General features: G+C 42.9%; 2 long non-coding RNA genes across 2 annotated transcripts; both read left to right on the forward strand.

The window, feature by feature from the left end:
• Nucleotides 1-16,164: 16,164 nt before the first annotated feature.
• LOC133226458 (uncharacterized) lies at nucleotides 16,165-27,454 on the forward strand. The gene is made up of 5 exons (XR_009729513.1): nucleotides 16,165-16,725; nucleotides 19,109-19,230; nucleotides 20,525-20,669; nucleotides 21,841-21,974; nucleotides 26,111-27,454. It is a non-coding gene; the product is annotated as an uncharacterized LOC133226458 (long non-coding RNA).
• Nucleotides 27,455-35,199: 7,745 nt separating this feature from the next.
• On the forward strand, nucleotides 35,200-49,991 carry LOC133226470 (uncharacterized). The gene is made up of 3 exons (XR_009729517.1): nucleotides 35,200-35,308; nucleotides 48,328-48,386; nucleotides 49,343-49,991. It is a non-coding gene; the product is annotated as an uncharacterized LOC133226470 (long non-coding RNA).
• The last annotated feature ends 22,098 nt before the right edge of the window (nucleotides 49,992-72,089 follow it).

Raw genomic sequence — 72,089 nt, forward strand, 5'->3', positions numbered from 1 at the left:
ACCGAGCGTGTGTTAAACCATACAAGTGCCCTAGGATATCTATTTTTACAATTCCTTCAAACAAATCACAGCCAAGACAAATAATAAGAATTGCTCAAAAACAAACCCTGTACCCATAAAACTCCATTTGGGCAGGGACAAATATGTGTATGGCTTGAAGGGAGTATACCTTATGCCTTCTGTAGTTTAGAGGCATGTGTTTTCAGTAATTCCTCTGTGTCACTGAGATTTTGAAATCTAAGGCCAAGGTCAGTGGCTACAATAGCAGTTGTTGGGGTCTTTGTAGGCAGGAGGTGGAAGGAATGAGTTTAATTCCCTGTTGACACCAGTAGGATTTGGGAACAGCCAAGCCAGCCAGACTTGCCAACCGACCGTGAGGACTCTTGTCAAAATGGAAGAACTGAAGGTTCCTAAAAACAGATGCTTTTACTTTTTTTCTTTCGCTGTAAACAATAAATGCAGTTTGCTGCCAGCCTGCACACAAAACCCTCCCAGGTCTGCTGGACTGACAACTTGCTTACGTAGACTCTGCGGTTATGGTTGTACTGCAAAGAGAATAACACTGAAATAAGCATGTTAAAGGTAAAATACCAGTGAATCTGTGATTTCTGGCTTGTATAAGTCTCCCAATAATTTGAATATTCCACTCTGATTTTTACTGTTCTGAATTATTCTTTTCCCTTATTCTCCCCTTGGCTTCATAATTTGGCAAGTCCTATTTACTGATTAGCTTTTGTTTCCTTCTGAAAAGGAAGATCAGGGACTTTGTGTCATCATCTAGGTCAGCTGGGTCACTGTAAACATAGCCTGAAAGCATGGAATGAAATCTGCACAGCCAGCCCCACAAGTGCACTTCTGTGGAGCTGGCTGTCTGCAGGAACAAAGACAAAACCTATGTCCAGATGTATGCAGAATGCAGACTCTGCTTTCCAAATGTTACTCAGTAGCTGACACCCTTTGGCAAGCAAAAGAAACCCTTTTGATACTATCCTGAACATTTAAAAAGCAGTAATAAATAGATGGTAGCCTTAGAGGTGTGATTTATTTGTTTTATGAATCACAGAAGAGTCCATAATTCATAAAAGATTAAGGCTGAAGCAAGTGGAGATTAATGTCTTATTTCATGAAGCACCATCATTAACTGGTCCACATTACAGTATCTTAATGGTAGTGACAGAAAGAATTGTCTTTTAACATTTTTTAAATATTCTGCATTTTGCTTTGTCATTGCCAGGGGGATTTCTCCAACACCTGAAAGATTTTAAAGGGAAGAAATCCTCTTTCAGCCCTAACGTTGTTACATACACCTGCACCCCACATTACTGTTATGGAGATCCACAAGATCAGCAAGATAATAAGGACAATTTTCTTCCCTACATGTTGATTGCTTCAAGGCTTTTGGGACCTTTAGTCATGCTGGGTCACCCTGAGAAGACTTTTCTCCAGTATAGCGTCCCAGTTTACAGCTCATCTACCATGACAAGAGTTGCTTTTGGTACAAATGCACTGCAAAAAATCTGGCATAGCTCTCCTCATCCACTGTGCCTGCTTCTGTTTCTATCAGACCAGAGCAACCTTATTTTATGCTTTTAGGGGCTTCACCCTTTCCAGGGCCATAATTAGTTGAATCTCATCTTTTATAGGAATCATCATATTTATTTTTGAACCACAAGTTATGTCCACAAATGACTTTATCTTTCATCGTAGACTGCTGTATCACAACACTACAGTATTGAATACAATATAATTTACTCAAATCTATTAAAACACTCCCATTTCTGAAATCCATTACAATCTTCCTTGTTGTTATTACCATATTCAAGAATGCCAACACAACAAGAGAATTAATTTGATGAACAGTCCTGCAAAATGTGCCGTTACAAGCTGTTTCTAAAACATCTTTCAAGGCATCTCCATCAGCTCATGGATTCTCTTTGGTTTTTTTCCTTTCTAGAACTATTTGCTAGCCCTTAGTTGTGGTAAGCGATTATTTGTGCTTTCAAACAAACTCCATGAAAAACGTTTTTCAAGTAGAGATCAAAGAGCAAAGTCAAACATAAAAGCAGTCTTATAAAAACTGTGTATTAAAAAAACTAAGCTCCATCCATATGCCAATTGCATCCAAACCTCATGGCCCCTTCTCTATAAGGTTTCCTAAAGGTAATAGAAATGTCAGATGAAACAAAAAGGGACATATTATATAGACAGAATTTATCATGGAGACAGGAGGTGGCTCTCAGCAACCTTCTGCTGAAGAGTTCTGGTTGGAAAGTGCAGCTCTGTAGAGCAATTCTTGCAGCACAAACTGTGGTCCCCAGTTACTACACTCTGAGGGCTGTAATAATTTCTAATGGTTGCAGGTGCCATTTAACAGAGCTTCCACAAACCTGGGAGTTAAAACGATGCCCTAAACCTACAAAACTGCAAACTCCTCAGCCCCTAGGAGGGATTTGTTCTTAAGAGCTAAGGGCTAGTGTTACTCTCTGAGATCACACATTTCCAAAATTCAGTTCTAAAATGAACTTATGTTCTATTCTCCTATGATTTCCCTTAACAGCTCTGTACCCAGTTGTTCATTTTATTGGCTTCTGCCAGTGATGGAATGGTAAGGCACAAGCACAAAGATTTCCTCCTAGGGCATAATGTCACTGACCACTAAGGACCCCAGCCACTCAGGTGTCTGGAGTAATGATATGGCATCAGCACTCAGTGGACTTAAGTAAACAGCATAAAAGACTTCAAGAAGTGCAGTTATTTTAGATAATTAAATGTCTTGCGCTTGCTGACTAAAGTCGATCCAGATTGTTCTGCCACCTTCATGCAACCATAGCAACTTCTTCCTTGCACTGTGTCCCAGATTAATGGGAACACCTGGAATCAAAAACCTCAGGCTTGCGAGTAAGGTACATAAAACTTTATTGATCCTTCGCGTATGGCATGGATCCAGTCACACAGCAGTGATTCACTTTCCAAAGCTCTATCTCAGCAAAGAGCAGTGGTGGGCTCTCCAGAGATCCTCCTCTTCTTTGGCTACTTCAAAGTCCCAATCAGGAATATTGTAAGATGATTACAGGAAATTACACATTCTTTCAAGAGATGTGGGCTTTTGTCATTTAGCTTTTAATAGATTCAGGTTTTTAAAGATAGCTAACAAATAAATACAGTTTTGTCTTGACTACTGTGTTTACTGGGCTCATTTCAACACTTTAAAACCCCCAAATGTCAAAAGGGTTCAATGGCAGAAGCCTGTGGGTAACTAAGGTTAAATTTTAGCCTTAGTCATATGTGACTGCTCCTATAAATGTGGTGAAGCACAGTTGGAGCACATATCCCCAGAGAGTAAATAGGCAATGTTTTAAGGAAGCTATGGAAAGATAAATGGATGCAGAAGAGGCTCTGGAATTTTGCTTGAAATAATTTTTGCTTTGCTTTTAATGATCAAAACCATTCCTCCCACTGAACCACATAAAAAATAGTATTTGTGTCTGTGCCAAAGGTGGAGCATAGTGTAGACCCACTGAAATAAAAGACAAGTGAAAAATTAATGAGAAACTGGAAACCAGCAGCTCCCACCCTGTGAGCAGTAGTCTTTTATATACTTCTTCCATAGTGAGCATCTCAATGGGGCTAAAATCACAGTAGCTCTTTTGACTTCAAAGGAGATGTACCGGTTGGGAAGTAGAGAAAACAGTCTGGAGTGCACTGTACCAAGTCTGCACAGCTTACGAAGAGAGCCCCTAATAGAGCAATTCATCACTCAGCAGAGGAAGGAATATTTTTATCATAAAAGAGTTTTAAGCTAAGAGTAGAAGCACCTACAGGTGATCCAGCTTTGACTGAGGCACTCATTGCCCAAAAGGGGAAGCAGCTTGGAACATTAGCAGTGATTTCTAGAGCCAGGAAGGCACAGACAGGTACAACAGACAAGCCTGAGAGATACAAGCAACCTTTTCCTGTAAACCCTTCACCCTTCAGTATCTCTTACAGAAGAAATCAGGAGCCCGAGACTGCCCTTTCCCAAAGCCTGCTGACACGCATCTCTGGAGGCATCACAGACCTGGATTGTGTCCTAGCGGGGTCTTTTCCCCCCCTCTACTAACTACAAAGAACCCACTAATTAATTACACCTTTTTTATCTAACTATGTGATGTTTACAGTACTGGTTCCTCATGCTCTTTTGGGAAACTTCAATGAAATAAATGGAAACATTCTCTCTCTCATCTGTTTAGCAGTCATGCAACACAGTTTTCCAAAAAACATTAGAATTTATGGGGCGGACATCACAAATCACTGCAAATATTCATGTGTGTTCTGTTGTTATTTATGAGCCAAAAGAAGCTGTTATGCATATGATACTGAATCAGAAATCTAAGGGTTTTTCCTGATATACTGTTTTTCCTTTATATTCACATAATAACATTTGTCTTTCATAGCATGTTTAATAAATTCATGCTATAGTTTGGAAATGATGCCTTTGCAACCTAGGGAGTTCATTGCCACCTGCATCCTGTAAGTAGCACTTCTCTAAACCCACCCTTTCTGAGGAGTTAGATATATAGTGTTTTAATTGCATGTCATTAAATGCTTTACCTGTACTGAATATTCTCTATGAAGTCTATGGGGCCATAACCTCCTCCCTTGAAATTAACTGAGTTCACATAGCAGCACTGAAAAAGTATATTGGAAGGCAGGGAGGCAAATTAGATCTGCACTAGATCTGAGTGAGACCCTCATTTGTACTGATACCCGAGTCCTGGGTTTGTGGGTGTTATGATGACAGAAGTTATCAGTATCATATCACTCATATCCCTGGCAGAAGAAACTTCTGCTCAGGTCAGATGCTCCTGAGCCCAGTGGAGCTCCTTGTCCTAAGACTCTCTTTGACCTTGCTTTTACTGCATCTGATCTCAGCAGGTATGCTTCTGTGCCACCACTCATTTTTTGAAAGGCTGTTAGCTAATGAAACCTCCTGAATTCATCAAACAGAAATCAAGTAGGTGACAGTGTTTGAGACGCTAACTGTGAGTCAGTATCCAAAAGGGAGAAGCAGGACATGAAGAGCCAAGAGCTGTGTGGACCCACCACCAGTAGCCGTGACTGTAGCATCGACAGCCAGCTCTGCTTCAGCACTGAGGTCTCTGCATTTCCCAAAGCCAGGTTTGCCATGGCTTCCAGGAGAGATGGAATTAAGCAGTGTTTTACACAGGTTAGGCCATTTGTACAGGCTGCTCCCCAGCATCCTGTTTGGCACTTTCTGAAGCCACACAAACTCTTGCTGCAGCTGCTCCTGACACAGGGAACACCTGTAGACTGACTCTCCCCTGCTGATTTTTACAATGCTTGCAGGACCAGCAGCACCCCTGGAACCTCTACCCCCCCATCAAAATAGGTTGAAATTGAGCAATGAGTCCAAAAGTTATTGGGGAGGGAGGAGGATGTAGACACAGCCGCACAGACAGCACGATTGCATAAGCCTTGTTCCCATGAGAAACCAGGCTGAAAAACAAACTCTCCTAACATGGATTCTCATAACTCTGCCTAGTAAGTAGGTCATGCCAGGTCTCAAACTCATGTTAACTTTGCCTTTTATCACCAATGGGCTCTCCTCTAGGAGGCAGTCCTGGTTTTGGCAGATTTGACCCCTCATGTTTCAGCTCATGAGACATCCATAAGGAAAAGGCAAACAAACAGACCCTCTCACGGGCTGATACAATGCAATGTCAAACCCCACCGCAGTCTGATACTACATCAAGATTTATGCTGTGGGCAGAATCAGGGAGCTAATAAACCATCAGGGAACAGCCATCACACTGAGCCAACCTACCCACCTGCTCCCTCTGCTCTAGGAGATCAGGGGCTCTAAAGTGATATACTAGATCTCTAATGGGTCTGCTCTTCCCTTGAAGTAGGAGAATCTTCCCCATTAACATGAATAGAAATTGTGTCTGCCTTGAAAACAGAATAGACATTAGGCCTGTTCCCGAGAAACGAAATCTTTGCATGCATGCTACAGAGGGGCTTAAAGACATCTGTGCAGAAAATATATGAGAAAAGGTAGCCTTTCAGCTTAATTCTGAGGCCTCACTCTCATCTCTATGCATTTATCTCCAAGCTCATGAATAGATCTAAGAATACTTTCCTGGAGAACCCCAACAGACAAAACCAGTCTGTTTTGTCTGATCTGAGTCTGATTTTCAAACTCTGCGAACCTGGCACTGGGCACCCTCAGGCATGGACCAGGCGTCTGGTAGTCCAGCAAGGCAGGACTTGCCCTTGGAGCAGCCCCGAGCGCTTCCCAGAGCTACAATCTCTGCCTGTGAAGGGGAACTTCATTTTGCATCTCTTTTGTTTCCACATCAGCTCCTGTGTGTGAGAGGGGCTGCTTGGCTACTGACCAGGGCACAGCTGAAAGGGAATTCTGCACACTGGTATGTAGAATAAGCAGGATTTCTGCAGTGGATCAAAGCATTTTTGGATTCCTTCCCCCTACTTCAGCGGGAGTTGCAGTGCTAATTGCTGTGCCTTGTGCACAGGCCAAATGTGAGAACGGGTGACCCACTCTGGGCTATCCTTTGTCATCTGCACACTTTGGTAGGCTGCAGCTAGATACACAGCTGTTCCAGGGTGCTGAAATCCTCCTGCTTTTGAGTAGTGCTTGCTGGGAATGCTGATACAGGAATATCGTCACACCTCCAAAAGCCAAGCGGCTATAGGACTTGTGAATGAAGTGGCCCTGATGGAAAACAAGAGCAGTGCAAATGCACACAGGGAGAAACCCCACTCATTTCAGCAGGTACATTTATAGAAAAACACTTCTTTTTTTTTTACACATAGAGGAACCTTCTTTAGCTTTCTCTTTCTTTTCTCTGAAATCAAAACCAAACCAGAAACTTCACCTTCTGTAGTTCACCAGTTTTCTTCTCTTGTGGGAACTCTTCACAAAAATGATCTCCTCTCAGACTCCCTTTATTCCCACCAGGTACTTCCTTGGTCAAGAGCTGCCACGTAACATCGATCTTTATTTATCCCTACAAATTTCAAAGGAGTCAACCATCAAAGTAATCAGGGTTTGGTCAATGGGGTCTTCCTGTGTTTTTCTTCTTGGTGCTTGATTATGAAAGGTTGTCACATATATGTCTGCTCCCCACACAGTCTGCCCTGCTCCTGTTCACTTTCTACATATGCTTTCCATAAGTGACAGGCCACAGCTTCATCCAGTGTAGCTGCATGAAAATGAATTCTGCAAATTTTTTGTTTATAAATTGGACTGGCATTTCAAATTAAAGAGCTAATGGCTTTACAGCTCCGCCTCTTGCAAATCGTTCTGTGAGCACAAACATTACAGGAGCCAAATGCTCCTGCATAAAGGGACAGGCATAATCACAGTAATGATAATAAAAAAAAACCCAACATGAATTCCTTTTAGGAACAATTTTTTAAAAAAAGGAAATGCATGCACTATCGTGCTCACTTTTTATTTCCATATCAGGTTACTTAAGTCACACATGGGGATTTTACAGGTGATACTGCCTGTCTTGCACGCAGCGTTACAGATGGATTTGAAACACTTTGCTGGAAAAAGGGGAAGAAACTTGGCAGAAAAATAAACATTGCACTGAAAAGTAAAAAAAAAAAAAAAAAAAAACAAAAAACAAAACCCTTCTACATTCCAAGATAAATTGTAAAGGAATTGCAAAAAAATAGGGGGGAACATATACTGAGATATAGGAAAAAAATAAGATTTTTCAAATTTTACCTGACCATGGAAATAACCAATGTTCCTTCAGCTGATTTGTTCTCCATAAACCTGTTCTATTTTCTGTCACCTAAAAATATCTGGCTCTTTCTGAAAATCTGATGAAGAACCAGGCTCCTTTTTCTTCTCCCAACATGCCTCAGCTTGAAATCATCAGAGCTGTGATGCTCTGCTTCTTTCCTCAGCAGAGAGTGTGAACAGGAAGGATAGGATTTCTCTCACCTAGTTTTAACCACTAAAAGAGTGGGTATCAAGTGCAAGGTACAGCTCTAGGTGCTTTTTATGACCAGAATAAAGAGAATAGCCCTTTGGAGGTGCCACTGACTATTGATGAGTAATTTAGACTAAACCCCTAAAAGTAGGTGAGATGAATCCCACCCACAGAGTTTTCTTCTTCCTTGAGGCCAATTAGATATAAATGCTGCTCCACCGTGATCTAGTTTCAAGACTTTGAAACAAGGCTTTCAGTCAAAAATGCAAATTCAGTGAAAACAAGACCTTTTTGTGGGAAAGGGCTGGTTTCTGATTCCTGTCTTAAAAAGATATTTAAGAGAAAACAATAGGTGTGGTTTCTACATTTTCAAAAAGCAAAATTTCCATTTTCTGTTTGAAATGAGTCTTGCATTTGAAATTCACATTTATATAAAAGTCATTAAAAAATAAACGGTCAACATAAAAAAAGAATCCTTCCATTGGCCCAACCTTTCCCCTTGTATTTAAATCACAGATCTGCAAAGAAATTTCATATTTTCCCTTTCATCCTGATTTAGATGAGGAAAAAACCCCAAACCCCAAACAACCAAAACTTCAAACATCTATTTGTGAAATGAAAGATATTTCCAATACAGCTTTAAAGCTTCATCTGCAGCTGAATCACCCTGTGCTAAAAGGGTAGAGCTGACTTACTTGGGCCAATCATGCTGCTGCTGTTTTTCATTTGTCTTTTGCTGTTCAGCACCCGACTCCAGCCCTGGTTATGAGTACCGCAGATGCATGGTGAGGTGCTGCTGCCAGTGCCTTGGCCATAAACACTACGAGAGGTGCTGGGCACAAATGTGGCTGTTTTGCTCATGCTCTGAGCCAGAAGGACTTGACCCAGATCCCATCTGAGAGCCAGGCGAGCAGGTCAGCAATGTGCAGAACACCAGCTTGAACACCTACCTCTGCTTGGACCTGGCGCCTTGCTGCCACAGCCAAACCAACCCCTGGTGCTGAACCAAAAAACCAACAAACCCTTTAATAGATGCACAAAACCCAGAGGGAAGATCTGCTGTGACTTTTCTTCTGGGTGAGCTTATGCTGGGCTGTGTGGGGGAGTTTGGCAAAGCAGCCTCCAGCTTCACCTGGTTGGAGCAGAGCTGTCCTGTTCCTTGCAGACACAGTTTCCATGCCCACAAAGTCCCATAGTGCCCTTTGAGCTGTTGCCATTCCTTAACGCAGCCACATGAAAACCAATATTGAAAAAGAGTTAACATCTCAGCATGAAACTAAGCTGTACAGCATATGCTTTTAACATTAGAAAGAGGAAACAGTTCAGGGAAAAAGATGCAGACCTGGCAAGTTTTTCTTTGTGGGGGAGAAAAAAAAGAAGAAGAAAAATCTGGTGGAGAATTTTGCCTTTCTTGAGAGGGAGTGGGGACAGAGGAGCAGCAGTGCAGGCTGAGGGTGCAGAGTGGTGCCTGAGAGCTGCTGCTGCTGCTATTGTGGGGTTCAACTCACACAGGTACCTGCCCCATTTCTGACACTGACTGCAGGGTTGTTTTTCCAGTGACAGCCCTTTCCTACCACAGACAAGATGGGTTTTGCAGTGCTGTGCAGACCAGTGTGAGGAACGGCACCAGCTCCATGTGGTTCAGGAGCGTGCAGAGTGGTGCTGACAACAGCTCTGAGGTTTGGTGCATTTTTACATAGTCCCCAGCTCCTGCACCTACGCAGAAATCTCAGCCTTCATTTATTTCAGTAATTAAGTTAGGAGGGTGTTTTGGCTACAGAGAGGGCCTTCAAAATAGTCATTGTGTGGATTCCAAAAACAATAAGCAAATATGTGGAACATCATTCCCTTTTTTCCTTTTTTTTTCTTTCCCTTTTTTTTCTTTTCTTTTTTTTTTTTTTTTAACTGGAAAAAAATCCCTCTATAAATTTTTAAACCAGAGTCAGTATCTTGTGATATTAGAAAGCCTGGGGCTGATAATCCTCTCACAGGGGTAAGTAAAAAGGCACACAGATCAGCCCTGGAGCACCAAACCTTGTTCTCATTTCTCCAGTGGGCCAGCATGGGTGTAGCTGAGAGTAAAAGCAGACCCACAGCCAATGACTGCTCCAAGAGAGGAACGGGATATTGAAAACAGCAGGCCAGAGCTTCATTGTTTGGCCAGTACCTCCGAGACGAGCATTGCTCACCCATCAAAGCCACCCAAGCTGCCATCTTGGGTTTTCCTTCTGATTTTTAAGCAGTGTCATTTGCAGGCCTGCTAATTAATGCCAGGTCAAAAGCCCTGCGGGCAGCTGACTCACAGGCAAGAGAATGGCAGAGCAAGAGGCTGCCCCATCAGACAAAGACCTGATGGTCCAACCCTATTCTTCTAAAGGCAAATATTTCACTGTGAACCATTGCGAACTTTCGAGTTTGTGGGATCTTGCTTCTTAGGGAGATAAATCGATTATGTGTGATCTGAGAGTTTATTGGGAGTTACACACATTCTCTTTATGCCTTTAATAAGGATAGAGCTCATACTTTGGATCCACTTTCCCTCCAGCTCTCTTTTCTTCTCTGCCCCCTGCCTATTTGCTGCATGTGTGCGAGCACACATGTGTGTGCACAAAAACCACAGACGTGGACAAATAACCCACCAGACTCAACCTGTTTGAAAGAGACTTTCAAAGAGAATGAGCCCCTTCCCTTCACTGAAATAAGAAATAAAATGGGACCCTGAAATGCTCTGATAGGAGACCAGGAATACTTCAACTTCACTGAAATGCTCTTACATCAGATTAGTGTCCATCTATGCTGCAGTGTTGCTAAGGATTGGCTTCCATGTGTAGGTACTCAGCTGAGTCTCTGTGAGTGCTATCTTTATCTTAGCTCCTGATTTCTTCTTGTTTCCATCACTTGAGACAGCTTTACCTTCCCACTCCATGAAGTGCACACACCCAGCACCTCCCTTCTTCATCCGTGGCTCCACACTTGCAGGCAGGGCAGGAAGGGGATAGGCAAACCCCACCACTGTCAGTGTGTCCTCATTGCTCATGGACCTGCTCTCACATATCTGAGGATAATTTGCCAAGGTTCTTCATGCTTTAAGGGAACTTACCCACTCAGATGTGTAAACAACAGGTTTTTTTCCCCTCTGGAAGAGATGAAGGAAGGCAGGTAGTTAAAAGCTTTGTGTATAGATCTAGATTTTAGGGAATCTGGGTTGAAAACATTTGAATCAGCCTAGGCCAATACTTCAGTGTGGCTCTGTGAAGTCAGAACAAATCCATTTCTTTGATTCATGGGCTCTGTGCACAGGGAATTGCACAAGATGGACCCTCCCTCCTGTCCCCTACTCATGTCAAGGAGGGAGAATGGAAAATCTGCATGTGAGAAAAAAAGGTTGCCTTGAAGTTCCATGAATCATTGTGAGGGGCATTGCCCTACCTTGCCTCTTCCAAGTCATCTCCTCTATTTCCTCTTCAAGGTATCACGTGAAAGCAAACCACAACAGGCTGTGCCATCGCTTGCTCAAGTATCTTATTTTTATCCAACAGCAAACATCTTCACTTCCCCCTTTTCAGTAGATCAATGGCTCTCCCAAAATCTCCTACTGCAAGAGTGCACCCTGCAAATTTAACTGTGTCTGCACTGATGGCATCTTTAAGAGCCAAATAACTGACCATTTTCCTTAAATGGTGGCATTTTTATCATTCGAGAGATCATGGAAAAAAAATCAGTGGAAAAAATGATGTATTTTCACCTCAGATGATGGTCTCTCTTGACACCACAATTGCTCTCATGCCAACTTAAGATGGCCTGTACTGAGCAAAATCAGACAGTTTACTCTCAGGTTTTCTCCTTTCATTTTCATACAAATTTAATTGCTTTGAATTTTAGCTGTCAAGGGATGAATGAAAACTGGCAAAAGTATCAGTAGCTGACTTCTTTTATTTTTAGAAATAAGAAGGTGCCTATGGATCCTCCTCTACTTTCATGTACTCATAAAGCCAAAACAGTTGATAGTATTGTAAAGACATAAAATATTGGTGAATGAAAAGTCAGACACAGAAAGAAACGCCAATGAAAAATGCATGTGCTACCCACCCGGTTATGTGGCCTGTCACAGCACTCAGTTATGGGCCAAGGAATAAAGTGCTAGTCCCTGATTTTACATCCTTAACTAAGAAAGGAACCATTTCAGCCACAAAATAAACTAAACCCGAACAGGAATGTGCTGGGAAGAGGAGGATTTCTGGCCATGCAGGGCACTGATGTTCTCCCTAAAGGACAAGGAGCAGCAGAATGTTTCATTTCTTTTCAGCCAGGTCTTGATCCTCCTTTGGGCACCTACAGCACAGTTGTCAGCAGCTCTCTGTGAGCTCTCCCTGAGCCTGCAGTCTGGATTCTTGATACAGTCTGTGTGAGGAGAAAACATTGATTTTTTCTCTTGTGCTAACTGGGAAATGGGGAATGCTGGAATCGAAACAAGCATTCATTTTGCTGTGCAGTTTATTACGTTTAAGCAATTTACTATCAAGACTTAATAAATCTCCCTGTCCCCCGCCACCAAAACAAAGATGCCATATGCATCCCAGCACAGGAAGGAGACAAATCTTTTAGAGTCTTCTGACACAACTAGAAACCTGGACATCTGGGCAGCCTGGAGTCCTGGAGCTCCCAAAATGTGTGTTTTTCCTTTCGTTTAAGACAGGGACAAAGCACAGCTCCCAGCTATAAGTGACTGCTCAAGATTTCAAGCCAGACACCCTCCTTTAGTACATAACATTGTGCTCTTCCTCTTTTATCTGAGCCCAGAGCAGGTCCAAACTGGAACTTCAAACATACAACCAACAGATGTTGTGAACATCTAGGGCCCCAGAAGGCAATTCAAATCCCATGATCCCAAAAGAGGAACTTGCTTCATGAAATGTTTTCTTGCCCATATCCACAGATACTAGAAATCTCACGAGGACAACTGTGAGCTGATACCATTTCCACCGTTCAGAAGGAATACTCTTCCAGCCAGAACAAATAAAGACATTTTAGTAACTGCAAACATAAACCAGAGTCCTGCTTCAGCCACACAACTGAAATGTTGCATCTTTGCCTAACCGCAAACCCCATCTGGATCCTGCCATCACCCTTCTCGCTCACATTTAATTCTAGCAGCTATCAAATCACTTCTCTGACCCAAGTTTTGCCTCCCTGTACCTGTTAGTTTCACTGTGCCCACCCAGTTTTCGGCTTTTGGGGACATCTGCAAAACATCAAATGACTTTTTATTAAAGGTTTTATTAGTCAGAAGGGGCAACCTCTTTAAAAGGAGAAGTGGGAGGGATCTCTTTTTCCCCAGGCTGCTGAAATACACAAATATTGTCACATTTGCTGAGGCCATTTCAAAATAAATAGATGAAGCCTGCAGGCTGGATGGTAATGGAGATCTACTGCTGGAGGGTGTAAAATTGGAATCCCCATCTATGGACATGCCACAGGGCTGCTCCCCTTGTGCAACACGCAAAGGAAGGAAGTTGAAAGGAAGCAATTTATGAGTTAGTCCTGAGTAATACAGTGATATGGTTAGCAATGCAGAGGTAGAAAAGCCTGTATGACAGAGTGAATATACGTGGGCTTGTAAATCAGTGCTGAATGGGAAATGAATGCGAGAAGGAGAAAAGCTGCCTAGTATTATTAGTGTGCATCCAGTAAGGTCACGGGCAACAGTAGATGCATACGATAAGGGAACAGAGGAAGAAAGGCTGCTTTTAGTATTTTATACCTACACCTCATATGTAACATAAATGGACAAGCAGTGTTGTCCTGTCCTTCATAATTTCCTCATAAGGAGACAAGTGCTGTAGAACACAACAATTTTCTCCTAAAACCCAGTCTGAGAAGGATGGGATATATTTACTTGTTCAATAGGCAGAGTCCTGACTCAGAGATAATAGAAGGGGTTTTTCTCCTATAATTTTGCTTATCCCTCCCATTTACTTTTTCACAGTTCTTCATAATGAACAACTTCAGATGAAACAAAACACACTCAGCTCCTGTGCTGAACTTGAATACAGCTATACAGCAACTTTTGCTGGAGATCAAAAATGTTTAATGAGTTTTTCCCCTCATTTTGCATTTTTTCCAAATTAAGTCCTTGGACCCACCGATGATCAAAGATGTGATAAAGCACATGAAGGGGTAAAGGCTGCCCACTGGTGCAATTCCTTTCTTTTATTTATTTTTTTGTTATATTGAAAAAGAACAACACCTCTGGTACATACTTGAGTTTTCATTAATCTCCGAAGATTTAGACAAGGTTTGGGGTATTTATTGAAACATATACATGAACTTGAGGCTTTTAAGATTTGGTAACCAAGATTTAATTTATTTCTGTATAGACAGTTCCAGCCTACAAATTGTTATGCATTTGTTTAAAATAAGAGGTCTAATGGCAACACTTCTGGCTCTGGATACAGTCCAGCATTTAGAAAGGTACAAGAAATGTAAATTGAACAAAGAGTTTGAAACCATCTGCTGAATTTTTATTTAATTAAGACCTCATCTGCATTTGAAACACAAATTAAGGTAAGGGGTGAATTTAAATGAAAAAGAGATTGATGAATAACTTCATGGGCATTTGAGTTAGGGAAGAAGAGAGCATTGTCCCTATTTACCTTAACACACTTCAAAATTATGTTATTCAAATTAGAAACACAGACTTCCCTATTCAAGAACAGGAACATCGATATTTGGAGTTAATCAGAAACACTTACTAAAGAGCAATCTATATGCAAGACATTTTATAAGGAAAGTTAGCAAGGAATTCTCAAGTAAGCTTTGTGTTCCACACGTAATTCATAGAATTGCAGTTTAGGGAAGTTTCAAGCACACAACTTACCAAACCTCACACAGATTGTTCTGAGTAACATCTTCTTTGGGTGTAAATCTGGTGTAATGAATAGAAATAAGGGTGTGTTGTTTAAGGACACAAATAATATCAAACACAAGTGTAATCATAGGCAGTTTGGGGTTGCATGGGTCTTTTTGGTTTTGCCAGATAGGCTCAAGCTGAGCACAGAGAAGCTGCGAAAGCTGGACACCACAGGGACAGTTTAAGGCTGAAAATCCTGGTCCAGCTGAGCGAGGAGATCCAGAAACCCGCCCTGAAAGTCAAGATGTCCTGGGATCCCTCCAGACACAGAATAAAGGATCTGTCTCATTCACTGTGGCACCAAAGAAGAGCCTTTTGTATTTTTCAAAACAGGACTTGCACCCATGCATTGAGAAATCTCTCCATTAACTTGGCATGAGCTGCAGCAAGCCTGAAACTCCCATTGAACTGCCCTATGAAAATGATGAGACATTAGTTATTCTAACAAAACCCCCAGTGGTGAAATGCACTGCTTTCAAATCACACTTTTGCCATACTCAGTTTTTGCTGTCATCAACAATGTTTCCCTGACCCCCCTGCCTGTAGAACAGGATCAACTTTATTAGGCCAAAATTTTTATCTCTGGATCTTCTCCCACAAACCACACTTTAGTGATTCCTATAAAACAGCCTTTGGAGCCAAACAGACACAATTTTGCAAAAGTTAAAGCTTCCCTTTTTCATGGCTTGTCAGGATGAATAGAAGCCAAGGCATTCAATTCAACCTGTGCTCGACCACACAGACTTGGGAAGTGATACTCTTTTGCTCGAGTCAGGGAGCTTAGGCATGGATTTCAAGGGAAACATGAAAATGGACACTGACTCTGAACTAAAACAGGTTACTGCCCTGCTTCTAAAAAATAAAAAGAAATATAAATTCTTCCTTCTTAGAAAACCAAATATTGTATTAACAGTAGGCCTACATCAGGCATGTCATTACAGAAGGTCACTTATGATCATGTTCCTCTTCCTTTGACAGTTGGGTGGACCACCATATAGGCTGGAACAGTACTAATATACAAAATTAAAATTAAAACCCCGACCACACTAATAGTTCCACCAGGGAACAGTGATGAACTCACAGTGTAGATGATAAAAAGAGCAGCTGTGGCAATCTCATATTCATTGCTGGTGCTTAGAGCCTCCTGCAGAAAGTATGAAGCACTTTGCTTCACCACCCAAATACATGTAATTTCCCCCCCAAAAATAAACAAACATTTATTTTAGTTTGAAGTTTTTAATTATTTCCCCCCAAATTCTTTCTTCTCAGAGTCACAACTTACCTCAAGGTACATGGAGCTGAGAAAAGACACTGCAGATTGCATAGGAGCCTAAAACCTGCCTGTAAGTAAATAAAATCAAGTAACTGTAATAAAAAAAAGTTAATTCTAGCCTTTTGTTTGTTTCCATTGTAAAATTGCCATGGGACTAAGGAAATATAGTAGCGCTTAATTTTAATAGTTCCATCATTGTAGATTGGCTGGGTATTAATTGTGTTAATGGTGATCATACTGAATTCATTTGGTATTTATTGAGAGACCACCTGTGCACCCATATGGTTTCCATCATTATTTAGGAGTAGTTAATGGACCCATTAGGAGTTAGCAGAAAGATGTGGGCTGGCAGTACTTCCCGAGAGTGGTAGAAACATTCTGCTGATATCCATTGCGTTTTGAGGATTTTCCAAAGAGCTATTTGCTTCCCACCAATTTTCTTTTTCTCTAAGTTCCACATAATCTCATTTTAGCTTTCAAATGCTCCTGAAAAAATGAATTCATGTTTCTTGGCCTCTCAGAAACCTAGGGGGGCAACCTTTAGCCTTCTGATCTTGCAAAATGTCCTTTAACATGTTTGTGTGCAGCTCTCAGAGCAAGGAGGGCACAGGAAAGCTTCGAGGGGGTGGGTGCACTTGTGTGCTGGGGGGAGAAGGAGGGGAAAAGGGGAAATGTTGACTGGGACTCTGCAGTGTGACAGATTTGCCCACGCAATATGTAGCCTCAGTTGTGCAAGACCAGAAACCTGCGGTGGGGAGGGGATGGCGGGGGAGTCACATGCGGGGAGTCAGCCTTGACTGTCAGCAGAGGAGAAGGAAGAATGTTTTGGCTGGGTGTGGTGGTAACCAAGGCTGCTCGCTGACCGCAGTGACCTCCTGCTTTGATCCGCATATCTGAAAAGGCACTGCTGAAGCTCTGCTCTGCACAGGGCAAGTGAACACGCACGAGGGTGTAGAAAAGGATTTCCATTTCTGGTGCCATGACAATGGGCAGATGGAGGAGCATCTGTGTAGCTTCAGTGCAAAAGGACGGTTATTTTGTTCAAACTGGAATCTCAGGAGCAGTCTGAAGTGAGTGAATTATTTCCCCAGAAACAGGGAGTCTCCCTCCCCCCGAGTCTCCTACCTAAGAACTTTAGGCGTATTTTCTGCATACATCCCTAACAGTACACGGTTTGCAGGATCTCTGCTCTGTACCAATATCCATCTGTCAGCCATCTCTAATAACTTTTGAGCTTACTGGCCAATCGCAACCAAATCTGATAAAACAGTAGAGGTCTCACAGGTTTTAGGTTTTGTGAAAATGGGGAGAGGATAGAGGAAGGGTGCCAGCTAATGCTGTGCAAGAGGCTCAGTCTTCCTCAGCTGTAGCCATAGACAACAGACTTCACTCAGGCTTTTTCTCCTCAGGGAAATCTGTAAGTTTTTCTCTCTTACAGGTGTCTGAAAGACCTTTCCCTCTGTTTAAAGAATTTTAAACTCTCTTTTTCTCCCATACAAAATTAACGAGGAAAGCATTGATGCTGCATCTCTTCTAGAGTTCAAGTCAGGAAGCCACATGGTACACATCATAAGCATCCCAAATTCATTAGTTCTCTTGCTCATGGAAATACTTGTTTTAATAAACAAGGAAGAGACCAAGCTGTCTTCTCATTTTGGTAGAGAAACTATTAAATTAACAGTTATGCATTATAAGTGTATGCACAAGGTGAATGAGGCCTGAAACAATCATTTCTGCATGTGAGGAATATAATCAGGGTGCTATTGGTATGACTCTGGTGATTATTCATACTTATATTCACAACCTGATCTTGTTAAATGAGGCTGTGTTCTCAGAAATAGCACACTTGGCATTTAAAGGAGGCTCTTTTCTGTAGCCAGCTCAGATTTCAGTGCATCTCTTGACAGGACCCCTTCCTTTTCTAATCTGTGTATATTTGAGCTGTATTCTTCCCCTCCTATTAATACCATAGATGCATCTATGTTAGCATTTTCATAATTCCCTGTTGAGGGAAATCTCTCAGATATCTTCATTTATGATGCTTACGTTTGAAATTCACAGACTAGATTATGTTGGGGAAAAGTTAAACCAAAAGATGTGCATTGAAAGGGCTTCAACTGCTAGTAAGCTTTCAGTCCAGTGTATTGGACTAGATATACTGCAAAATAGCCTCCTAAAACCAATACGATACGGAGGTTGGGTTCTCATCACCATCAGTTTCACTGCACAGATCTGCCTCCATTGCATAGCTTCTCTGGTTTTTGTTCCTGCGTCAGCTCCCTGTGGAGATAAGAGCGTGTGTACAGAGTGGGTTATTGCACTTCAGCAGAAGTTTCTTAACTTGTGATTTATGATATTATGAATATTCCCGATATTTATGATATTATGAATATGAAGATATCATGAAGTTATTTCCCAAGTTTTAAGAAGGTTGGGTCTGGGATGGTTGTTACAGAATTAAGTGGCATTTCTGTCATAAGGAACAATTTGAAATGGAAATAATTTCTGCCATGAATTAATTGCCTTTGACTCCTCAGATGTGCTCCAGTTACCCCTACCTCACCACCCTCACAGGGAAGAACTTCTGCCTAAGATCTCATCTCAGTAAATCTCCTCTCTGGCAGGTTAAAGCCATTCCCCTTGCCCTGTCCCTACAGGCCCTTGTCCAAAGCTCCTCTCGAATTTATTTATTAATATTTATTTATTTGTATTTAGTTTATTTATTAGTGAGGGGCTGGCACAGGGTGCCCAGAGAAGCTGTGGCTACCCCATCCCTGGCAGCGTTCAAGGCCAGGTTGAACACAGGGGCTTGGAGCAAGCTGCTCTAGTGGAAGGTGACCCTGCTCGTGGCAGGGGTTGGAACTGGATGAGCTTTAAGGTTCCTTCCAACCCAAACCAGTTTGGGAACCAATTTCACTGCCTCTTACTTAAAATCCCTCCCTTGTACTTTTTTTTTAGGGTCCACACAGCTGAGGCTGCACCTGAAACGCAAAAGCATCTCCAAGCCTTACCTCCTGCTTTATTCAGTAGCAAAGCACTGAAAGGACTGGAAACAAGGCAAGGTGAATGTCTTCTCAAAGGTGTTGAAAACCCTTGCAGCACCTCTTTTAAGCTGAGCAGACAGTAGCGTTTCCTAGAAATCCACACTGAAGCTGCTCTGTCCTGTATGGAAAAGCATTCCATCACATCTTCCACCTACATGTGTTTTTAGTGGAAGTCCATTACTTCCTTTTGATGTGCTTTTTGGGTGTAAACAACAGTAATGAAAACAAGACTCTGAAGGCAGTTTCCCTGTATGAAGCAAGGCCTACCCAAGTGACAGAGAAGGCAAAGAGAGCATTTTGAGATTATTCCTGTTCCAAATGGAAATTCAGCAAATGAGAAGTGTTTGCGTACGTGCTGAACATCGTGTGAAAGCTGGATGCTGTAGGGGCTGTCTCTAAGGCCACATAGGTGTTCCCAAACAGTAGCTCTGGGTTTAGAGGTCAGCGCTGCACTTAGCAAGCTCCTGTGCAGGGATCTGTACGAAAGTGGCTGTACATCTTCCATACTTGCAGCACCGGTACTGGGACACCCAAAGGTGACAGGAGAAAGCTGCACACCTGCGGGGTGGTCAGGATGCTCCGTCTGTGCAGGAAGATGAAGAAGAGGAACTGAACTGCTCAGGGTAGGTCTACACCACCAGTTGACAATAGATTTAGGCATGTTGTGTCCAGCCCTGTGTGTGTTCCACCCACACTGATAAGTCACACAGCATAGGAAAGATTTCCCACAGCTTAGATATCTCCTGTGTCTAAATACATCTGAGTAACCGATGTAAGCCTCTGTGAAGACACGATACTTGAGCTAGCTGGCTAGTGTGGCTTTGTTTTTAGCTATTAGTGGGCAGAGAGGAGCACTGCTAAAGCATGACTCTTCTGACCTCCTTTAGATGGTCCTTCTTAGAAGCAGATATTTGGTAATCCTAGAAATGCTTGTTCCTCTCCTTTGATTATACACCGCAATTAGCTCAGCAGCAGATACCTGGGATTTAATGGAATGAAATCTGTCCCAACTGCAGTGAGGACACTTGGACACAGAAAGATACTGCACATGGTCAGGGTATAAAGCTCTTGTCATAGCCTTTGGAGACAGACACTGGGAGCAGCCAGGTTCACTCCTGCTCTGTACGAGGGATCAGGCTGAGGACAGCCCGTACCATGGCTGGTCCAGCCACTGACCGTGATGCTGGGGTAAGCACTCCTCTTTATGTGGCTTGTGCATTAACACGGCAAGGATGGAAGGATCTAATCCTGAGACTGGGTGTGAGCCTACACTTACCTGACAATATTCAAGGTCTTTTCCAACCTATCTGATTCTATGATTCTGTGACAGCACAGACATATTCCTGAGCCACGTAGAGCCAGTGACACACAGCTTTACACGGGGGTTTGCCTACAAATGGGGTCTAGCTTTGAGCTGGTGATATTTAGTACTGAAATAGAGGGTGACCTCTGTCACAAAGCTTGGGAAACAGAAGGTAAGATGCATGGAACCAGGAAAGTAATTGCCATCAGCCTTTGATCCTCAACCTGTGTATCAGACTCCACAGGAACTCCCCCCAAACCTGAATATCTCATTATTTATTTTTATGATTAGGTTTCTTAATGGACTTTTACCCTTCCTTCCTCTGGGTACAATCTGTGTGGCCAAAAATAATGTGAGATCTGGTCTTCTACCATGTTTTGACTCCCAGGGAACTGAAGAACCGTGAGAAGATCCAATCTGATGTTATTTCAGCCCCACAAACACTCCCTGAGTGACTCAAAGTGCTTGGAAAAAAAAAGTAAACACAAATACCTGAAATGAAAATATAAGTCCCCAGAGCCACACACACCACAGTCCATCAGAGCAGGAAGGACAACCCAACCCCTCCTGGTGATGTCTGTCTGCAGGGTTCTCTGGGTAATTTGTCCACATTTAATACTGCTCTCAAGGGGAAGTTGAACAAGTTGTACTGTTCCTTTTAACCAGTTATACTCATCTGCCTATTGCTCCTCTTCTTTTCCAAGAGAAGAGACTGAAACAAACCTCAGAATCTAAATCAGTGAAGCTCCATGACTGTCAGCTACAGAGCTGGATGCAGCATTTTTCCCTTTCAGTCCTCTGCTCCCTCAGGTTTGCCTGAAGGATAGCATGAATTTCATTGTATCTTGTGTGCTGCTTTGAATCACCAGTGCTTTCACCTCTGAGCACTGGGCTCATCACTGTGACCAGGCACACCTAAACTTAACCCACCTGCTCCCAGTGCAACTGCTTAATCCATCCCAACCCATCCCACCCCATCCCACCCCCATCCCACTCTGCAATCCCCATGTTCATGACCATGCCAGAAATCTTATTTTATGCAAAACTTGTGTTCTCACCTCAGAGGAGACACCACCATTGCGTCTCCTTCCCCTTGCACTTAAGTGGGTCTTTCAATAGATACTGTGGGAACCCACCTACACCTGATTATGGTGCAGACTAACATGAGTTTTGTCCCTCTTTGTGGGAGGCAGAAGATATTCTTTGGGCTGTGTAATCTACCACACATTAATTATAAACACTTAGTCATCTGCAAGGGATGCTATGCCCCCTTCATTCAATACCTTATTTCAAGCTTTATTGTCTTAAATGAATGAATCTTTATTTAGTTTTCTTTCTTTTAGACGTGAATATGTGAGTCACGCATGCAGCATGGGTCTGAGAATCTATTGACACAAGAACTCTTTGTTTTAAATCATGGAGTATCCAAATATTACAGAAATGAGAACTCGTACTGTGGCATAGCAAATTCCAGCCAGTGTGTGTTCAATTTAGGATAATACTGAAAAGCCTGACCTCAGTTTTACCCATGCAATGTCAGTGTTCCAGTACAAACCAAGAGTTATTTACAGTGGTGCCCTGGGAGAGATGGGATCTGCTGGGACTTTCTGGCTGCCAGTGATGTACAGTGTCTATTTGGGCTAGAAACAGCATGCTGGGACCACTAGGCTGTAGGTCATAATACCCAAGATACTACTGTCTTTTTGATTGCGCTCATTTCCCCTTAACATAGGACAAACCCTTTTACCTCCTTGTGTCTCCATCCAGCTCCTGCCTATTCAGCTAGTCTGGGCATAGCTTAGCTGTAGCAAGCAACAGGTGATTTTGTTATCCAAATTGGGTGATCTCTAAAATTAAAAGGTCAATCAGACCTTTGAATCTGGAAGACAGCATTTCTATTTCAGGAGGAAAAAACTCTTTAGAGATGGGTTGCAAAGCCACATCTCAAATTCTCCAAGTTTCCATCTAATTCAGGCTCAGGTTTGCAGCTCAAGCACATCTGGAACTATTCCTCCTTCAAACATGTGGTACATGTCCTAGAAGAAAGTATTTTTAAACAAAATAGTAATAAGAAAAGGCCTCAGACCAGAAGCAACCCTCTCCTTTTCCATAGAGGCAAGGCAGGGCTGCTACCCAGCGCAGTGCCAACAAAAGCCCAAAACAAAGTTATGTAATAATGACAAATATCAAACAAACTGAAGGGAAGCTGGGAGGGGGGAATGTCGCTCTCCCTCTTCCCGCATGGCTCCTTCCTCCTGTTTTCCTGGCCCACCCATGCGTAACTGACTCCAATAAACCATGAAAAGAGCAACTTGGCAGCAGCTGGCACGCTGGACCTGGGCAGATGCCAGCGGCAGGGCTCCCACTGGCTTTGAAAGTTGTATTTTCATATATATATATTCATATATATATATATATAAAAATACATATATGTCAGTCTGAATGGCTGAGTGAGCCACTGAAATGAAGACAAGCAAAGACAGCGATTGGCATACACTCTACATGTTCTCCAGATTTTGTGTCCCCTTACTCTGTCAGGCTATCTCCTCTAATGAGGTTCTTATGCATTTTTTTTTACTTACAGGGAGCCCGAGTCCTTCTGCTTTAAGTCAGTAAGAAGTTTTCAGCTGATTATCAAGACTAGTATTTTGTCATGTTCACAAGGAACTACAGCGTTTGACTTTCAGTGTCACAGTCAGGAAGATTTCTCTGTGCAATGAACAATCAATTAGATTTCTCTATGCAATTAGATACAGAAATATGCCATTTTCTTGTTTGTATCTGTTATTTATCCTGTGAAGTATCTCTTTCCTGAGGTCACACTTGATGCTTTGTGGAAAGGGAAAAAAGGACAGCCTCAGCCCCAGAGGAATGCCCAGTGTGATGCTTGTTGCTGACTTTTCAAAGCAGCAATAAAAGATCTGCAAAGAAGGGGATCCCTTTGAACCAGACTGTAGTGGCGAGAGCCCTTCAGGAAACAAAGGGCTCATGCGGGTCATAGAGGGTGAGGCAGCAAGGCAGTTGCTAGCAACAACCAGACAGGAGCACAGCCTGTGCTAAACTCTGTGTACCCTGTTATCACAGTTCCTCCACTTGTTTAAAGGGGAACCAGGATCTGCTTGAGCACATCTTGGAGTCACACCAACATAAATGTCGCTTTTTGCTTCTCTGACCCCTGACAAGTCTTTGAGCATCTGGCCTGCACAGGCATTCAGCCATGTGTGAGAAGAGGACTCCTCAGAAAAACTAAGTGTTTTCCTGTGTCTTGAGCTGGCAAATGGAGCAGATACTCCAACAACTCACAGACTGAACAGCAGAACCTATTATTTCTTCTTTTGTTTTAGGACTCACATCAGTGACAGAGAATGGAAAAAACGTGTGAATCAGGTCATTTCCAAGTTACGTGATTCACTCCGATAGGATGTTGCATTTCTTTGTCTCTCTTCAAAGAATCATGTGGAACAAAACCACAACATGGTGCTGACTTGCTATGGGGTGGGTGGAGGGAAAGAACAAAAGCGACCCTTATTTTAGAAAATAGCTACCATGCTCATGTTCTTCCAGGTGTCTCCAAGCCCTTGAGAGGTTTGACAGAATTCCCACGAATGACCCACAATTTGCCCACAATTCTGTCCCGCTATATCTCTCTCATGTATAATAGAAATGGAAGCTTGTGGTTGAGTGACCTCAGCATCGTTGCAAAAGTTTGCTTGCATTATTCTCACAACACGTGATTCCATAGGAAACACTACTCTATGTCTAGCTACTTTTCATTAACTCTTTCCTGGAAGGCAGAGCACTGAAGAAACCACAGATACATGACCCTCTCTCCATGGGACCCATGCAGGGCAATTCCAAGCATTTGCCCACATCTCACACCCTTCAGGGTGGATTTTCTCTGCTCCAGAAGGACTACAGGGAGCAGTGTACGGCTGCAGTGCTGGTCAGGTTTGTGTGTGTGAGCTATGCAGCTTTTTACCAGATGCACTGAAGAAATCTGCCCCTGCCCTCCAGGATAAGGTGCTATACACAAGAGCACTGACCTCACAGTGCCTGTTTGCCAAACCAGAGTACTCTGGCTACCCTAAAATAATATGATTGGTATTTTAGTCCTATATATGTTAGGAGTGCACAAAGGAATCAACAGAGTGTTGCATAAAATACATTTTTCTTGCTCTAAAAAATTTGAAATACTGGGGGAGACACAACACAACACACATACAGAAGCACTGTTCACGTTGAACTTTTCTATCAAGTGTATGTTTTATTCCCAAAACAGTTTCTTTTCTCTCCTTCTGTCTTTGTATAGAGATATTGGGGGCTGGGTATGTTAGAAGAGAAGTTGCCCTCTCCCTTCCTGAGCCCTCTTTGCTACTGGGAGGAAGCAGCCCAACTAACGTGGTCACCAAAGGCTCTGGACACTGGGGTGAACAGCTTGCAAAACAGTCTTCCTGCATGTTTGCAAAACACGTAGCAGACCAAGGGTCTGATTGTATTGCTACAGTGCTGGTTATAGATATAGCTAAAGCAGAAAGAAACTGTTACTGGATGCTGCATGAGAATGGCAAAACTGGCTATTGCTGTTTCCAAGCATATGGAGATTAGGATGAGAAATTCTTTGCATGCATAGTGATGTGTTGCTTCCAAAACCAACTGAGGATGTATAGAAGCAATCCTTAACATCTTTATACCAGGTTTGGTATGAAACCTTCTTCATATTAAGAGACACAGTCCCACTGCAGGTGTAAAGGAGTCCTCAGCTGGGAAGGATGCAGTGGGTAAATGCCACGGGACAGGGCAGGCACTCTCCAAATCTGACAGTGAAACCAGCACAATGAAACGTCCTACTGCCATGCTGGGAAATCTTGATCATTTCATCAAGTCCTCCCAGTGCACTGGAATATAGACTTTTCCCATGGGATGACAGCTTCAGACAGGACACTCCCAGCAGCAAGAAGGCAGAGCCAGTAAAAAGATGGGAACACACAGTAACTGATCACTGTGTATGGCTCTAGGAGGAAGGTGTCCCTGCCGTGTAATGGAGGTTGTTGTGTTCCAGAGTCCCCATTTAAACATGTTAGGTCTTGGGCATAATCAGGATGAAGTTCAGGTGTTGCAGAGGGACAAACCATCATCTCCTCCACAGTGCATCCCTTGTGGTGTGGGTGCTGAGCACACGCAGGGGTCCTGGGGGCTACAAGAACGTTGCAAGCCACAGGAGCAGCCGTGCTCTTCTCCCCTGACACAGGGCACTTGCTGGCTGCCAAACTGTACGTGGTGATTATGCAGCATGGACATCCCTTCAGCTGCTAAGATAAGGCCTTCTGATTCATTTCCACTTAGAATCTAGATGGCAGTTTGGTTCGAATTAGCCATGAGCTAAAGCCAAAACCCTGGATCTGAACTTTCTCAGATTTTGGGAAGACTCCAGTCTGGATCTGAGCTTAGTACATGGCTCTCACTTATAAAGATTACAGCCAAACTGTGGATCAGAACATTCCCAGAATATGGGGAAGCTCAGAGCTCATATTTGATGGTGGGATCATATCAATCACAGGTTTCAAGGATGAAATACTGTCCCTATGTTAGCTTATTCTTTGTTTTCTTCCATAGCTGGTGTTTAACAAGTGCCTTTTTAGCTCTGCAATTGTAAATTCCCAGTTATTGCAAACAAGAGTAAACAAGAAAAAAAGAGATGGGTGTGTGTGCATGTATATTTCAACTGGAAAAGCATCTTCTTTTGAATCTGCCTATTGGATACACAAGAGGCTTTTTGGTTTCAGATGACAGTTGTGTCTCATTCATAAAATTCTGGACACAATTCCAGTGCCCTGACCACCAGAGCCTTTTCAGCGCAGGATGTGGCACCGTGACTGCAGTGAGAGCTCCTCAGGCATGTGTTGCCCCACAGCTTGCCCTTGGATGAATCCTTCAAAGAACAGGACTGAAGGGTAACAAAATTCCACTTTCAAGCTGTTCAGAAGACATGGTGCTAACAAACAGCTCCCGAAAGGCGAGATCTTGCAATCTGCTGCTGTGGAGCAGCTGAAAAGCCGGTTCTCAAATCCTGGGCATCTCAGTGTGTGAAGCACAGGCAGGGAAGCACAAGAAATCCCACCGAAGGTGTCCCTTCGAACGTCTGGAAAATGTCAAACTGCCTGCCACTCTGTGCTGAGGCAAATCTCAGCTCCAACAGAAGGCTTTGTCAACACTGTGCCATATCATTAGCTTGAGGTTTATACACTTCAGTTGACACCTCTCCCTTGTCCTACAGATGTTGCATTACATTTAGGATTGAGCCTCTAACAATACAGCTGTTTGAACACATGTGCATTTTCCACTCAACAAACCGCAAGGATATGGCAGCAGGGTTACAACATTTGGATCCTAGGGCTAGAATGAGAGAAGCAGAGTAAGGTGTTTCTTTGGGAAATCTCTGTAGTTTCTCCTGTAGTTTCTCTCTTTCTGATTTTATTCACTGACTGTACTTAACTCAGGCCATAGGGAAGGTAAAATCTGATTGATATTGCAAGTGACAACTGAGGCCTTGAAATCATTTCCTCAGTTCATCTTCAAGAGGTGTTAAGCCCACAGCATTTTGCTAGCTCTAGAGAAGTAGAGCCATTTTGACTTTTATTTGCAAAAATCCACTTTATTCCAATTCCTGTTAATCCTGTTACTTGTGAATAAATTCCTGTTACTTGTGAATAAATTAGAACCTGCCCCAATAAATGGGTTTAAAGAAGAATTATGAGATATGCTCAGAAGTGAAAGATTTTATAATGTTCTTTCCACTTTTGCCACTACAGGATAGGAGAAGCAGTGGCTAGGGTTCACTGGGAGTCTCACAAAATCATTGAATGCCCTTTCTGCTATCAATAAAGTACAGAAGTTGGGGAGACTCGCATGGGTGATTTAATAAAATAAAGTGAGCCCCCAAATGGGCTTCTTAAGGAACACGAGGAGTCAGGTATCATTCTTCTCTCCTTGCCAAGGGCATCTTTTGCAGGTACCTTCAATTATTTGACTCCTGATTTACGTCAGTTGTTGTAAGGAGAATTGCGTTTCTTTTTCATCTGATCAACATCTGTTTTTTTTTGAAAAACAGATGTGCACAAATCAATCTGATTAATGTGCTTGATTCTGCAATTACTGTGGGATAAATCAGCAGCGTGCTAAAATCAACCTGGTGTCAAATTTATGCTCCTGCACCTTCAGTATTCAGCCTGACTTCAATCAGATTTTTGCTTTGCGAAACTTCTTTAGATACAAAAGGGGTAAAGTAAAACCCACAGTGCCAGGACACGGAGCATTTCTGATGATGTGGTGTGCAGTTACCACTAACTAGAAGTGTCCGTTTGGGACTGCAATGACAAAATGCAGCAAATCTTTGAATAGGCTGCAGGCTATCTCATGACTTAACAGGGCAGAAGGGTTCCTTTCTCATAATTACTCAAGCCTCTGAGATAGTAATTGGGGTTGTATAAGTACATATAATCATAAAAATGAAAAATATATAAAATATAAAAATACAGGCTGATTCAAAGGACATACATCTTTCTTAAAGCACTGAAGGATGCAACTGATTATATAGTGGAGAATCACAACATTATTGCTGCTTTCTTTGTGGCTCCTGCTGCTCCAGGAAACAGAGGCAACATAGGAATTGAAACTAGTGGAGTGTTCTTTACAGATTTAGTTATGACTTATTTTGATGTCCACATGAAGGGAAAGGTGAGTGGGAAAATCCACATCTTCCTCACAGGACCCTCTGCTGCTTACCTTAGCCTAGTGTAAGGTGCTATTCAAAATGCCCTGTGTTCTGAAAAGACTTTCACATTGGCCAGTGTCATGTTCTGCATCACTTTTTTAAAGCTCATCCAGTCCCAACCCCTGCCATAGGAAGGGACACCTTCTACTGGAGCAGCTTGCTCCAAGCCCCTGTGTCCAACCTGGCCTTGAGCACTGCCAGGGATGGGGCAGCCACAGCTTGTCTGGGCACCCTGTGCCAGCGCCTCAGCACCCTAAGAGCTCAGCTCAGTCTCTCCTCGGGCAGGTTCAAGCCATTCCCCTTGGCCTGTCCCTACAGGCCCTTGTCCCAAGCCCCTCTCCAGGTTTCCTGCAGCCCCTTTAGGCACTGGAGCTGCTCTAAGGTCTCCCCTTCAGGAGCCTTCTCTTCTCCAGGCTGACCCAGCCCAGCTCTCTCAGCCTGCCTCCAGAGCAGAGATGCTTCAGCTCTTGCAGCCTCTGCACTTGATCAACTGTAATCCCCCATGACCTGCCCAGTTCAGCAGAGCAGATGTTCATGGGTCATGGTTGCAGCATTCATTTGTTGTAGGTGTGGTGCCGATACTGACTGTTAGCACTGGGACAAATATACTCGTTGACTTTGATATTTTTATAAGGAGGGGTGATTAAGGTGAGAATAAAATTAGGATTTTTTTTTTTCCCTTATTCACTCTGTCACAGCTGACTTTCATCTTCTTTAAATATGGGCCCTATGCTCAGAACTCAAATCCACATCCAAACCTGCCTTTTCCCCCAATCTGGGGGTGCTTTGAGCTGGAATCCATAACTTTCTTTTTTATTTTTATTTCTTTTTCAGCTAGAACCTAATAAATGTGCTCTATAAAAAATGAGTTCAGCCAACATCTGGAGGCAGATAAAAATCCTCCAAGCTACTGTTCCACAATCTTAGGGATCATTAGCACTGCAGAACATCTATACAGAATATTTATCTTAAGCATGTAATAAAATGAAAGCTACTGCGCCAAATTCAGAACAACCTCTGATGAAAAGAAATGCCTCACATTAACATTAAGCTAGAGCTTTTCTAGCCAGAGAGAATCGTTTCTCTAGCCAAAGTACAGCAACTTGTAGTTACAAAATCTTAACTCTAAACACAGGTTTGGGGGGAATTTATTATTTTAATTGTGAGACTTCATCACTGGTTAGTTTAATGTGTCTCTCCTCCTTTTTCTTTTAATCACCATCCCCCTCTCCTTGGGATGGTTTATCGCTTGTAAATTATTTGTCACATCGTTGTAATTCTATCCAGATCCTTAACTTTCTAATCATGCATCTTTTATGGGGTCTCTTTTAAAGAAGCACTATAATTACTTGCCAAGGGTCCCTGTAAATTTTATCAGGCTGTAAAATATTATACTTTAATCATTTGGAAAAAAAAATAATTGGAAATGTTCCCTCTGAAAGGGTACATGATCGATCCTGTGAGGAGCACGGCACCTTCTGCAGTTTTGCATTTGTTCCTGATGCGTATACCTCAGGAGCCGTCAAAACTCCTCCACTGCACTCAGTGTCATGGGAAAGTATTAATGGAGAAACTGGCCTTTGATTAAGCTGAAGATATTGCTTACTGCATCTTTTAGCTGTTGCAAAATACACTGTGAGGATGGCAAAGGGTGCTCTCAAATTCTCTCTGTTGAAGGCTCAGCAATCAGCTTGGTGAAAGATGTTTAAGAGCAGAGCAGAAATGCAAAATAAACTGCAGATACGGAAATAAGCTGAACCTTCCTTACAGGAAATTGAACCTTTTTTAGAGGGATAATTCTCTGTTTCCATACAGATTCTGAAACTATCATCTTGTTGTTTAGTTTTAGTAGTAGCAAATAGATAGAAATACACATAACTTTTTTACTTCTACTATTTCATAGAATAACAGAACCGTTTGTGTTGGAAGGGAACTTAAAGACCATCTGGTTCCAACCCGCCTGCTATGGGCACGGACACCTTTCACTGGACTCATTTCTGTCAATCTTTACTGCAGGAACTAGCAACTTCCATGATGCTGTTTTCAAGAACAAGTGTGAGGAAATTATGTACGTGATAGTTACCTGAAGTGTTTTCTGGAACAGCGTTTCACGTGCACCCTTCCAAACATTGGTTTGCAGCTATTTTAAATCTGTATGTGTATAAGGTGTAAAATCATATATCATGCTCATCACCAGCACTTCAATTAAACACGCGTGGTAGCTAAGCCCTTGCACATTTCTGGTAAGTACGCATTTCTTTAGATAGCTGAGCTGAAATATGAGCGAGTTAAATGATTTGGTCAAGGAGCAAAGTAAGCTGGAAGCAAAGTAAAATATAGATCTCACCTCAGCTCTATGCTCCTGGGGACCACTATGGGATATGCTTAAGAGGAAGGACAGCCTATCTGTGCTATTTCTCTTATGCTAAAAGAACCCCTGAAAGGATCCTCTTATCCTATCTGTCCAGTGGCTTTCAGATACTATCATGGGAATACCCACGGTTTTCTTTTCTATATTGGACAAGATAAGACTCATCAGTGCTCAGACAGCTCAGGTTAAGGCACTGTTAGATCTCAGCATTCCTGTTTCCCAGGTTTTCTGTAAATACCAACTAAAAGTACATTTCCTGAATGCCCTTTCCAGAAAATCTCGGCACCACAAGTAAACCATCCACATTCTGCACAGCATCAGCTTTGCAGCAGCCTTTGGCTTGGTGATCAGTGGCATTGAGGATGGAGAAATCTCTGTGCATCAGCACACATGTGCAGGTAAGGCACAGGGCTGTCAGAGCTGAGAGTGATGTCTTACAGCAAAAGCAACCCCTAAGGGCCAGTGCACTGCACCCCACAACAGCGTTCAGGAGACCATAAAGTAAATTTCTTTCATTCATGATTCAGGCAAAGTCAAGAGATGACTGTTCATGAATGAGACAGACCCTGACCATTATTTACAGTAGGTGTTGACCACCAGAAACTGTTCAATGAATATCCCTTATAAACGATACATAGGTAAATATAAAGCTGGCTCAAGTTGCTATATGTTGTTGCTGTTTTTAATAGCCGAACGCTTACAGAAGGCAGTGCTGAGGGCTAACCATGCTTAAAGACAGAGATAGTTATGGATGGATGAATTAGTCACTGCAAGACAGGGGTTCAACTGAAGTAACATTTCTACCTGTAGGCAGGTTGTCTACAAAGACATCTGTGTCTGTTTCATATCCATCTCCATACTGATACAGCAAATAAAGAAACTCTAACAACAGGTAGCCTGAAAAGCATAAATACATCCGCTTGCAATTAACCAGACATGCTGCAGATGTTCGAAAATCAGTATAAGAATGATTTCCACAGGCTGACATCTGGTCCTACAAGGGTCCCTGGGGACTCCTCTGCTGTTGTGTGAGCTCAGGGGTCAGGTTCATGCTCCAAGACAGCTCCCTAAACCCTTCAGCTGTTTACCTTGCTGCTGTGAGAGTTTACACCTCTGCTCACGGCTCGGAGGGAGGAAGCTGTCCTGCTCACTTGGAAATGCAGGTACTGCGTTTTTAGTCTTTAGTCCTGCTTCAGAGCCACCCCTCCAGGCAGGCAGTGCCACATGCTGAGCCAAAACAGGTTCAAACCTGGACATTAAAAGAAAAAGAAAAACAAAGAAGAAAAGACACCATACGCAGATCTATTCTGCATCCCAAAGGACAGGGAGCAAAACATGGAAACAGTTGCTTTGTGGAGCCCGTGGAGTTGCCACTGCCTGCAACCAGTGTTACCCCCTTCTCTGGTTAACTCAAGCCACTTGACAACCACTTCAGCATTGCTCTTTATTCAAAACAGCCACTTCCCTTTGATTCCTCCCAGTCGGGGACAGCGCTTATACTCCAGCCTGCATTTACACTCCCTCCTTGTCTAGATTTCCTGCCTTTATCTGGAAAGCCTGGACCCCTCTGTCTCGCTCTGCTTACCTGCAGCGACGTGGATGCAACCTGGCAGCTCCAAGCCCGGCTCCTGTTGGGACTGGCAGGAGCAAAGGCTGCTGTGGTACAACAGCAGCATGCTGGAGGGCAGGCAGCAGCTGGGAAGCAAACAGGCTCCCAGCTCTGGGGGTACAAGCTGTCCTGCGGGCTGGCTGACAGCTACACATCAGCTCCACTGAATAGGAGGGCAGGGAGACACTTTCTGCATGTTAGCTTTGCAGCCAGGGATGCGGGGACTTGCTCCTTTCTCCTTGCATGCAGATGGTATCCATCATCACCACCATTTTCTGTAGCAAGGGGAATGAGGAAAAGGAATTAACTGCAGGACCAGAAATAAACACTGGTTTTGGTGCATGTTTTTGCCAATTTACCACTTGCTCATTTCAACAACTGCTTTATAAGTGGTTAGCAAACTTAATTAATTTCTGGAGAGTTTAGTGATCACTATCTATAATACTGAGAAATGACAGTGAAATAAAGCATGTCCTCAACTCTTATGGCTATAGGCACACAAAGTAGTCTTACAAGCTGGACACTAATAAAAAAGCTATAACCCCTTTTCTCTTTTCTCTTCCATCCATTACTATAAAAGCATCTTAGCTTCTGGTCTGAAGAAAACATACTTCACAGTATCTCATCTACTAAAAGATCTCTACAGAATAAAGATCTTGTATTTTTTTTCAATATAGTAATTAAAAAAAACCAACCAATAAAACCAAACAAAAATCAACTTGTGGGGGACTGAACACCTGAGGCCTTACTTAACGGTGATGACCTGACACATGGTGTTTTGAAGATGACAGGGCCAAGATCACAGTGCCAGTGTGACACCGCAGCCTGACGTAGGGCATTCAAGAATGCATTGAACATGAAGCCTGAGCATGCAGGATTAATACATGCAATCACCAAATGCTAATTGGTTTCTAAGGCAAGCTGTATCAGATGAAATGTAAACCAAAACAGAATCTGTTTCTCCAAGGCTTTTAAAGTTAAAAGCCTGGCTAAGCTTGGGTAGTTAGAACCAATAACACTCAGATATTCCCTTTGATCCCATATTCCTGCATGTCCATTATGAAACCATCAATATCTTGTGAAGGTTGGAGGGAAGGTGTAGGCTCTCTGAGGATTGGCCAAATGCTACCTTCGCATCTCTCCCAGCTCCTCTTTCCAATATTTGTCTTCATCAGTGATTCTGGTACCATAAACAATGACAGCACACATCAAACTCAAGGCAGTGAGGGGATAAAGAAATAAGAGATGTTTGCTAGGGAGGATGCTGGCCCAGGCAAATGCGCAGCTGCCTGGCTAGAGGTTTCCTGTAACACTGCACCTCTAAGTACTGTATTTGCCTCAGGCAGCTTCCCTCCATATAAAGAGGAACATTAAATCAACAGATATTTATACACATTGACTTAGAATTCTGTGAATGCAAAAGTCATTCCATCTCTGGGCCCTAAACTGTAAAGAAGTTCCTAGGAGGACAGAGCATGGGTGCAACATCAATGAGGTCTCCAACCATCTGCTCTTGCTCCCCTGGATTAGATGGGAACTTTCTCCATTTATTTGGGATGGAGAGCAGAATAAAGGTGTGCAGTTTGTCCCCTTAGGTATCTACCAGATTCCAAAGTCTAAGAAAATACCAGCAGTGCTTTGCCAATGACTCCCAGAAAAAGATTATTACAGGGATTATTTGCTGGGGATAGGGGAGATAATAGCCTACTGGTGCTGTGCAATCAGTGCATAATTAAAATCCCTAAACACAGCAAAAAATCTGAAAAAATATTGGGAAATGGGACAAAACGTCTATGTCTGGAATTGAGTTTTTTTTTTTACCAGATGCTATAATCAATGAGCTGAGACAGTAAATGGAGAGAGGTGTAGCTGATCTACAGGAGGTCACTGCATGCTTCTGCCTTTGTCACTGAGAACAGTAGAGTTCATGGCCATGGAGAGGCTGCAGTATCTTTTCCAGCTTCCATAATGTCAGAACTGCCTTTTTTAGGACAAGGAAACCCCTACCTGAAGACTATGCTGCATAGAGGAAAGTGGTACAGGTGGGCAAAGTTCCGTGAAAAGAGTCACAGTGGCCTGCTCCATAGTCCCAGGGCAAACTTGGCCTCACAAATGGGATGCAAAAGCTCAGGTGCCTCATACACCAGGCATTAACTCTTTGTTTTTGGGTCACGTGGGTTGAATCCCCATCCCTTGCATTGTTCAAGACTAGGCTGGATGGGGCTTGGAGCAAGCTGCTCTAGTGGAAGGTGTCCCTGCCTGTGGCAGGGATTGGAACTGGAGGAGCTTTCAGGTCCCTTCAACACAAACCAGTCTGAGATTCTATGAGCTCTTGAGGGGACTCTGCTCCTGGGCAGGTCTGAGCTTTCAGACTCATCAGGATGTCCCAAATCCCCAAGAGCAACATCTTTCTGATACAAACAGACCTCCAGTGCTAAGGAGAAGTGGAGCTGAGAGTGTGCTGTTTCCATAGCAGGGCAGGGGAATCTATGGAAACCCTTGAAAGGGGATTGCTCTACGTACTTGCAAAACAGCATAGCCAAAAGCAGTACCAGGGCACTTACAAGGCATGCTGTGAAGCTGGGATAATTTCCATCCATTTAGCAAAGTGCTTCCAGTCCTTGTTTCAGAGCAGGTAAAAGGAAAATACAGTAAATATTGAACAAACGAAGTTAATCTGTAGCCACAGCACTTTGCTCAAACCATCTGACTGTTGCCTGCTTCTGGTTTATTATTTTCCTCTCAGGCAGGATGCCTTTTTCTGTTGTTGTTGTTGAAAAGACTACATCTGTGTGATGGTTGGTTGCTCTCATTCCCCTCCACACACAGACATGCTAACCCATAAGGCACAGGTGAAAATCATGGGGTAGTCAATCCCTACGGCAAATGCAGACATTTTGGTAACATGATATATATCTGTGAGTAATTGCACACTTTGCTCTTCAGTTTGGCGGAAAAGTGCCCTTGAAAATTGCTTACTCTCCCACTAAAATATACAGGATTTGTACTCCAAGGGACAAAGCAGAAGTACAATGAATAACTGCAATCAGGAAAAAACAAGTAAGGTTCTTTGACTTTGTCCTTTCACAGAGATTTAGGACTCAGTTCTTAAAGTTTTTCTTGCTATTGCACCGTGCTCTGTTCTTGGCTACAGCAGTTTAAATATCAACTGGTGTGGCTAAATTGGTCCTTGAAATTTGCAAGCAGGGTTACCAGGGATGAATTTTATTTTCAAGGCTAATACAGTTATCAGTCTGGTTTTGTCTTTTACCACTTACGTCATCATAATAGTCAAAAGCATTATAAAATGCCTGACCAGAAATGTTCTGTTGAATACATTATGAATGGACCCAAACTGCCTGTGAAGATTGCAAATCTTTTGTTTTGTAGAGAGAATGCTAATTGCTCGTTTTCCATTGAACTCAGGCATTTTGGGACAAGATCATATTTCATGTTCTCTTTTCTGGGGAAATCTTCACTGGATATAAATAGTTACAGCACTCAAATGACTTCCAGTAGTCTTAGTGAAGGTGTTACTCTGGTATGGAAACGTAACTGGTTCTGCAAGTTTCGTTGAGATGGTTTCAACCTGCCTGGTGTTGTGCCTACTAGAGACACTTCTCATCCATTGCTATCTACAGGGACCTTCCAAATTGCAGGGGAATTGGGGTATTTCAAGGCCAAAAGGGGTCATTTTGATTTCTGACTCTGGATTCTTGCATTTTAATTCTCTTGAGCCTTTGTTCCAGGCAGGCAAGCAGGCTGACAGCAGGTTCAGAATAGGTGGAGGAATGATTGTCTGGCAGCAGCTAACCTCATTTTGGTCAGCTCAGAGTCTCCAGTACATTTGCAGAGCAAGTCTTGAACTTGACATTCTGTGTCAGGTAGGGAAGTGTTTTTAAAAGTTCTATGCCACCATGTTTGTTCAGTGTACTACATAGCTCTGTACAGATCACAGAGGGCAGTGTCATTTTTTGGCTGGGTCTTTTTTGCTTTCTCCCAGAATCAAGGATGAGCAGAGGCCCTTTCAAGAACATCCAATCTTTTGGGTAACGTCAAGCTACCTTTTTTGTTTGTAGGGATTTCTCAAGCTGCTCAAAAATGAAAATGCTCTCCCAGAAGGGAGGGAAAGGTCTCTCTCTTCCCTTCCCTTTTCTCCAGAGGAGAAAATGGCACTTGGCAGACATTCAGTCAAGCAGATGGTCAGCTATGCTCAGCACCATTTGGATCACTGTCATGGTTTAAACTAGACTAGAACTGGTTTAAACTAAAACCATCGGTGCTATCAGCATTGTTCCCAGGCTGAAAGTCAAAAACCACAGCACTGCACCAGCTGCTAAGAAGGAGAAAAATGACTGCTACTGCTGAACTCAGGACAATCACATTTTCAGAACTATAACAGAATGAAAACAGTAACACCAGAGCAGAGGTATAACACAGAAAACCATACAGACACGTAAGGCACAAGCAGCCATTAGGTGAAAGGCAAACATTATTTAGCAACTCACAAGTTCATAAATGGTAGGTTTACAGAAACTTAATCCCCTTCTACTCATTAGGGGATTTCACTACAAACCAGAAATAGCTGATTGGGAATACGAGCAATGTATTTAAAAGAATGAAACACGCTTCAGAGAAGTCCTTTGGATCCTTCAGAAAGTAAAAGCACTAATTAAAAAAAGATGTTTCTGTAAGACACAGCCACAGGTTTACAGGGTGGGAATTGGCTAACTTAGAGCCTGTTCTGTGTGTCTGGCCACTGGTTGGCAACTGCAAACCTTCACACTATAAAAACTCTTTCAGTAACACTTTAAAATACTTGCCCAATCATGTTTAGTTCACTTGGGATTCATTATAATGCCATTAGATGGGATTATATCATTTGGTTTATTGTCAATTGCATTTCCATATTGTGTCCAGTGGTTTTATGATGTGGACAAATATTACACCAAGGACTTAGGCTCAGGCCATCACATTTAAATTCTTTTCCTGAGTAACAGTTGGCAGAAATCCTCATCTCAAGACATCCAGGCTGCAAAACCCTCCTTGGAAGCAAAGGGGAGACCAAACATAGTTTTATGCTATTGAGAGGATTGCTCCAATGGTTCTGTGTGTTCTAGAGTTTGCTGAATCCACCTAAATGCTGGAATTAAATACAAAATGCATTGTCTATTTCTCCTTTCACTTTGACTATAAAGACCACAGGGAAGTACAGATTTGAGATCTTCTTCTGATTCACAGTGGCTGGCCAGAGCAGGAGCATGAGCACCAAGACAAATGCCCTAGCCTGACAGATATCTAAACTACCTGGAAAGCTGGTAATGAGCTGAAGCCCTCAGACTCAAACGTCTGATCACATCTGCTTTCATATCCAAAACATTAAATGCTTCCAACAGTAGTAAGGCTCTAGAGAAATGAAATCACTATCAGGGGGAACAAGGAGGACATCAGACTTCTTGTCGCACCAGATTAAAATCCTTTTGTACTATGCTCTTCATCACTCTTTCAGGACAATAAGTAAATAACCCCTTTTCTTATAAAGTGAACAAGAACAGCTTAGTTGTATTGGATTGCATAATGCATTTTCAACAAGGGTTTTATTGCTGTCACCTCTAATAAAAATTAAACATGAGTGCTAATGGCCTAGGTAACAGGAATGCAGGTTTCTCAGTATGGGAGAGAGTGTTGCTTTCTAACAAACTTACAGTCATGCTAGAGAAGAAGGTGGATTTTGTTGTTGAAAGCTGCCTGGAAGTATTTTAAAGAAAGCATATGACAAAGCACAGAAAATATCTAAGGAAACAATAATAAAACCAGAACATGATAAAAGTATCAGAGGTTCACAGCAGTAATAATAATAACCTTAATAATAAAAATAATGTGTAATGGGACTATACAAAGAATCAGCTCTAAAACACATGTGGTGAAAGATCTTCATGTTGATGAAGCATTTGTTCTCATCATAAAATAACACCCATAATTTGAAAGTTAGGTGTTAAAAGAAAAACTAATCTGGTCAAGAGTTGGTCTGCTTGTGAAAATGACCATGATGCTCTTATTGCAATTTGTGTACCAGCGTGCAGCACGTGAGCAGGGAAACCAACGTTCCTAATTCCTTCCACTCCAGTGGGAAGAGGCAGTCCTCCCCAGTGGAAACTTTCCCTCTTTCCCCTGTGCAAAAGCAGAATGGGGCAAGACTGTGCTGGAGTCTTTCTGCAAGCCTTGGAGAAATGTGAAGTCTTCAAGGCCTCTTTCCCTCTATCAGATTTGACCAAACACAGCTGCTGGCTCAAAAGCAGAGAGAATAAAATGTAATAGTTGGCCACAAATACTCATTCTCTTGCAACCCCCATAGAAGACTTGTTTCCAGAAAGACATAAACTGATTTTCCACAAGATACAGACCAGGAGGGAGGAAGGTGTTCGGAATGGTTATACCTCTTTTGGATGTGCAATGAGCTTTGCAGATAGTCCTTTGCTGTGTTGTTCCTGGTGGTAACCAGACAGCCCAAGGAAGCTGTGAAGAGGGTTTCTCTAAGTTGGAACCTGACCTGTGGTATTGTTTCTAGTGGAGAGTCTCAGTGTATCTGTAGGGAGGTTTATGCCTCCTTCTAGGCACCAACCAATATTTGGCCTGGGGACAGCAAATGAGTCACATCTGCACAGCTCCTTGGCAAATAAAAGCCCTGCAAAGCTCTTTCTTTTAGTGAGGAGGTTCTCACAGGGAAGATATATTTTCATGGGAATTTACAATTTTTTGCCCTCAAGAGAAATTTCACCATTTCCCTTAATCAAAAGCGGTGTCATTTTTACCACTAGACATCTCACTTCTTCCCATCTGGCCAGAAACACTCCAGTGAGACATGGGCTTGGAAGAACTTGCAAGCCTTGGAGGGCCAGATCCAGCAGACCAGGCTGACTCAGTTCCTTTATGGCTCTATGCAGTGGGCTTGCCTATAAGCGCATATCCCTGTGTGGATGTAACCCCAGCATGTGCAGTTCTTGGCAGATGTAGAGCAGAAACCAAGAGACAGAGCAGATCTAAACCACACTCTCTCCTGGAATAGTCAAAAAGACTTCAACGGTGCTTGAGCAGTGGTGAGGACAGGTCTGGTTTTGGCAGGCCCTGAGCCATGTGTCCTGTGACCTAACGAAGTGATGGATTTGCTGGGGAAAGACCTCTACTGACCATGTGGGCAGTGTGGAAGAGCTGCCACACACTGTCCTTGCAGCACTTCCCAGCACAGCTGGGCAGCTGTGCAGCACCTTAGCCCTGGATTGCAGTGAGATGGTCCATTCTGTTTTGGACTTGGGTCCTCCTGAAGTCAAACCTCAAGCACACATGCCCATGCAACCTTGTGTAACCTCATGTATAACTGCATGAGGAAGCAGTTTTTGGGTCTATTTAAGAAGTGTTTTGCCTGTAGATCTGTTGATCATGGAAGTTATAGGGGGTCTCTGAAGAAGAGTTACTTGAAATTTACCATTTGATATATTTTCCACATTAAGAGGGAAGGAAACCTCAAGGAAAAATGTCAGTTTTTTTAATTAATTCCAAAGAAATAAACCCTGGTAATTGAGAAAGCTCATTTTGCATTAGCCAACAAGGGAAACATTTCTCTAACAACTGAGAAATGGAAGTCTGCAGTCTCTCATGTAGATATTTCCTGCAACATTCAACTGGATAGCTTCTTCAGTTGCTGAAAACTGGGGGGAAAAAATCAATGGATTTTTCTTCTTGCAATGAAAAATATTCTTAGTCTGTGCACACTCAACAGTTTTGCAGTAGGGGAGAATTTACTTCACCCCTTTTGTGTCCATCACTACAGCAGTAAAATACAAGCTTTCCATTTTCCCTCTGCTTATGATCCTCTCCCTTCCCATTAGGATTTCAGCTGCAATTACCAGTTCTGGACACATGTAGGATTGACCTGAGGACTAGAGAGACTTTTTTATCCCCAAGGAGGTTGCCAGCAAGCATGCCATGGAGAGGGCTATCACTGGAAATGAGGTCTTACGTGTGCTACCCTCTGACGCATGAGAAGTTTGCATAAGGCACCTTTATGTGTGGGGTAAGGCAGAGCTCCCTTGCAGGAGGTTTGCTGGGTGATGGTGTTTTGTAACACTGAGCCTTGCAATGCTTGTGTCAGCACCCGCTGCCCTCTGCCACAGAGTGAAGGGCAAGAAATGCAGGGCAAGAAGTGTTCTGTCTGCTTGCTCCGATACCCTCACAAAACCTGGTAGTTCTGCAAAGGCCAAAATTATCAAATGGGGAGACTGACCCCAGGAGTCTACCAATTGGAACTGACAGGAAGGGAGACAAGAAAATGAGGCTGGATGACTTAGAGTCCACTGAATTTATACAGAGCCGCATGTTTTCTAGCCCCATTCAGGTTCTTCAGGAAGGTGTGTATGTTCCATTTCTTTTGTTAGAAAATATCCAAGATGTGGCTGATGGTTTCTGTTTCCGAGGATGTCTGAGATGCAGGGCCATGAGTTCCAGCAGGTTGTGTAAGAGGTATGTCATCTTTTCTGTTTGTTTACTTGCTTATCTGTGGTTTTTTTTTTCTCTTGAGGGTAAAATCCAGTAACCATTAATGCTGTCATCTAACATGCTCCTTCTGAAGAACAAACCCAGTTGCCTTCCACCACCTTCCCTTTCCTGTGTTGTTTCTGAGAAGTGCTGAATGAAAAGAGAAAGCTGCATTTTGGTTTTGGTTTTAAGCTAAAAGGGGTATTCAGGCTGGATGTGAAGAAGATATTTTGTTCAATGAGGGTGGTAAAACCCTGGCACAGGTTGCCCAGAGAGGTGGTGGATGCCCCATCCCTGGAGACATTCCAGGCCAGGCTGCATGTGGTTCTGGGTGACCTGATCTAGTTGAAGATGTCCCTGCTCATGCAGGGGGTTCGACTAAATGAGATTTGAAGGTCCCTTCCAACCCAAACCATTCTGTGATCCTATGATTTTCCAAAATGACGTTCAGTGTGGCTGTGCACTTTTCTGCTTGGTTTAAAAATATCTCTATGCTTCTAGACATGTTCAGCTCCTGCCTTTTTGTGAAAAGATCCCCAGTTGAGTGTTGGCCCACATAAAGATGAGCTGGACAGCAATGTGCACTCGTGGACATATGAAAATGCTGAGCTGAGAAGGAAGAGGAGGAGTATATGCTGTCATGGATGGAAGAAGTGTCTGCATGCTGGTGCTGACAGGGTGGCATTTAAAAGCAAAGGAATTGGAGAGCACAGAGGAGGTGGCATTATTTAACATAGGGCTGATATTGTTAGTTTCTCTTTAAACGGTTTCTTCAGAAGTACTTCCACAACATGGAGCTAAGGACCAAGAAATGTCAGTTTAATTTGGTCTCTGATACTCAATCAGTGCATGGCCTCAGGCAAGTGACTTATCCTTTCTCTATCTAAACATCTGCATCAGTGAAACAGAGGTGAAAGTACTTTCCACTAGAGTATCAGTGAGTTTAGCATAACTCATTAATGTTTCCTTGGAGCTTTAAAATCCTGCAGCAGAATATCCTCTGCAGGCTCTGGTGGTTAATGCACTGTAGGGGTGAGGGGCAGGAGAAACCAAAGCTGGGCACCCCCATTTTGTGCTCTGTGACAGACAGCATGTGATACAGTAGTAAGTACACGGCTGGTGTGCCAAGTGCGCGTCCCCATCAGTGTGATTAGAGGATGCTCCCACTGGAGAAGACTGTGACTGGGAGAGTGCCAACAATGTCTTGCTGAGAAACAAACAACCAAGGTATCAGCCCTGATCACTGCATTCAGCTAATGAAAATGTATGTAATTGATATTTTATAACTATATGGAGAAAGGATTTTCTTTTTTTTTTAGGGCTTTAATGGTATCGATTGATGGGAAGGAAGCCAGATAGATGTCTCTAAGCTGCAGGCTATAGGGCTAAAGTGCTTTTGAGTCAAGAAATGTATACTTGTTTAAAATTCACTTCAAATTTTCACATAATTTGCAGCTTTTAATCACATTTTTGGACCCTGACAATTAATCACGTAGCCACTCCAGTCAACTGATTGTCTCATTTCTGATCAATTATTGTTGTCAACATCTTTCCCCTATATTCTGTGTACTGACTCGTACCATGAGGCCCTGGGATATTCTTCAGAATGCTCTCCTTGCAGATGCTCTGGCGCAGAACTTTTCTGACATTCATCACTGCTCGAATCATATGAGGCTGCTTGGAGTGGCCCAGTGGAGGCAATATTGATGCTTTAACATACATGCAGATATTGCTGCTTTCTGTTTCCATGAGCCCTTCAAGGCAAAGTTGGTCTTTTCCTTTGTGCTAATACAGCCCCTCAAAAAGACAGGAAGGGTCTTGATCTTTTCTTAGGCTCCTCATGGTGCCAACATTCATTAAGTCATTTGGGTTCTGTTCATATCCAACTGTGATTACATGGGCTGCTTTTTCTTTGCCCATGGCATCACACTGGGCAAAGCAACATGTAAAAATAACAGTTAATTTTTCTCTATAAAATAAGATTAAAGACCAGGGGATCTGCATCAGCAGGTTCCTACTGCAGAGCAAAAAGGAGAACCTGGGCTCCCCATGCAGGTGACTAACATGCAACCCATATCTGGATGAGACTGAGTGAAAAGCAGGCAAGTAAAATGAGCTGGCAGCGAAGGCACGGTTTGGAAAAGCTTTAGACTTTGGAAAGGGTATTTTAGACAAAGGATTTATATTGATTTTAATGGGGTTTGGATAGTTCAACAGCACTGGCTTAGATTTAAGCTCTCTGATTGGCTTTGGTCATTGTAAATAAGATTCTCTTTTTGTTGTGACATGGGAAAGTGGACCCAGCAGTAGTAGGCACTTGGAAGCCCAGTTTTCAGCCTGCACAGTGCATGAAGCTGTGAATTGGTTTGTGTTGTTTTCTTTTTTGTTTTGTTTTGTTTTCCTTGAGGAAAAAAATTGTTGCTCATCTTGAGATATTTTAAAAGGGATCTCAATGTCTTTCCCCTTTTGCTCCTTTTCACTCTCACTCATTGGAGCAAAACATGAAACATTCACATGCAAAGCATTAAACCAAAAGAAGATAATAAAAAGAGTGGAAGACAAGTAAAAGGACGAAAAGTTGACTTTCCTGATCTACCTCTCCATGCACCCATGTGCAAAGTGTCTTGCACATACACATCAAAGAGACTTAACTATGAACGCAATGTGAGATTTCATTTTCAGTTCTTACTAAATGCAATAGTTACATGGAGAGAGAAAAGGAACGGGCTGGATGTGAGAGGAAAGTGCAGAGTCATTCTTTCTCTTCCTGTGGTCAGTGTGTCATTCCTTGGTATAGCTCTGCTTGGGACATTTTTCTGTGGAAACAGAATGAAGAAAATCAGATTTGTTTTAATACTATTGGTAAAATTATAGTGAAATTGTATGCAAGACTCTCATTTATTACCAGGTCTTAGCAGGTTGCTCCTAAAAACATAACTGTTTAAGTGTTATTGTTCTCTTCCACCACTTCTGTTTCCAGTTCCTCTAATCATTATTCTACTTACTTCATTTGTAAGTGCTGGCTTAAACAATCCAACATTGCAAAATAGCATTTATGGAGATTGAAAGTTGTGGTAATTAATCATCTTTGGGCGAAATTCTAGCCCAATGAAGTCAGTAGCAAAACTCATGCAGCTTCAAGGTTTCAGCTCATGGCATCTTAGTGCCATGAATTATTTGTACTCTGGATGTCTTTTGAAGTTTTGTGTACATTAAGGAGAAATATGGGGGTTGTGTGTTTGGTCATTAGGAAGGAATAAACAATGGCTGCAAGAATAAAAAGTTATACAGAGAGTAACCGTGTCTGCTATTTCTTTTGTCCCTGCAGACCTCAAGCCCAAATCAGTTTTTGTGACTGCTCTGTAAACAGTTGGGGATCTAGAAGTTGAGCCCTGCTCTTTCTGGGTAATAGTAGTCACAATTTAGCTCATGTGTGTGCTAATGATGCATGAGACACAAGCCAGAGTTGTCCTCAGTTTCACTGGTTTTGCAGAGCTACCCATGAAAAAGCTTTCCTGTATTTATGGAGTCTTAGTTGCAGCTCACTGAAAACACTAGTAAGCTTCCTTTGTTGCTAGTTGATGTCAATGAGCTTTTGGCTCAGACCCACAAACATCTGATTCTCCTATTCGAACTGGTATGACTGCATTATGCAGTGTTCAGGAGTTTGTAACACTTCATCAGAATACATCATAGATAAATTGAAAACATGCTTATTTAATCCATGTAATAGGATCAATCAATTTTTTTCCCAAAAACATTTACTAAAGCAAAACCTAAGGGATTCCTTAAACCCCAGGACCTGCAGTAACTGGGGCTGCCTGCAGTAATCCCTCTCTGGCCTTAGAAAGACAGCCTCAAATATTATTTCGAAGCACTTAATTTCTCCCCCCAACACCATACATTCTCCTTGTGTTTGTGGCACTGCCAGATATAGACAGAGAGTGAATAACCTTTGGAGAAGCTGCAGATGTCTTCTTCAGACTCTGACAAGCCTTGGTCATTGCTGAGCAACAGCAACTTTGTCAGTGTTCAGGTTTGGGGTTTTTTTCTTTCCTAATGAAGTGGTCAAGATGGGACCACATGTGATGATAATACTGACATGGTCACAAGCAGCAACATCGCTAAATACCATTGTGACAAGTGTAATGCCAAAGTTGACACCTGCAGCACCCCTCGATATCTCACAATTGTTAAGGTCCTTAGCAGACAGGAGAAGGAAAGAAACCAGGGGGACTTGTGTGATCTGCTCATGTCACAGAAGTCAGTCGCAAAAGTCATAAAACCACCTAGTAATGGATATTTTCTTTTCTCAGACAAGTACAGAATTTCTAATGAGAATTTTTCCCTCTCATGTCAGTGACAATGTTGATTTTCCTGAGTTCAAGGGGAAAATCCACCTTGCCTCTGGACATGCAATAAATCATCTAATATCACTCTAAAGAACTGATCACCCATGAGGGGCCGTGATCTCATCACTGGCTTGGAGAAAGGAGCAGTTGATACAAGGCAAAAGCACTCCTCAAATATGTTGTATAACTTTTTGTATTCATTAAGATGCTTCAGATACAGAACAACTCCCTTTGTTCAATATTTATCTTTTCATCTGCCCTGACCTGGGAAATGAGAGCACTCTGAGAAGTTAATTGAAAGCTTGCTTTGTTTCATTTTAGCTTTCAGGTCTAAAACTTCACTTTCAGTAATGGTAGAGAACACTTTTGTCCTGTCTGCAATAGCTCAGAAACCTTTTCCAGCAACAACTGGGAATTCACTATTGATCACCATTGTCTTATTCCAGGAATTGTCCACTGAGATGATTTTTCTTATTGAATGACAACAGGAACCCCCAGCCCAGGAAGGGGATCATTTCTCTCAGGTTTCCATAGCCAATCAATCACAAGATGCTCTACACAGGATTCCCATGTTGTCTGTCCTAGATGAGTCAGGGGGTTTTGATTTGTATTTTATTCTATCCTTCTTCACCCAAGTCTGCTTCCTGCCAAGAGGGGCTGAGGTCTGAGCAAGGATTGCAGAGACCTGCATTCAGATGCTGAGATGTAAGAGTTCCTTGTGTAACTTTTGGCAAATATTTGTGCCTGAACTAACATGTATGAACTAACATACATGCATATATATGGCAAAAATAAAGATATAATTTTGTTATTAATATGGTCCATACATTTTTGGGACCAGGGACTGTTTCTAACAGGATTTATATATATAGTACTTTCTGCAGTACTGTCCATACCTGCTGGCAGAAGGAAGTATTTACCAGGGTCTTATTAATTAAAAAAAGAAACAAAAGATTCCAAATTGACAATGTTATTTTGAGTAAAGCTTGAAAAGCCACTAGGTGTGGGAGATGGAGGACTGAGCCGTGAAGAAAGTGGGAGAGTACGTGCAGATCTGCCAAGCCCCAGTGTTAATAAATCTTTGAATCCTCTTTCAGGACAGGGCTAGGTAGGTGAGGGCACTGAGCATTCCAGCATTAGCCCCAGTGTCCCTTAGACATTCCACCCTGACTAACAGTGGATAAATACTATTAAATACTAATGAATAAATTAATTACAAATAAATAAATATTAAAACATTGGAGAGGGGCTTGGGACAAGGGCCTGTAGGGACAGGCCAAGGGGAATGGCTTGAACCTGCCAGAGGGGAGACTGAGCTGAGCTCTTAGGCAGAAGCTCTTCCCTGTGAGGGTGCTGAGGCGCTGGCACAGGGTGCCCAGAGAAGCTGTGGCTGCCCCATCCCTGGCAGTGTTCAAGGCCAGGTTGGACACAGGGGCTTGGAGCAAGTTGCTCCAGTGGAAGGTGTCCCTGCCAGTGGCAGCAGTTGAAGCTGGACGAGCTTTAAGGTCCCTTCCAACACAAACCAGACTATGATTCCATGATTCTATTTCTGATCATTTCTGAAGGTGGGAATTCATGGAGCAACTGATAAATAATGATTTATCAGTAGTTCCATGTTTACATTTCTTTACATCACACAATGTACTCGATCAGCTCCACAATGCTCCCTTATTAGCACAGACCTCTATTTTACAACAGCTCTTGTATTTATGTTTCAAAGGACAGAGTAGCAATAACAAGAAAACATTTAGGTGCCGACACAACTGAGTGTGTCCTAAAACAAGGAATAAACAAACTCAGCCAAGAATGAAGTGTGGATAAAAACATGTTATTTCCAAAGAGGGGATGAATCCCAATACTTTACATGAAGTGAAAGATGAAACAGTGGTTATTTTGAAATTGGCCTTAATTTGCTGGTGATACTGCTGATGTTAATAAAGTTATTTAAAAATATTTACCAGTGTGTCCAGCATCAGCTGTGATATCATACTCATAAGTTGAAAACTCAAGTGTTCTATTGCCCCTGAAATGAGGAGATGTGTTCAAACAGTTCAGAAAGAAACAAAAATAAACACATAAAAATGAGGCAACACCACCCTGTTGGTGCTGCACCATTTTTCAGCTTTACAGTTTTTGATCCTTTCATGTGACATTCTTAAATTCTTCTCCACAAGCCCAAGGGTGACACACACTCACTTTTTCCTTGCGTCTTTGCAAAAATCAGTGGGGTCCCAGTAATGGAGCTCAGAGAAATGTGCAGCTCATAGTAAAACTTGGCACCACCTTAGATACACTCTCTACAGCAATACAGGGAGCTTCGAAAAGCCTTTGCCCTTAGTACTCTCTCTCAGCTCTTGTCTAAGGATTTCATGCAAATGCTTTATTCATTTCAGTCCAGAAAACACTGAGATCTTATATTTTTATTTTAATCCTTAATTAATCCAAATCTCTACCTGTCTTAATATAATGAAAGACTAAAAATAACGACCTCAACACCCTCACCCTGCCCCGGGCACTTTGGTTTTTAATCTTTTTCAAGGGGGTTAATTTTAGACTTGGCATCTTTGCCCCATGAACTTCCCACATGTGGTTAAAGCTACAAGCCAGGTCCTGCCACCAGCCATATTTACCAGAAGCAGCAGCAGAAATTTCCAGCAGAACTGTAAAGGGGCTGCAGTTCCTGTTGTTCTGCCAGTATATTTCATCTAAAAATATTATTCATCTTGCCAACCGCTTTAATGCAATTGGGGAATGGCAGAGCAGGGAAGGCAGAAGAAAAGCTCTTTGTTCAAGAATTTCAGCTCAGAAGTCACTCTATTTTCTATACTGTCTGCTGCTCTTTTCCTTTTCTTTCTGTATGTCCTTCTTCCCTGTTTACCCTGTCTGTTCTCAGACTTTTCCCAGTTGTATTAATTAATAGTTCTATTCACCAGAATACCTACCATTTAAGGTGTCCGTGCTTGACTTTTAAACACAACTTTTTCAAGTGAACTTGAACAAAGAGAGATAGTGTAAAAAAGATTGCCCTGCTGCAGGGTTAACATCCTTCTTGATACAACTACCTGGATTTAGACCATGGGAGTAACCTGGAAATAGTTACGAGGAGCATGGCACACAGGCTCTTCCGAGCCACCCACAGCCGTAATCTTTGGCTTTCCCTCATTTCGTTGACTCTGCCATTTCTCTTCTTTGTAGTTTTCTGTTGCTGAAGCAGAAGCTGGAAGATGATCAGAGAGGAAAGCAGAAACACTGAGGTCAAGTGTCCTTGAAGTCTGCTTGTGACTAATACATTAATGAGCTTATTTGGGGAAAATCCAAAACCAACTTGTTCTGCACCTGAGCATGAAGGGTACCTGCCCAAAGAAGGGCAGCGGAGCTGGTGCAGGGCCTGGAGCACAAGTGTGATGGGGAAGGGCTGAGGGACCTGGGGGGTTCAGTGTAGAGAAGAGAAGGCTCATGGGGGACCTGATGGCTCCCTACAACTGCCTGACAGGAGGATGGAGCCAGGAGGGGCTGGGCTCTGCTCCCAAGGAACAAGGGATGGGATGAGAGGAAATGGCTTCAGGTTGTGCCAAGGGAGGTTTAGACTGGTTGTTAGGAACAATTTCTTCAGTGAAATCATTGCCAAGCATTGGAACAGGCTGCCTAGCGGTGGACTTGGCAGAACTGGGTTAACAGTTGGACTCTATAATATTGCAGGTCTTTCCCAACCTAAGTGATTCTATGGTTCTATAGTCACACTAAAGCAGGAGTGGGCATTGAAACCAACCCACTCCTAGCAGCAGAGAAGGAAAAAAACCCACAACACTTATACAACAAATAATAATAAGAGAAGAAGTTTGACTTCACTTTGAGGATCTGACAGCCTCTTCTTTACAACAGCAGAAACCTTTCCCAGGTGCTGCTGTGCACCAGGCTGCATCCAGCCCCTGGGATCACTCATCTACCATGTCTGCTGTGACCTTGCCAGGAGGGGATGAGAGGGTGGTAAGAGCTGGGATCAGTCCTCTGGCATGGGCATGAGGTCCCAGCCTTCCTCCAGCTTGCTGCAGCTGGGAATGGGCCCTTTGGAGGATGCTTACAGGCGTGCTCTTGGTTTTCAGGCTAGCTCGCCATGGTTCAACCCAGGTGAGTGACTCAGTGAAGCTTTGTTGTACTTCGGCAGTAGAAATATCCTAACCTGCTGCCTTCTATTTGCTCTTTTACATAGATCTGTGAGGATACAAGCAAATAAAGAAAAGTAAAAGAGGTTAGATTATGAAACAAATTGTGGTTCAAACCAGGCAGAGGAAAGCTTCTATCAAACGAGTTTTAACCTTCCACATGCTTTCATTTATAATTATTATTTATGACGATTACTACCATCAATTTGTTTAGTGAGCTGAGTGTACATGTTATCCTGGCAAGTGTCAATGAAATAAACAATCTCTTCCCCTTCAAATCTAATATGCTAAAAGTGGCAGGATACTAACTAGATCTCGCACAACCTGATAAAATTATTACAGCCTGAACATGTGTAGTATAGAGGAGTCTTTTAAGAAGATCTCTGAAGGAAGAAACTGAAGGATGCTGACATATTAATAAGAAAGCTGCTGCAAGCATATGCACAGGCTGAAGATGTGCAGTCTGGAGTGTGCAGGGGACATGAGGCAGGGTTGAGGGCAGGCATGGGGAGGAGAAGAGCTGGTCCAAGCCTTGCTGTTGAGTCAGGACAATGCTCAGAGCCAAGTAGGTGATTTTACTGGCAAACCAGCCTCCTCATCAAGACTGCCATGCAAGAGAGATATCGCCTCTGAAGAAGGCACAATTTAGCCTCTTACCCTTTCTCAGGGAGGCAACGAGAGAGGACCTAAAATGAGGAGAAAGAAGAGGAAATTGGTGATGGGCAATGCACAGCACCATTAATGCCAGGTTGCAAGATGAGCTATTTGCTTGTCCTCACTGTGCTGACATATGAGGAGTGCAGTGAGACGGTTGCTCAGGCTCTCATCTTGCACCAGCAAATCAGGTTGAGAGCTGTTCTGTATTGTCTTGGCCAACCAGCAGCTATAAATGTACACACTGGGATGATCATTGCCTCCTTACAGTCTTTTCTGACAGTCTCTTATCCAGTGGAGGAAGAATATTGGGTCAGGCTGTGTAACAGCCAGCCCAAAAACAAACTAAATCAAAACTCCCAAGGAAAAAACATCTCTGCTGTGCTTTGGTTCACCCCTCAGAGCTGGGTGAGCTTGTGAAAACCTGTGCTGTGGTAAAGGAGTCTTATCTTCAATGCACATTATATGCACCACATGAAGTCGTGGCCATCTTACTCCACAGATTCCATCTCTGAGCCTTTTTGCTCTGCTAGAGCAGTGTAAAGCATGAGAGCTGACTCTTGCAGCTATGCACAATTAGGCAGAAAATGTGGAATATGAAGAAAAAATTGTGTCTATCCCAGTGTTACACATGATGGAGTATTTCCTTTCCAGCTTTTGATAGCATCAATTTGGACTTATGAAAAAGAGGAAAGGACTCTGTGTGCGTGTGTGATGGCATTGGGGTCAGGAGAGCACTGGAGAGAGATGAATTCCCTGACCCCCTTCTTTGGAATCTTAATAACGTGTTAAGTTATTGTGCAGCAGAGGAATGCAATTAGCACAGCGGCCAACTCCTCCTCCAGCAGGTCATTACTGCATTAGTAAATGGAGGCTGTTAAAGCACACAACATCCCTAAACATACCAGAGGGGCTGCTGGCCCAACAGGACCCAGGATTGATGAGAAAACTCCCACTGGTCTCTCCCCTTCTCCATCCACTTTTCATTATTGCTTTTCTGATCAAGCATGCGACCACATCCTTCCCATCCTCCCCCATACCCTCTTCCTGAGACACGCTCCCAGGAGGCCTCTCTGGAAAATCCAATCACAACCTACTGAGAGCTGTCTGTGATATATGCAAAAGGAACCTCCAGCTGTGAAGAGCTTAGCATGGCCACAGGGAGCTTCCCCAGCCAAGCCGAGTAGGTAGAGATGAGGCTCAGAAGTGCGGTGCAGAAGTAGAGCAAGGCTGCTGTGTGTCAACTTGGACACGGAAAGAGATGATCCCAGCCCAGCCCTGGGTGCTAATACACTCACTGGTTTGTCCTGCTGGATTACAGGGAAATTTCTATCATATCCTGAGGTGCAGGTTACCAGCAATCTGCTGCTCAGGCTCAGTGGAAAGCAAGGAAAAGGTTTCTCCACTGAAGTCGCTGGACAAATTAATCCTGTGGTTTCCTAGGACAAATGCCATTGTGCTTTGTATTCGTCCTGCCGTCTCCTGCATTAGCCTAAGCAGTTCCAGAGGAGCCTGGAGAACCCTGTGGATTGGATAAGAAATAGCATTTGTTTTCAGATGTTTTCAGTAATTCTGAATATTTTGAAACCATTCTGATTAGAATAAATGCAAGTTGGCATCTTTTCCCATGATAATACGTAACAGCCTGAGGTTAGTCATAACAGTGATGAGAGAACCGGCATCTTGCTCATGATAAAGACCTCCAGCACAGCTAGGTGAGGACATTGGTGGACCCTGGCAACTGATAAGTTTTTAATCCATACACCATGTAATCCTTGAAACATTCCACAAAGTGCACCCATAGTGCATGAATTTTGTCCCCACCAAAGTGCTGAAGATTAATTTCAGCAAGCTTCAGGATGACACCATCAGAAACAATCATGAAAGCTCTTCAGGGAGATGGAGAAGGTGAAAATCACTGCTACTGTTTCCTTATTTCATTGAGAAGTGAAGAGCTGACTCTAACAGATATCTGACTCCTTTGATAAGATTTGATGGCTTGGCTTCGCAAGCGAAGATTTGGGAAGGGCTTTAACCATGCTTACTACAAGCACGATGACCAAGAGCATGTGGGATATGCAAATCTGGTTGGAAAAAAGGCTGCTTAGGCAACCAGGAAGTGTCAACCCAATGAAATGACATCTCATAAGGCAAATAAAAACACAAGGATGGAGTAAGAAAGCAGGTCTCCCAGATTGTGGCACTCTTGACCAATGGATATCTTCAAACAAGCACAGGTATGTTCAGGTGATCACTGCCCACTGGTCACAGAGACCACTGCAAAACAAATACTCCAGATTTGTTACTGTGCATGCCCAGCAAGTGGGAATGTCTGCAGTAACAAAGGGGCTATGTTCTAAATAGTCAAGAACCTGTGAATTACAGACCATAGGACATGCTTATAAATAAATAAATAGAACTACAGTTTTAAACATATAATGATTTTTTTTTACCAGAGTACTGTCTCCAGCTTCTCAGTATTAGAGACCATGTTTATATTGCTATGCAAATTATTCCTCATAACAAGTTTACAAATTTTATGTTCATTATTAATAGGTTTATGAGCTTTTCCCTTCCTGTTTGATGCTATCTATAGTGCTCTGGTAATACATAATTAATGTTAACTGCTTGTGCTCTGGCCGTCGTGCCAGTTTACATTAGGATATTTTTCCATGTCTTTTGTTTCTAGCAGTTGGAAATTGGTGTTCAGTGGGAATGAAATAGCCAGATTACTTCATGCTGCTCCTTCCAGGCTTTTCATTTATCTGACTGATAAGGTGCTGGTGGCTTAAATCACCAACTTCTCTCATTTTACAGAATTGGGTTAAAAATATGTTTAAGCTTTGGCAAGTGCAATGATTTGCCTTTGGGCCAGGTCTTAGCCACAGACTCAAAGCTCCCCATGACCCGGCCATGTGCTCTCACAGCCCAGTCTTCCACCCCCCATGTGCTGGGCTGCACCCCAGAGCATGAGCAGCAGCTCAGGGAGGGGATCCTGCCCCTCTGCTGTGCTCTGGGGAGACCCCCCTGCAGCCCTGATCCAGCTCTGGGGCAGCAGCACAAGAGGGATGCAGAGCTGCTGGAGCGAGGCCAGAGGAGGCCATGGAGATGCTGCGAGGGCTGGAGCAGCTCTGCTCTGGAGCCAGGCTGAGAGAGCTGGGCTGCAGCAGCCTGGAGAAGAGAAGGCTCCTGAAGGGGAGACCTTAGAGCAGCTCCAGTGCCCAAAGGGGCTGCAGGAAACCTGGAGAGGGGCTTGGGACAAGGGCCTGTAGGGACAGGCCAAGGGGAATGGCTTGAACCTGCCCGAGGAGAGACTGAGCTGAGCTCTTAGGCAGAAGCTCTTCCCTGTGAGGGTGCTGGGGTGCTGGCCTTCCCTAATAAAATGTATTTCTGCTGGGAAACCATCATACACCAGAGTACCAAAATAATAGTAGAAGGTATTGTCCAGTTTACATGTCTGGACAGACAATTCACTTTACGATAGACTTAACCTTCCAGGTCAAGTGCATTATTTTGTGATAGCCACCAGTTTTGATTAATTGGCAGTCTCAGTTTAAATGGCTGGAGCACTATGGCAGGGGTGCATGTGTGATTGTAGTGACAGTGATAGAAGGAATTTTCAGATGGGGACAGAAGTGCTTTGATCGAGCCGTCTGTATCGGCCAACCTGCTCCCTGCTTGTCAGGCTAAGCTCTACCTCATTGCACAACACGGGATTGCAACCTTTATCTGCTGAATGCATCTCCCAGAGGTGTAAACACCCAGAAGGTCTGCTGCTTAGTGAAGAACATCAGCTCAAATGAAACACAGGGAAGGAAAACCCAGCACTGGCAGTCTCTGAAATGGAGTCTCTCCAATCCCTCATGCTTAAGCTCTGGGAAGCTGTACGTGTCCCCTCTATGTTGAAGCAAGATGCTCACAGAAACTTTAAACTATGGAACCAACTTCTCACTAAGACATATCCAAGGCAACAGCTTCTCTCCCATCAAACTATCAAGGGTACTAATAAAACTTGGGGATGCTCCTATGCTGATATCTGAAGTGCCATAAACTAGCGACAGGCTAATAGACCCAGATGATACCACCTTCCCTTTGTGTTAAACCAATTATTAAACAGAAGTTCAAGATGGAGCAACTGTGTGGTAATGGGAGATTTGAATATAGCAGCTTCAAATCAGTCCCACGTACTGCTTCTTGGTGAGGCATCAAGATGAAATAATACCCATTTTAGAAAATTAATTTATCAGGACAAAATCCTACATGCTCTGTACCCCTAAAGGAAGAAAGCACAGGGAAGTCCAATCCCAGAACATGGCCAGATCCCGTTGCTGCAAACTGAAAGTTTCTGGACACTTCTTTCTAATGTGAATTTATGAGCAGAGACATCTGCCTTATATGCAAGAGCAAGATTCAGTGTAGAACGAAGTAGCATGATCTAACTAAAATAGGTTATTGAGTTTGATCAGGTTACAATTCAAAGCATTTTAAAAGTTCTAATCCCATATCTGTCATTCATTTCAGTGATATGCTTTTGCTTTTGTGCAATAATAGCAGACTGTTGTGCCATTTATGTGCCGTGGCAAGTGTTGCAAACATACTTTGCAGGTTTCCTTGCACTAGGAAAATGGGGTTTGTGAGGTCAACCCAAACCAGCCTGGGGATCTGTGAAAACATTCCCATGTGCTATTCAGAGGGCTAAAAGCCTGGGGTTTTTGAACAACTGAATGTTAGGAAGCCAACTGGATTGAAGGTTGTTTCATTTTAGATCAACAGCTGTCCTCTTTCAGACCTCTGGGTTGGTTTTGCACGTATAAACCCAGCTCTGGGTGATGCAAGAGAGACTCCTTCTCTTTATTGGTGCCATCCCAGCCTCCTGCTACATGGGAATAAGTAGAGCACTCACAGTTATTTGTGCCTTCTCTCCTTGTCTCTCTCTCTTACTGTCCATGTCATGTTTGCTCAATTTACTACACAACAAGTATTTCCACTTCTTACCCTGAAGGGTCAAGTGAGCTCATAAAAAAGTCTGTCTGTCTCCATGCATCACCCCTAAGAGTGCCCATTAGGCCAAAATCAGAATCTATTTTCTGTTGCTGAGCGATAGGTGATGGTGTATAAAGGAGACAGGGGTTAATCCAGAGGGTTGAGAGTATCAGCCACATGTTTTAACTAGTAAAGGAGCACCAATTGCTGGGAAGCCAGTGAGTCAGTGAGCAAATGTCTGTGTTTGTGTATGTAGGTGTGTGTGAGAGAAGAGAAGCATACCCAGCCATATACAGTGCATTACTCAGGACCAGACTTATCGGGCTGCAAGTGGATGCAGCTCCCACTGGAATCAAGGAAATATTATTCTGCCTTCCTGGCCAAGTGCACTTCTGTCGGGCCTTGCCTTCCCTTGTGCTGAGGGTGCTTCTGGGCCTCTGTCAGGATGCATCAAGGCAAAGCTATACAGGGAATGGGACGTTTCTGTTTCTCGAAGGATAATTTTATATATGTAACATCTGATTCTATCACAACTGATCTTTGCCTGCTAGCCTCCCTGTGAGAACTGAAATTCTTCCCCAACCCCCTAAAATCTGCATTGGCAAAACTCCAAGTGTTTCATTTCATGACTATTTTCTGCTTTTGTTTCTTGCCAGAATGAAATTGAGACCTTTTCAACATCTCTCTGGAAAGACACATACCCTCATCAATCTATAACCCACCAGCCTGAATACTGCCAGGAGATGAAGAAGCTGCAGGTTTAGGTTCCTTTAATTTATTTCTTCTTTTCTCCTCCCAAAGAATAACTACCCAGGTGGAGCTTCTAGAAGCACAACTTTCTTTAATGACACCGTCATACATACCATTATCACTCATATCATAGCTTGGTATCATCCAAACTTGTTCCACTTGCTTTTTTGCCCTGTCCATCAGGAAGCACAATACTATCCTGAGCTATTAAGGGATTTGCATGTCATCTCACTCATTTTAGGAAAGAATTTGGTTCCTTTGAATTTTTACTCCTGGGTTCAATAGATGAAGCATGGCGTAAAGAACAGCCCATTCTATAACTGTAAAGGAAACATAAATCTGTCATGGAATGTGCTTCTATGCTCCCCTTCCTTCCAGAGTGTGGTCTTCAAAAACTTCATGAACATTATTGTGTGTCCTCCCAGCACACCTCTCAGTCAAGGCAGATACTATTCTCATTTTAGAGACAGAAAATTGGGGTACAGAGATACTATGCCATTTCAGGGTCACCAAAGAAGACTTTTTTAGAATGACAAACCAAACCTTGGCCTCCTCAGCTCCACACCATTGTCCTTTCCCTCTGGAAACACAAGTAAATGCATGCTTTAAAAATGAGACATTGATAAAACACAAGAAACTCCTTTCCCAGTACAGATTAGCCATTGAACAGGCATCACTCTGCCCTGTAGACTGCATAAGGAGCCCTGTGTGGCAGGTAAGGCACAACCTATCTCTGAGATGGCAATTACCTGGGTGGCACCAGTGGGTGCTGGAAGAGGCTGAGCCTGTGGGTGGGGTGTGGTGTTCCTAGAACGTGCTGGCTGCATCAGGAAAACCAGCCATGCCCTGCGGCAGAGGTGCTCATTGAAGCTCTGTATTTCAGGGAGGTGTCAGAGACAGACTAGCAGCCTGCTCCTCCCAGAACATGTCTGGGTCTGTCTCCTCCTGGGAAGCGATATAAAAGGGCAGCTGCAAGAGGTGGCTGGTTGTCAGCAGGCAGCATTCTGCAAATCAGACCTTTGGGGGTTGAAAAAGGATAATTTGGTATGAGTAGAAGGGGGTTTTCCTTGCATGATGATAACCTCCATCTTGCAGCCCCTTCAGCTTGAGGATATGCCTTGCATTAACCTGCAGATTGGATTTAACCCTGACTCCCAGAGATACAATTAATTAACAACAAAGGAACTCCAGTTTTCCTGTAAAAGTCAATCCTCCCCCTTAGTTTTCCAGCCCTACCACTGAATTCCTAATGTCACTTTGTCCTCAAAACTTTGAGTGAAAAGAATAAACCACTGCATGTTCTTCTTGTTTTCATTAGTAGCAATACAACTCTTGATTTTCAGATGCTTGGCTCATGCTGGTTGAATTTAGGGGGGGAACAGCGCTGAGGTCTGTGGTTCATAGTGGGGCAGAAAATTGCATGTTGGGGCTTGAAAAGCAATTGCATCATCGAGTGTATGAAACTTCCTTTGAGGAAAGTTGGGGGGGGGGGGGGGTAAAGAGGAAGAAAGTTTTTCTCCTCTTTGCTTGTTTAGGTTTGTGAGTCTCTCTTATCAACATGCATCAGACTTGTGTTTATTGAATTTCCACCAGTTGCTGAGATCTACTGTGTGATTAACACGAGATGCACACAGGGAGTGGAGAGGGTGCCTTAGGAACGGGGAGGTGCTTGAGGCAAGGCTGTAATGATTTTCTTGTCCTTTGCATGGAAGGAATGCACACATTGAGTGTTTGTACAGCATCCAACATTGTGAAGCCCCAGTGCGGTGAAAGCCTCCTGACTAATAGATTCAGAATGATAAAAGTGGTTGCTATCTTCTAATGAGAGTGGTGGGAATGAAAAATGAATCCTTGGTTTCATCATTTTCCAGGAATGCAGTTCCTTCTGGCTACCCAGAGGTTCATCTACCATCCAGCTGCCGTGTGGGCTGCAACTGAGCATGCAGTTAGGAGAAGAGGGGAGAAACATGGTTCTTCATCACCTTGATAGTGTGAAAACAGTGTATTTGGGTATATGACATAGATGTCTTCAGATACACCAACCTCATAGTGATACTTTCCAAAAAACACACCAATTGGGTTTTCTGTGTATGTAAAATAGGGGCAGGAAAATCAGAGCTTGCAAAGATCCACAGAGATCAACAATAATAAAACTCAGTCAGACCTTTGACTGGAGACAGAGCCTTGCACCAGAGCCAGGAAAATAGTTCATACTAATGCTCTTTCATGATAGCAGCCCTTCGGGAGTCTGCTCTTCTGGGTCATCTCTCAGTCATCTTTTGATTCATTTCTGTGGCAAAATATGGCCTTGAAGTGACCAAGATTTGGGGTTATAAAATTTAATAGAAAATGATTTGTTGGAAGATTTCTCTTTTACAGGGGAAAACAAAGGAGACTCAACCTACAAAAAAGCTCTGTGGCATCTGAAGGTGAGAGGAGAACCGAAGCCCTGGCATAAACCAAAAGGATCCACCTTTAAAAAGAAAATTAAGAGCTTGAGTGTCTCAGCAATCAGCTGATGCCACCCAAGTGTTCAGTGGTGTACTCAGGCTCCAGTGGAGAGTCAGTCACTATGTGTCAGAACATGACGTAATAATTAAAATGCTGTGTAAAAATATCCCAGCAGCCGTGTAACGTGCGGGAGTAAATTACAACACCCATTTGTGTTTGAAAAACTGGGAGACAGAGCAGCTTTCTGGTTTGTTTTAACTTTAACCAAACAGGACGAAATCAGTGATAGAAAGCATGCTCCTGTTATCAAATCATGTGTATATAGGAGTTCTATTATATTTTCTTCTGTAGGCAGCTCCCGCTGATTGTGATCAGGAAGAAGATGCTGGGCCACAGATTTTCTGTGAAAGAAGCCCACAAACCCTTGTGCATTGTCCCCGAGGCTGGTCTTTGGTCTTGCCTTCTTCTTCTGTTTTCTTGGAAATGAAGGTCTATTGAAATGTCCAAGATGGACTGCTGGCTTCAACACAAGAATGGGGCAGTGGAACGGTGTGGGCAGTACTGAACTGAAAGGGGAAGGTACACCAATACTGAAAAGCAAGACCATGAAAACAATGAAAGAACTGACGTTTCATGAAACACGAGTTGCTCAGTAAGCCTAGACTTCATTTCCAGGTGCTTTAGCAAAGTGAAGTTGCATTTACATTGTTAGATATGAAATCCTGCACTGCAGATTCCTATCACTGAGATTTTGTCAGAAATGGCTTTCCTTTTTATGTTTTTGTATTTTCTTTTTCTTTTTTTTTTTTTTTGTGTATAACTGAAGTCAGTTCTTAAATCTGAAAATGAAAATAAGAAGAAACTAAGTTCAAATGGAATTCTGTGGGCAAGGACTAACCAGTTTGGAAATCCTTGGTTCTGATTTCTTTCCTCTCCTCTGAGTGCTGAAAGATTAGCTTTGTATTTTAATAATTAAAAAGTCACACAAATCCACAAATCTTGCAATAAGGAGATGCAGTTACAGTGTCACAGAACAGCTACTATTTCTTATATCAAGAAGCTGCCTTAAATTAGAAAGCCAGTAGTAGACAACTTTGTCACTGCCTTTTCATAAATGAACTGTGCCTCACCTCTAGCGCGACACTATTATTTCCCACATATTATTCCACTTTCTCAGCTCAATGAACTACTGCATAATAATCATATTTAGTCATTATACAATATTTTTCTTCCCATGTTAATAGCTGCAGAAGCTAAAACAGCATTTGAGGCTAACATTTTCCAGAGAGGCTGGTCATTCTGGAAGCTTCAGCTTTCTGACTTGAGGGAGTCTTGGACTGATTTTCTGAAGATGTGAGCACCTACAGTCCTATGCTGACCACATTTTCCAGTCATGATTTGTCAGATGTGTTTTCTCAATTTGAAAATATCTTGGCCTGCTTTTAAGAAACTGCTGAATATCCACACTTTGGGCCCTGCTAAAGCCTTGGAACTCCTCTCCCTAAAAGCTAGTTTTGAAAGTCTTAGCAATGGACTTCAACTCAAGTTGTTGAAATCTCCAACAGAAATGGCATGATTTCAGAAGTCTGATGAGAGACTGCGTTTGTCTGGAGTTGGCAAATGATCCATCACTTTGCTATTTTTAGTACTTGCATCCAAGGTATTTCAATACTTTTTTTTCCCCCTAATTAATGAGAGGAAATTTTCCCAGGACCTAACTCATCAATACTCAGCTCCCACTTCATCTTTGTCCTGGGTGGAATATCTACCAGGCCTACAATCAATCAGCCATACAATTGCACTTCCTTCTACTCAGCTTGGTATTGCACTGGACAATGTGGGCAACATTTTTCAGGAACATCAGGAACTGTTTGACAAATATGTCACAGGATACCTGACAATACTCGAATGGGAAGATGCAAATAAGATTATTGTGGTTCTTGTAGAACTCACAAATAAGATCATTGTGGTTCCCTCAGGGGAGCCACAGTATCATATGCTCAGTTATTGCAAAATTAAAATGATTCTTCCTAGAGATATGGAAGGCATTTGGGAAAGTAACAGGTTTTCAAGGAACCTTCTGTTTTTACCATTTAAATACAGTTCTTAAAGAAAAAGAGGCTGCAAAGTCTCAGTTGAGTGACTGTTACCAACACCAGTTCCACGTTTTCTGATTTTGCAGGGAAAGGATCGTGTGCGCAAACGGAAGTTCTGAAAACTCCTCCTCAGACACACAAATCAAAATATATTTTGCTTCTTTAAAATAGAATGACAGAACTAAAACAAAGATGTGTATTTGGAAAGTCCCAGCCTCCAACAGTTGGATTTCAAAACCTGAAGCTTTCTGAGGCCACTGCCAGTCCATTTTTCTGTAAAAAAATCTAAATGAATGTATTTTCATTTAAGAGCAATGAGCTGAAGGACACATCCTGAGTTGGTGAGATCAGCCACATCGTAGACTTCTCATCAAATCTACAAGCTCTGCAGCAGAGCCCAATTCTTTCTTTATGGAAAAGGATATTTTAGATTACTTCCCCCTTCCTCTTCTAGCTCCTCATTTCAGATATGCATACACAGGTAGCTGCTTTCACATATACTTGTAGATGACCTTTTGGGCTTTGCCTCAATTAAGCACAACTTCTCAAACCAGAGGAAACCATTACACACTTTCCACTTTGTCTCAGCACCTGCAAAGCCTAATGATATAATCCAGGGTGAGTGGGCCATTGCAGGAGAATTTGGTGCTCAAGGAGAATGTGTTTCCTGCTCACTGACAAGGTAAAAATGGAATCACCATTCTGACTCATTCAAGTAGCAAACTCCTCTGAAGATCACATGCCTGCCGAGCCAATGTTATTTTTGGCAGCTCTTCATGGAAACCTACGGGGTTTGTTTTGCCACATCTGTTCTCTCAAGTATATTTTGCTTTAGATGAGCCTGTTCCACCTTGTGCATTTTTTTTTCTTGGGGGAGAATGGGGGGCTTAAGAGGGAAAGCAGCTAAATTTGAATATTGTGTTGCATTGCAAAAGCACATTTTCATAGCAGAAAAAAGTTCTCCCCTCTGGGTCTTAAACAGTATTTCCAGCTATTGTGTATATTCCCCAGTCCTTACAGTGTTTCTGAGAGAAATGATTTCTTTTGCAGATGTTGAAAGGGATACACACACAAAAGACTCCAAGGACTTTTTTAAAAAATGGGGAGATGGGGCATACAAATGTATCGCAGACAAATGGGGCAGAGAAAGGAGAGGATATTTTGTATTGTGCAGAATATGTGTAGCTTTGAAAATCTGATACAGTGAAGGTGCTGTTTTAGGGAACCAAGACTTGTATGGCTGCATTCAGAGGCCAGGCTCTGTTAAGCCAGCCCATTGTGTCACCCAGCAGGAATCAGAGACACACAGTTTAGTGAGAACCACGGGCTGACCTTCAGTGCTGCTTTGAAATATGATTTTTGGTTTTTAGCAGCAGTTGGTTTTGATTGAATCCCCGTTGTCATTAATGGAATGGGGCACATTTTTTTATTAGAAGGTAATTATTTGGAAGCTGCACATCAGTGCTTCAGTGATGCATTCCTGTGCGCCAGACAAAGCGTGCGCATAGGTATACTTGTGAGCAGGCCTTTAATAATAATGCCCAGAACTAATTTGATGTGCAGATTGATGCATTCCTCTGGTGCAATTTATATATATTTCCTTTTTTTCTCCCCTATCAATTCTCTGATTTGTATTAGGGAAGAAGGATAACTTGGGTGTTTTTTTTACTCCTTTCGTTTCACAAGTACTAGCCCTGTACCCCCTTACTGGATGACTCATTCCCTTCTCCTTCACATAAACCACCCTTTCAACAGTTTAGCAGTGAAAATATTAGGCCTGTCTCTTGGTCACAAGGTTATTGTTTTCATATCTCTTGGAGCAAGACTCCGGGATAGCTCCACTGACAAATTAGCAGTCGTGTTGAATGAACAATTACGTCAAGGCAATATTAATCTGGGGGCCTAGCTGAAGTGGGGAAGGTGCCTGATTTCAGTATAGGAAGAGGTGCTGAGAGGAGAACCTGTGTGATCTCATTAGATAAATCCGCAACACATACTGGTGGGATCTCATTAAGCGTTTAACAGCTATGTGTGTTTACATCAGCTTTCCTAGAGGAATGCCTGGTACTCAAAGATAACTGGATTTTTTTCTCACTAAAAATGGGCTTTCTTATATTAAAAGCCCCCTGTGAGGTAGACACTTTTCTCCTCTTTCTGCCTCAGTGTAGACATCTACATAGGAAATGGGTTTACCTCCAAAACAATCTTTTAAATGAATGAATGTTATTGCAAGCCTCCCACCACCTCCAGACTGAGAGGCCTCAGGAGCTTTCCCATGAAATTCTCCTGTTTTCATGGTCCTGTTGTGAAACGCTGACGAAAGGAGAAGCTGCAGACATTCTAGCACCAGCCTCTCCGGAACAGGAACGTTGGTGCCTGCCTTCGGTTTTCACAAGCTGGGATAGTCCAGGAAAACTGACACCAACAATGCTTTCCTATGTACCCTCGCAGACCAGAACTGCTGAGATTCACACGGCTGCGCTGCTGCAGAGCTCTGCTTCCTGCGTGGGTGGTGGACTTGCTGACTTACGCATCAGGGAAAGCTGAGCTCACTTCCAACCAGCACATCCCGGTCCTGAGTGCAGCCCCCTCTCTTGGAGGCACCTGAGTGAAGCCTCCTGCCCCACAGGCAGGGGCAGACACCGTTAATCCTGCCAGAGCTCTGGTATCACGGGTTACCTGCCAGACAGAAAGGACAGTTCCTGTTCTGCCAGGTTAGGGCTGCAATCCAACAGATAGACCCAGAGGGAGGTGAAAGGGAAAGGAGACAGAGATGTCTGCTCTAGGGCCAGGAAGAGCTTTCACGCAGTTGTAAGTCAACATGCATTAATTCATTTGCCTTACCCTGACAGGGAATTAGCACAGCTACATGGGGAGTGGTTATGAGATGCCACACGGATATCCATCACAGAAATCCCTCCTATGGAAGTGAAGGGTCTTGTGCAATGGATCTGTACCTTTTGGCCATGGACTAATTATCCTCAGGTGCTTTCCTAATATCTCCTAAATTTGCCGTAAGGACGCACAGCTAAGCAGAGCCCTGTCTGAAGGCTCAGAGCAAACTGTACAGATACCTAGGGGCCAGACAGAAGTGGAAATCTAGGAATCAGGTTGTTATCAACCTGACTAAGATAATCTTGGTGTGAAGGTACCTCCTTATACTATCAATATCTGGAGTAGCAAGACCTGGCTTTCTAGTGGAATAAGTAGAGGAAATTTTAATAGTTTTTTGGTTTTTAAACTTCATTTTTGTGTATCTTTGCACTCAGAAAATAATCCCTGGCTCCAAAGCTGAGTGTGTGAACCTCTGACTCCTCAGCTCCACCCCAGACACCCAGCAACTGGAACTCAGTTCTGTGACGTATGTTCAGAGTGTGGCCATATTTTGGGGTACAAGCCATGCTCTTTAAAAAGGAGACCACTCTGCTGAAAATGCAAACCTCATCAATGCCTGTGAGAGAGGGCAGTGCCTATCTAATGCACTTGGTCTCTTCACTATCTATACAACTTGTTATGTCACGGTTATGTATGGCCTATAGACAGGAGCATGTTAATACCTACTTCAATATTTTGGCAGCCTGGGCTGTTTCAATTCTACTTCTTTCCTTAACCTCAAAAAGAGATTAGAGCCAGACTCATGTCAAGTGTCCCACAGCTAACCTCTAAACTAATTTTTTATTGCCTTGAAGAGAAGGATTTAGAAAAATATTTATAGGCCCTGGAAGAATAGTAAAAGTTTGCAAGCATTTAGGGCTTTTAGTCAATAAACCTTTATGTGCCCTTCATGCACCCAGTCAGCTCTGAGAAAAAGTAAAAAATAAGAAATTATAAAAAGCACAGGGAAATCGTGCTCTGACAGTAAGTCGAAAATCTCATAAATTCCAGAAAAAAACAATACCCACACGTTGTAGGAACCCATCTGTAGTCAGCCTATTGTAGAAGCCCAGAAGCAGAGAGAAGAATTAGGATGGTTTGGGCTTCTCTTCAGACTTCTCACCGCTTCCCATTTAGGTCAGAACTCCCTCAAATCTTTTTACAATTTTTACACTGTTTTATTTAGTCTGTGCCCAGCTTCTCTGTGATTTTATTCCTTTTACTTTTTTTTTGTGTCAACTGACAAATTTGCTCCTTATATCTGCAGTTCCTGAGGGATCATATCTCCTCTTTTCCCGCCTCCTGAATACCTACATTCCACTCTTCCGATCTTCTTTCCTGTACTTCTTCACCTTCCATAATGCTAACTATTCCCTCTCACAATGACTTTAAAAGACACTTCAGAGGAAACCTCTGTGAGCATTACCTCATGGCTTGGCGTGTTTTCAGTGCCCAATCCTAACCCTGTTTTGGGGTTTTCTGTCCATTGTGGTTGCAAGGACTTTCTCAGTTTTTTGATTGCAAAATGCTAAGCCCATCTGACTTGCAAATAAATATCAATGCTTCTCATGGGTCTCAGTGCAAAGAATGGACAAACATTTTTCTTCCCTGTCTCAGCAATCACTGCTTTCCTTCCACTTTTCCACTTTTCAGATTCTTCCATCCTCATATCCCAGTTTATTGGCTTCTTCAGCCCATGGCCCTCTGAGCTACCACTGTAATCACGTTTTCAGCTCACTGAAGAGAACTGCTCAGCTATATAGTATGGCTTTTATTAATTACAACAAAACTAAAAATGAAAATCTTTGTAGCTTCTTTGTTAGTTAAGGCACTGATTTCCTATGAAGAATAATGAGTAACACAAGCAAGAAACTAAAAAATCCCTAAGATGGCAAAAAAAACCCCTTCGTAGGTATTATTGGGATTTTGTTGTGGGTTTTTTTGGAGGTTGAGGCAGACCACGGGACAACACTTTGCTGATATTTATATCAAACATTGTCAAAGTCCAGACTAATCTGAGCAGGTGAGACAAAGTACAGAGGAAAGGAAAAATCAATGTCTCACATTGTGAAATAGAGCTGAAAAGCTGAGAGATGCAGAGTCTCACAGAGCAGATCTCAAGGCAGAGCCAAGAACCTAACACAGGCTGATATTAGCTGATCCTTTTGGTATAATTCATGCAAAAATCTAATTCATCAAGTGCATATAAAATATTCAATAGCCTGAGAATCTCCACTCTGCAGTGCCGGCTGTGGAGATGTTGACCCGTCAATAAATCGTTTGGACAGGCTGCCCCAGACCTTGCTCCTGTGTTGAAAGTCAGCTTTCATAATAACATGCCATTTCTAGCATGGCAATGTTTGGGACAAGCATACTCACACTGCCTTCTCTTTAAAACTCGTTTAGCTCCAAACTGAAGGACAGCACAATGCATGTTTCAGAGGCCAAGGAGAGAGTATGCAGGAGAGGCTGGGTAGAGCAGCCACAGGTCCGTATCTTACAGCTCTTCAGTGCACAATGGATTTCTGCAGTTTCACTGGCTGTGGTTGTCTGATCCAGTTACAGACTCAAATATGATCTGATTCCTGGAGGATACATCTTTCTTTTTTCCTGGCTAATTTCTCTATTCAGCTTTATACTCATTTGTCATTTGTAGTAAATACACTGAGTTTACATTTCTATTTCTTTGCAAATATATGTCCAGAAGGCTGCATTAGCTTACTGTGGAACTAATGCGAATTGGGCTGGGGGCCTGGGGAGGGAGCCAAGGTCAGGCAGTGACTCAGGACCCTGCCATGCTGAAGGAATGTTTACAACATGAGGTTTCCTGGCCTGGTGGCAGAGGTAGGTTTATTGCAAAGGGGTTTATATGCAACTTGGTCTGTGCAATCTGTATCCTCCTCTGATGCAGAAAAAGGGGAGAGTTAAAGCAAAGCTCCAGAAAGGGCAGAACTGCAATGGAGAATCCTCTCTGCTCTGCCACTCTACACTGTGTGGTTACGTGGCTGAGGGAAAAAAATTGGAAGAGTCCTCATCTTTTTCAATTAGTTGTGATGAAAGGGTTCCTATAAAGCTGAATTAAAATTAAAAGTAATAAGTGGGACTTGGCCTGCTCCAACAGGAAAACAGGAGCACATTTCTGACAGGAAAGACAATGCATCACTGGACCCACCTACCCAGGGATGGCGTGATTCTCCATCCTTTGCTATTCTTTGTGTTGAAAAAAAGAAACAAAACAGTGTTTCTGGGCCTAGAAAAGCATGTTAAAAGCCAACAAAGCCAAGGCTTGCTCCAGATGCCTAAACAAAGTGAGGAGATTACTGGATAATGATACACTGGAGGTCCACAGAAGCAGTGAGCTGTTCCCTCTCCAAAGTCTTACCATGAGCAATAACAAACACATGGGGGGTAGCCATGGGCCCTGTTTCAAGAGGCATTTGAACCCTTGAGGGTATTTCCAGGCACCTCAGACCCACAAGTTTCCTACCATGGGGAAACGTACAGACTTTTGCAAAAGTGAGGGTTGCTCAGTATGAGGATTCCTCCTTCCCAACACACTGTGAGGCCATTTGCCACCCAAGTGACACTAAACAATGAAACGGTAGCAGAGAAAAGAAGCACAAAGGGAAAACCAGGGCGAACAAAGGGAAAAAGGAGCAAGTAAATTGGAAGCAGAAATACAAACAGAGACAAGGAGATTGGGGAAAGTTGTGTCTCTCCTGCTTGCTTCTTCCAGACAGAGCGAAGTGATGTCTGAAAAATGATGAATCAGGGACCACAGGCAAGGACAGGAGCAACAAGGCTCAATTGTGTGACCTCAGGCACAGATGGGAAAGTAGAGCAGAGAGAGGGAAAGCAGAGAAAACTGTCAGATTTCTGTGGGCATTACCATGCTGTGTGTGCTCTTCATAAAACATTTATTGAAGAGGATGCCTAACTCCTTTGATTTGGGATTCAGAACCTCAACCAGATTTAGACCAAGCATTTTCTTTCTCTCTTTTTCTTTGTCCTCCATCTAATTTTAATATAGATTAGGAAGAAATGTACAGCACCCCCCAACGACACCCCCCCCCCCCCCCCTTAGCCTACAGAGAACAGATAAAGAACTGTATCAAGCGAACTCGGGTCCCTACAATTTGGGTTTCTCCCTGATTTCACCAGCTCAATTCAAACAGCGATTAAAAAAATAAACGAACCCTTTGCTCATCAGAACAGCATTAACATGTGAGAATGAAGAAGCGCTTATTTATCTTGGCAAAAGCCAGAGCTGGGATAAATGATTCCAGCTGAAGATAGAATTATGTCTCTCGACTCCCAGCTAAATTTGGGGCCAAATACGTACTCCCTTTACTGCAGTAAATGTCACTTTCCTGATCTTAACACATCAGTTCCAGCGTATATTGATGCAATCCACTGCAACAGCAGAATCACTACCGCTGTAATATTGCTTCCATAAAGCACTGGATAGAGGCCCGATTGACTGCATTGGACAACAATTACCTCAAATCAAATTCTCTCTTTCTGGACGGTGGTGTAAATGGGGAGTATCTTCATGAGAGATCGATGGAGTCACAGCAGAGGCAGCCAGGGACCAGGGGGGTGATAAGCACAGGGATCGTGCTCGTTTTCCGTTTTTGCCCAGAGAAGCACGAAACACTTCTGCTGCTCCCCAGTAACTGTGCTCAAGGAAAAGCACCAACACACCCAGCAATTATAAGCCTAAAAACATGAGTGGCCAGACAGCCCCAATAAAAGTAGCTGGGGCTCCTATCCCCATGCACGGTGTGTCTTGCCCGAAGCATGGAGCGTTTGGCCAGGTCCCAGAGGCAGTCAAGTGAAAGGGTCTCACCTGCTACCTGCAATCAATCCTTGCCTACAGTGTCAAGCCACCCTCACCGGGGTCATTTGGCAAGGCTGAGCCATTGCTCTGTGTTTGTCAGGGGGGATCGGTTCAATGCTTCCTGTAAGGGTCAGTGGCAAAGGCTGGCAGTAATTTTCAGCTAGGTATGTGGAGAGGGGGATGGAGCCTGAGGCACTACTGGCTTCAATAAATACTTAAGGAATTTAACAACCCAGTGCAGCCCCTGTGTCAGTGGATGATGATGATGTGATGAAGCTCACACTCGCTGTTGCAGAGCTCTGTCATTAAACATCTCTGCTGCAGGGAGAGGGCAATCTGATAGAAAAATGGTGTGCCTCAGCCATCAGGTTTCTTCAGGTGATCAGGATCAGCACCCACTAACACCATCAGTGCCCTGGGTATAACTGAGCTGACTCATGGCAATGGGAAAAAGAGACTGGTGGTAATGTTCTGGCCCAAATTGTACCACATCACAATAGAGGCATTACTCAGGCTGGATCATTTCTTAAATATAGTACAATCATGCAATATGCCTATGCCTACAGGGTAAGTAAGGGCTCCTTTGTATCTTTTTGAACCCAGGAATGAGATGATTTTATTTTTCTGTACCCTTAAAGGGCTAGAGATTTCAGTAGGGGTTTCCATTTTGCAGAAGAAAGGCACAATGACTGCAGGAAGAAAAGGAGATTTTCTGGGCATTGAGCCAAACCAAGACACAGGTCACCCGGCTCCTATAATCTTCTGTGCCATAGACTCCCCATCTGCCTTCTGGCAAGTCATTTATTCTACCCTCATCCTTTGTGCTGCAGCTGTAAGTGGGGATAATAACAGATCTTTACATCATAGGGCAAATGTGAGGATAAGCATGATGGTATCAGTGCAACTATTGCATAATGTGTTGGTGGGCTAGGGGGATTACTGTCCCTAAGCACTCCCTGTGAGCTGCACAGCCCTCTGAATGATCATCTGTCTGGTTATTTGTACCTTGTAAAGACTTAAGCTGAAACTTCAGCTTTATCTGTCACAGGTTTTACACGTACTGAGACATTCTGCACAGTGATGGGATTGCAGCAAGTTACAATTCTCCACTGAAAGCAAGAGATCAGCCCTGCAGGAGATGATGGGGTTCAGCAAAATTAAATGATGTGTTTCTCAAGCAGACAAGTAAAGAGGGATAGGCTGAAGTGAGCGAAGAAACTTCGTGTACCAGCATCAGCTGCTGCTGCTGAGCTTTCTGCAGCATTAGATCTGCCAGCAGAGCTGGTTGTGGGAAGGCATTTGAACTTCTTTTAGTTCAGATGTGTCAGGTTAACAATAATCTCTGATCTCAGTAGCATGAACAAGTGCAATTTAGACTGAAATGGTCCTGGGAGTAAAACATGAGCAGGTCAGTGAGCACATAAAACTGTTGCTGGTAACAACTGCTGGTCTGAGCTGGGAGTTTCTAGGAAGAAAAGTGGAAGTTCTTCTAGGAGCTTCCACCAAGGTTTCCAAGGTGCGCATCTGCCCTTAGGCACATTTCTGCTCAATGGCCTTTCTCCCTGTATGCAAATTGTAGCACTCATGAACCCCCCCCCCCCCCCCCTTCTTGTAGATCAAAGCAAGAAGGAAGAATAAGGATATAAGTTGCTCCTTGGTAAGTGTGTCTTGGAGAGGATACTAGCCAATGTGGCATACAAGCTGATGAGGCCAGAAGCAATGGTAAATTGCAAAGAATTTTTGGCTTGTCTATATTAATTTACTAAATGAAGCTAAACCTATTTAAACAAGGCTTAAACCATTTTAAGTGTGTTGAGTTGGCACCAAAGTAACTTGATCCACTTTACATTGATTTAATTACGCCACTGTGATTTATAGACCGTGCTGTTGTCTCTTACAGACTTAGCTTCACCTTTGAATTGGCTTCATAAGGGAAGAGGTCTCCAAAATATTTGTTTTTAATGTGAATTTGGAATGCATTTAATTATGGATGCCATGGGAGTGGGCAGCCAGCATCCCCCCAGGCATCCCACAATGTGGAGATTAGATACTTAATGCTACATTGAGAATCTTTCCTTCCGCTCTTCACAGTGCTGATAGCATCTCCTCAAAAATACCCAATCTGAACCCAAAAGGGAAGAAGAAATGGAATTTGCACATGGCTCAGGAGATTCAATAATTCATGATATTTCATTAGACAACATCTCCATTAGGAGCCTGACATTTATATTCATGGTTGAGCAGAGGGATAACTTATGAGTTATCTCTTCTGTCTTTGTGAGTGAAGATTAATGTCATAAATGCTCAGCAATCATGTATCATATATATATACACACACTTACACACACTCAACATGCATTATTTTTATCTTCCATGATATTCAGGAGTGGAAGCACTTGAGACAACAATTTAGGGGAAAAACAGTTTCTGAATGTTGTCAGACTGTGCACAAACCAGGGAAAAAAATGTGTCATCTGTTAAACAATCTGAACAACAGGAATATATCAAGCCAGGGACAGTGGTCTGTGTTGAAGCTGTTGTACACTTGCACTGTTTAATATGCTACGTATAACCCTAGGGGGTCTGTCCAAAATGGTGAGCTTATCCATTGTGCAAAATGGGAGGAAGAGAAAGGAGAGGCCACTGGCAGTGGCAGAGACCACTGGCAGCCATCCTGCTCTCAGAGGCTGTAGCCCAGTAGAATCCAAAGCCCATTATTGCATAACTTAAAGAAGTTTGACTGGATTTCCCTAAGAAAGCGCTTGCAGCTACTGACTGGCATGGCTTAGTCACTCTGCACTGTGCTTTACCCCCTTACCTCCTCCTGTGCCAAAAGACTGTGTGGTAAAGAACAGGAAATGCCAATTTGTGCCATCTGGGGATTTCCTTAAGACAGCTTTCTGGCTGCTTCAGGTGAGAGCAGCTGAGCTCACAACAGAGCTTGCACAGTCCAGGAGTTGTTTCTAGTGCAAATCTATTATGAGCATTGTATAAAGAAAGTGCGCAATAAACACAATTTATTACATGGCTCTCAAATTCATTACTGAGCTCTCACCTACAAGCCTACAGATTTATAGACATTAGGATCCTTGGCCAAAAGGTGCTATGTAAGTGCAAATAGTTATGGCTGTTGGAAAGATCCTCTTGGATTATCCAGTCCAGCCACATGCATTCCCGCAAATGCATAAGCAGGTTCACTGATTTGATACAAAAAAATCACTGCCTCGCATTGTCTAAAATGACTGATGTCTCTTGAATTATCTTCCTGACTGTGCTTTTCATCTTAATGAAATAGGCTGGCTGGACCATGCCAAGAAGTAGAACATGCCAGATTTTTATTATTATGGCTACTAACATCTATTCCAACAGAAGTGAGCCCAGTGCAACCCCCTCGTATAACCAAAAACACAGCCTGCTATGGGATCTGACTGCATATCTACTGATCTAAAAGCACTCAACCCTCTTTTCATCTGTTCCCTGTCATCCGCACACCCATGTTGCACAAGAAAGCTAATTTTAGGTAGTTTAGACAGATTTAAATTTCACTTGCTGAACTGCACAGACATTCCTTTGAAGTATTTGAGATGACAAAGACCAGAAAATGTACATAAAAATACTGAGATTCAAGCTCTATTTTTGCTGTAATTTGTTTGTTGCTTAGGCAAAACAATACAAAAATCCAGAGGTTATGACAGTATCTGAGAAAGAACAAGAGCTCAAATCCAGGCAGCTCATGTTCAGCTAGTAAAAGTCCAACTCCAAAATGTGTACTGGGTTTGCTTGACTCACTGCAGTGTGATGCAGAAAAGCCCTGGCTCTGCCTGTGGGAAGCAGTCTGCCCATTTTGCTGCAGCATTTTGCCCAAGCTAGTCTAGTTATTTCCACTGTGGGTCATTCATATTCTCTTCCATGCCCTTACTGGATCTCCCATCCTCTGTCCCAGTGATGTACCCTGGCAGGTAGGCCTACCAGGCTGGCAGATCAGGCCCATTTGATGCACCACTTCTTAATAGAAAGGGCTGTGTTTTAAAGAGTTTTAAGGCACACAAAATTAAGACATGTGCCCACAAGCTGGTGTTCTGCATATTTAATTGATTATTTTAAGGAGCGCACATTTACTCTTCAGCCGAACACAGAAATACCACA

This window comes from Neopsephotus bourkii, unplaced genomic scaffold (genome assembly GCF_033783945.1).
Source record: "Neopsephotus bourkii isolate Nb327-2 ecotype Australia unplaced genomic scaffold, CSIRO-AGI_Nbou_v1 NB_1787, whole genome shotgun sequence".
Taxonomy (NCBI): Eukaryota; Metazoa; Chordata; class Aves; order Psittaciformes; family Psittacidae; genus Neopsephotus; species Neopsephotus bourkii.